Consider the following 72,089-nt stretch of genomic DNA (forward strand, 5'->3'; position numbering starts at 1 on the left):
TATTTTTAACGGAATATTATTGATGATGTTTTTCTTTTTGTTAAAGATTACTGCAGAGGATTTACCATGGGACAAGGGTAGTTTATTTTCTGTTAACCATTGAGTTATGTGAGTAAGACATATATTAGTTAATCTTATAAGATTATTTATATCTTCACCAACTGTTATGAGGGCTAGATCATCTGCATATTGAATTAGCCTGAAATTAGATGGAATAATGTCATGTAGCGCTTTGGTATATATGTTGAATAGTAGTGGGCTCAGGGGCGATCCCTGAGCCAGCCCTTTATCAGTGATGTTGGGTCCAATTATTTGGTATTCCCTATCTCGGATATAAATATTTCTGTTATTTAAGAATTCAAAAATTAGGTTATTAGGGTAGGTGGGGGTAAAAGTACGCACGGGGCAAAGGTACGCACTTACATTTTTCAGTAACTTCTTATATGTTGGCGACAACATCTTGTGGCATATGTTTGTACTACTCAGTAGCATTGGATGAGAAACTTTGGCGCAATCAGGGCGAATACAACAACAAAAATGAGGTAAAAATTATTTTTGTACCTTTTGATCTAATTTTTCTTAAAAATTGATTGATTCTAATTCTTAATTTTTCAAACTCAGATTATTATTGGTTAGGCATGTTGAAAGTTTACTGTTAGAAGTCTTCTTCTACATAACAGTTTGAAGTTCATATGTGCATAGTTTCATATTGAGGTTAGATATATTATTGGTTGCCGGATGGGGCAAAAGTACTCACACAAATGGGGCAAAGGTACGCACTGCGAACGTTGAAATGGGGCAAACGTTCGCAGTGCGTACCTTTGCCCCCAGTGAGGTAGACTTGGCAAATGCATGTTTCAAGTCAATCTTCAAAGTGGATATCAAGTTGAGCTTGATATTCTATCAGCTAATTTTGTCTCAATTGCAAAATGTCTTAAATCCGCAAAAGTACGCACGTGCGTACTTTTGCCCCATTGTGTGGGGCAAAGGTACGCATTTACAATTTTTTTTCAAAAAGTTATCAACACTAAAAAAATAATATTGAAGAATTTCCATTTGCCTAATATGATTACAAAATGGATCAATTTCACTTTCATCTATACTCTGTGCCAATTCAAACATTAGGTGATTCACTAGAGATGAAAATTTAGAAAATGCGTACCTTTGCCCCCACCTACCCTATATGTATATGGTATTTTTAAATCCGCCATTTTTCTATATAAAAGGTAGATATCTATATTATCATAAGCAGCTTTTAGATCAAGGAAGACCGTTAAAACCGCTTTTCTCTCAGTAAAAGCATTAAGTACTATGTGGGAAAGCGCTACATGCGCATTACTACATCCACTTTCTTTGCGAAAGCCCAGCTGATAGCTGGGCAAAATACTATTATGCTCTACGAACCATTCTATTCTATTTTTAATTATGTTTTCTAGAATTTTACCTACACATGACGTTAAGGCGATTGGTCGGTAACTTTCTGGACTGTTTGGACATTTAGTAGGTTTTAGGAAAGGTAATATTAGTGTTTGTTTCCACTGCCATGGTATCTTACTTGTTTTTAATATATTATTGAAAATTTTTATCAAATGGGATTCTGCTATTGTGGGTATGTTTTTTAACATCGAATATGATACCTTATCCATACCAGTGGCCTTATCTTTTTTTGAGTATATTATATTAGTGTACTCAGTGTAGGTTATTTCCTCAACAGTTTCATTGCTAGGGCTCAGAAGTTTAAACCAGGGATTTACATTGCATGAAGTTAAATTATTTAGAATTTTTATCGAGGTTTCGTTATTGGGAAAAGTTACATGGCTATTAGAAAAATGAGTTTTAAATTTTTTAATTGTGCTCCAAATTTTTTTAACTGGAGTTTCCTTCGTAAGTGGTCCACAAAATCGTCTAAAACTAGATTTTTTTTTAATTTGTAATTGTTTTTTAACGAAAGCTTTAATTCTATTACAGTTTATGTAATTTTCCACGGTTTGGTTATCTACATAGGTTTTGATTGCTTTTCGTCTATTGTTTATTAACTCATCGCATTCGTTGTCCCACCATGGTGCCCCCTTAGTTTTATCTCTAACTGTTATGTAAGGGATATTATCTTCTGCACTAGAATTGACAATATTATGCCATAATTATATTTTTTTCTATAATCCTCATTTAAAATTTACTGTTTTGACATTGACATAAACTTTCAAACAAATCCTCCATCTTGATTATGCTGTCTGTCAGTTGTCAGTCAGTGCTGTGCTATTCGCAAAATTAAATTCCAACAGAGGGCGCTCAAAATTTCAAAGATGGACGACAACTCTAGGAAAACAATTCATTTTGCCATTTGAACAACTCACAGTTCTAAAACGTTAAATTAAAATCACTTATAGGAGTGCTTTGCCAAAGTAACCACTAAGTTTTGCAACTAAGACATCTTATAAATTAAAGATGACTCAAAATTATGTTTAATCTGTATGCATTCATTAAAATTTGATGCTAGTTACTGATTTGTTTTTACTTTTTCATAAAAAAATCTGGCCCCCCGATAATCACACAGCGTTCTAAAAATTATTAATCTATTTTAGGATTTCTAATTTTGTTTTTAATTTAATTAGTAGGTGCACTACAGTTTTTTTTTACACCAACAGATAACAATTTTTAATTAAATAAAAACTGTAAACTTGGAAACAAAGTAGGTGAATTTATTTAATAACAATTGTGTTCTGGAAATTACGAAGTGGTCGGGATATTTTGCATAACAATGTACATTCTATGTACAGAATATATACTACATTTTATTTATTTATTTAATTTTGCAGTCGCTTAAACATTAAAAAAATACTACATTTAATACAAACGTTAAATTAACAAAATGTGTGATTTGGCATTGGTTAATTTAGATGATTACGTAGAATATATTAGGAATGAATACTGAGGAACACTGCAATAGTTTTTTTAAATCGAAATTATTGTTAATTACAACATAAACTGACCGCAAATATGTACACAAATTAATGGCAAAGTCAATATTTTCCTCGAGTTGATGCTTTTCAAATTCGCCACCAGGCGTCGCCCGTCAGGAATGTCATGTCACTCCTCAACCAATGTTGCCATATTTTCAAAAAATACTGTTTCTTGCAGAACTTTGTAAATATTAAATATTTTAACAAAAGTTATTTTTATAAACAAATAAATTTTTGTTTTTAATCTCCTTTTCATGAGCATTTTTCAGTGCGTCACAAATGATAGAAAAAAAGGTAAGTCCGTGATAATATACATTTTATAATAAATTACTTATAATGGGAAATAAGCCCCAATTTTACTAAAAAATGATTTTATTAACGTTTCGAAGCCCAAATCGGGTTTCGTTGTCAAAATACTACTCAAATAAACAAAAATTTTGTTGCTAAAAAAATTCTTCTAATAATTTATTTAATCTGACTCATTTATATTGGCAATTCAGATGTATATTATACATTTTAAAGTAGAAGACTTTAAAATGATATCACCAATATTCATGAGTTGCGTTCCTGGGACGACTTTACTAAAAGATAGTTCATTCGATTACATGAAATCAATCCCAACTCAAGAATATCCGTCACAAAAAAATTATAGCATGTGATCTGTCTTTAAAACGACAACCAAATGCAACGATGACAATAAAATTCTCGCATTAGAGATTCCATAGTAAATCACGAGGGAAAACCAGAAAAAAACCTCGTGATACTATCTCGACATCGTAAGTATTTGGTCTTACGTTTTATTTAATTTCAAAAAACTAATACCAAATTCTGACTTTAATATGTTTAAATTATAAATAATATTAATAATACATAGATATTATACAATAAGTAATACTAAAATATAAAATTTGTACTAACTCGATATGTTATTGACTTACTAATCGTGGTATTTTCTTTCTATTGACTTCCTCTTTTAGTATGGGTAACCACATCTTACTGCATTCTACCGAGGAATTTGCGACACAATTGGTTTCATTTAGCATAATTAGAGCCGCTTCTTTGATTTTTCTCTTTTTACTATCTGATTCTTTCAGGACTATACTTGAATCTCTCCACTGAACTCTATGTTCATTATCCCATGCATGTTAACATATTTGAGATCTATCAAATTCTCTATTTTTAATATAAGACTGATGTTCACTTATTCTAACGTTTAATGGTCTTGATGTTTCACCTAAATAGAATTGTTCGCATTCACGAGGTATTTTATAAATACAATTCTTTGTTCTTTCTTGTTCACTGTTAGGTTTAGTTTTAGCTAGAATAGATCTCAATGTGTTTGTTGTTTTGAATGTTGTTGAAATGTTGAATTTATTTCCTATTGTTTTAAGTTTCTCGGATAGTCCTTTTATATATGGTATTGATATTTTCCTCGTATTAATTCTTGTGGATGTTATAGAATCCCGTTCTACGTTGTTCTGTTCTGTTCGATCCAGTCTTGACAATCCCTTATTATTTATAAACGATAGTGGATAATCATTTTTTAATAAAACAGATGTTAACAATTGTTTTTCTTCTAACAATGAATTTTCGTTAGAACAAGTAATTTTGGCTCTATCATATAAGGATTTAATGATTCCCTTCTTAACGTTGCTGTGATTTGATTTGTAATTGAGATATCTGTTGGTATGTGTTGGTTTTCTATACATTTGAGTTTCATATCCAGTATCCTTCTTTGATACTAAAACATCGAGGAAAGGTAGAGTGTTATTATATTCCTACTCCATTGTAAATTTTATTGTCTCTTCTTGATCGTTTATAATATTTAGGAATGTATCCAACAATTCTGATCTATGAGGCCATATTGAAAACGAATCATCTACATATCTCCACCATACTGTGGGTTTTAAATTTTGTTTAGAAATGATATTAGTTTCGAAATCCTCCATAAATATATTAGCCAATAATGGAGATAAAGAAGAGCCCATTGCTAGACCAAAATTTTGTTTATAGAATTCATTATTTAGTTGAAAATAGGTATTATTAGTACATCATGTCAATAACTCCATTATAGGTGATACATTTAGTTTTGTCCTAGTTGTCAATGTATTATCATTTTCTAAATTCGTTTTGATTATGTTTAAACATACATACATTTAGTTTTGTCCTAGTTGTCAATGTATTAAAACTAAATGGAGTTATTGACATTGGATAATGGAGTTATTGACATTATGTACTAATAATACGTATTTTTAACGAAATAATGAATTCTATAAACAAAATTTTGGTCTAGCAATGGGCTCTTCTTTATCTCCATTATTGGCTAATATATTTATGGAGGATTTCGAAACTAATATCATTTCTAAACAAAATTTAAAACCCACAGTATGGTGGAGATATGTAGATGATGTGTTTTCAATATGGCCTCATAGATCAGAATTGTTGGATACATTCCTAAATATTATAACAAGAAGAGACAATAAAATTTACAATGGAGTAGGAATATAATAACGTCTACCTTTCCTCGATGTTTTAGTATCAAAGAAGGATACTGGATATGAAACTCAAATGTATAGAAAACCAACACACACCAACAGATATCTCAATTACAAATCAAATCACAGCAACGTTAAGAAGGGAATCATTAAATCCTTATATGATAGAGCCAAAATTACTTGTTCTAACGAAAATTCATTGTTAGAAGAAAAACAATTGTTAACATCTGTTTTATTAAAAAATGATTATCCATTATCGTTTATAAATAAGGAATTGTCGAGACTGGATCGAATAGAATAGAACAACGTAGAACGGGATGCTATAACATCCACAAGAAATAATACTAGGAAAATATCAATACCTTATATAAAAGGACTATCCGAGAAACTTAAAACAATAGGAAATAACATTTCAACAGCATTCAAAACAACAAACACATTGAGATCTATTCTATCTAAAACTAAACCTAACAGTGAACAAGAAATAACAAAGAATTGTATTTATAAAATACCTTGTGAATGCGAACAATTTTATTTAGGTGAAACATCAAGACTATTAAACGTTTGAATAAGTGAACATCAGTCTTATATTAAAAATAGAGAATTTGATAGATCTCTAATATGTCAACATGCATGGGATAATGAACATAGAGTTCAGTGGAGAGATTCAAGTATATAGTCCTGAAAGAATCAGATAGTAAAAAGAGAAAAATCTAAGAAGCGGCTCTAATTATGCTAAATGAAACCAATTGTGTCGCAAATTTCTCGGTAGAATGCAGTAAGATGTGGTTACCCATACTGAAAGAGGAAGTCAATAGAAAGAAAATACCACGATTAGTACGTCAATAACATATCGAGTTAGTACAAATTTTATGTTTTAGTATTACTTATTGTATAATATATATGTATTATTAATATTATTTATAATTTAAACATATTAAAGTCAGAATTTGGTATTAGTTTTTTGAAATTAAATAAAATGTAAGACCAAATACTTACGATGTCGAGATAGTATCACGAGGTTTTTTTCTGGTTTTCCCTCGTGATTTACTATGGAATCTCTAATGCGAGAATTTTACTGTCATCGTTGCATTTGGTTGTCGTTTTAAAGACAGATCACATGCTATAATTTTTTTGTGACGGATATTCTTGAGTTGGGATTGATTTCATGTAATCGAATGAACTATCTTTTAGTAAAGTCGTCCCAGGAACGCAACTCATGAATATTGGTGATATCATTTTAAAGTCTTCTACTTTAAAATGTATAATATACATCTGAATTGCCAATATAAATGAGTCAGATTAAATAAATTATTAGAAGAATTTTTTTAGCAACAACATTTTTGTTTATTTTAGTAGTATTTTGTATTTTGACGACGAAACCCGATTTGGGCTTCGAAACGTTAATAAAATCATTTTTTTAGTAAAATTGTGGCTTATTTCCCATTATAAGTAATTTATTATAAAAATGCCACAAGAAAATAGCTTCAGAACAAATATACATTTTAGTGACATGACATTTTAGTTAAATCTGACAGTTGTCACATTTTATTTGCAATTTGGCATCAAAACAAATCAATTGTATTTATTGCATTTATAAAATGGTATTTTCTTTGATTAGTATAGTCTTATAACTTGTACAGATTATATTCGTAGATATATTATATAATTCGTAAATTTTTTTTCGATTATAGCGCCATCTATTGACAACTAGAATAAATGTTATAAATGTCACCGATTCAATGTAATCACCGACGTGCGTTTTTTTCTGTCGCATACAATTTAATGCGTTAAAAAGAAATCGAAAAACGTGACGCACTGAAAGATGCTCATGAGAAAAAGATTATTTTGCGTTCTTTTCAATGACGTTGATTTAGGTTTATTCAGCTTATGTCTTGTCGCTAAGGCAGTGATTCTCAACCTGTGTGGCGACCCCTATAGAGGGTAGGGACGCGTTATTATTAATGGAAGGGGCGTGAGCATTGAGCATATCCGAAAAACACTAACAATGTGGACTATTTACTAAAATCAAAGCAAAACAAAATTCTGACGAAATAAAATTCACAGAAACACTAATACAGTTCTTCCACTCTATATCTTTGCCCATGCATGAAATGATTCACCAATTTCTTTACATCTTTTATTTATTAGTTATACCCATATCTAATTTCAGGAGGAACCTTCTCTTAAGGAGGGCGCAATATTACACGCTTCAAGTACTAGCCTAATTCTTACCTAACTGTAAACCGAGAGGAGGCGTAAACAATTTTTTGTCTATATAAGCGAGCCTAAAGACCGCGTCCCACCATCAAATAATTTGATCAAACAGTTTGAGCCAACTCCGGAAGTACGTCAAAGTGACGTCACAATTGCAGTTTTTTTGAAATTCTATACATCTGTGCTCTCACTATCAGTCTAGTTTGATCAAATTTTTTGTATTGAGTTGTCTAACTTGTTTGTACTTTATTTAAAATTAAAGAGCCTAAAGACCGCGTCCCACCATCAAATAATTTGATCAAACAGTTTGAGCCAACTCCGGAAGTACGTCAAAGTGACGTCACAATTGCAGTTTTTTTGAAATTCTAAACATCTGTGCTCTCACTATCAGTCTAGTTTGATCAAATTTTTTGTATTGAGTTGTCTAACTTGTTTGTACTTTATTTAAAATTAAAATTTTTCATTATTATCCACAATGAACACTCAGGATGTGACGTCACTAACTGTCACTTTCAGTTTGCTCAAACTATTTGATGGTGAGACGCGGCCTTAATAGAAAAGCCTCGATGAAGTTGTTTACTAAATAATTGTTCTTTTGTTATTCTAAACCTTTTCCCCGAATGTTCGGGAAGTATTTATGTTAGTATAAATAAGAAACGATTTAATATTAGAGGACAGTCATCTAATATCAAATCGTTTCTTGTGACAAATACCAGAGAAACCATAGAAGGAATGCAAGACATTGCAATAACATGGGAAGAATTTACACAAGGACTGGCAAAAATGAAAAACGGAAAGTCACAGGGCATGATAAAATAACAACGGAGATGTTCAAATATATGGGAGTACAAGGACAACAGATATTATTACAACTAATAAACAAGATATGGAAAGCTGAAAGAATACCAGAAGAATGGAAGATCTCGTTGATACTACCCATATTTAAATCTAGAGATAAAAGGGAATGCAAAAACTATAGAGGTATAATGTATAATGCTCGGCGATGAAACTGTACGAACAAATATTACAAGAAAAGCTGACAAAGATAATCGATACAACATTAGCAGAATCTCAAAGTGGCTTTAGAAAAGGAAGAAGTGTGCAAGATCACATCTTCACTATTAAACAGATAATTGAGAAAAGGAAACGCAGAAGAGGAAAAGCATACCTATTTTGCCTTTATAGACTTACAAAAAGCAAAAAATACAAAATCCTTTGTAAAAGGTATATTTAAAAGACCCCAATAAGGGTTACATCACAAAACAAAACGTTTTCGGATTAATAGGTTATCCATTATCAGTGTTAAGTTGGATTTATAGTTTCACGTAGCGTAGACTTACACGCAACGGAGACGTAAGAAACGGACTGGAGACGTAAGAAAATCATATGTCAATTTATAAATCGACGTAGCGGAATTTTTGCGCACGAGTAGAAAGAGTAAACAATGACTTAATTCTAATTCAACAACATAGCCTATAAATTATACGAACAGTAAACAAACTTTGTGTTTATTTATTTATACTTATACTATTATTTATTCTAATATTTATCTGTTTTGTGTGTTACATGGATTAGGAAATAAACGAAGATATGCTCCTTGGTGCCGCATGCCGTGGGATTTCCGACTATTTTGTTTCATTTCCTGGTCTTTAAAATGTTTATTGGATTTACCTATCGTATATTATGTGTGGATAACCCCGAATTTGGCTAATAAACGACTCATATTTATCTGAAATATTGAAATGACTCTATGATATATTTTTATTAAATTAATAACTTAACATCCATTGTATTAACAAATAATTAACAAAATTCGAATATGTTGATAAACAACTTTACCTTTACAAAATTGATGAGGGCGTGTCCACTTTGGGTGACAGAACAAAATTCTTCCTTTTGATTGGTAAGACGTAAGAAACGCACTGTAAAAGATGAAAGTTGGTGAACTCTTCCGTTCCGTTACGTTTCTCTTACGTTCCGTCAGGCGCTTGCGTTCATTTATAAACACGAGTACACAAAATTCGGTGTTGATCTTTTCCAGTGCGTCTCCGTTGCGTCTACGTCTACGCTACGTCAAACTATAAATCCAACTTTAAGCTAATAGCATGCATGCGTGAGCCACCAAAAAGTTATGGGTAAGAACCCTTTAAAAGTTTCAAGATCTTACTTAAATGATACTTCATATTTTTATTAAAACAGATGGATATGGCAAATATTCCTGGATTAAACCCACAACAACACGGATTTTAAGGCTGCGTTCAGAGTGGAGCGTAGAAATAGTGCGAGCAAAGAGCAAAGCGGAGAAATCAAACTACTACTGGGAAACGGAGGTACACAGAAGTCCCACTCTGTGTACCGCCGTTTCCCAGTAGTAGTTTGATTTCTCTGCTTTGCTCTTTGCTCGCACTCTTTCTACGCTCCACTCTGAACGTACACTTACCCACGTGGATGTAATATGCAAACATACAAAAAGCGTTTGATCTTGTTCCTCGGCAAAAAGTATGGTCGCTCCTGGAACAAAGAGGAATAACAACCAAACTAAGGAAGAATATCGAATGTCTATATAAAAATACGACGAATATTTTGTTATAACTAGAAACCCCAAGTCAGAAAATTTTATAACAAAAGATGGTCTAAGACAGGGAGGAGGACTAAGTCCAACATTGTTTACGTTATTTATGGACGAAATAATTAAAAAATATAGTCAGAGAACAAATCACCTATTTGTAGGATACAAAAATTTGCAACCGATTGAACTATCAGAATGTGGCATCAGATGACATCGTTATCATGGCAGCAAAAGAAAAGGACCTACAAGAAAATAACTTACAAACGTGGAACGAAATATTAGAAGAAAATGGCAGGAAACTAAACCTAACAAAAACAAAAGTAATGGTAGTAGCTGAAACCAAAGAAAACGTGAATATATAGATCAACGGTATACATATACAACAAGTTGAACGCTTCGAATACCTGAGCTGTAAAAATAGAAGATTCAGGTCAATAAGATTTAGAAATTTATAAATGTATAGAGAAAGCAATAAATTCATATAATGCAATGAACACAACTTTTATAGGAAAAAAGGAAATAGCGCAGAGTACAAAAATGAAAGTATTCAGAGAGTAATAATAAGGCAATATATAGACCCATACTCACCTTCGGTTGCGAATCGTGAACATTAACAGACACGCAGAAGAGCAGAATACAAGCGACGGAAATAAAGTACCTAAGAAGAGCGAGAGAAGTCACAAGACTTGATAGGGTAAGAAATAAGCAGATAAGAGAAGATCTGGAGGTGGAATCAATCTTAGAATTCATAGAAAAAAGAAAAATCAGCTGGGGGGGGGGGGGGGGCATTTACAAAGACTAGATGATAGAAGACCGGTAAAAATGATTTGGGAAGCGAGAGTAGATATCAAGAGGAAGAGAGGAAGACCAAGAGAAAGGACCCAAGCTATTGGAACAGTTCTACAAAAGAGAGGCAAATCCTGGAAAGAAACAAAAGTCTTGGCACAAAATAGAAATCAGTTATCGTATATTTATACACAATATCCAAGTTATTATTGTAATCCCGACACGAATATGATAGAAGGGAATTTGATTATAATGTACAGGGTGTCCCAGACTAATTTATCCAGGCTATATCTCTTAAGCGAATAGAGATTTTCGAATGGGACAAAAACTAGTCTATTCCATGACCTAGAAAAAAATCATCCCCTAAATATTCATCCCTTAGTTATAACGCCTAACTTTAATTTTTTAGAAGCACCCTGTACATTTTTTTAGTTTTGAACGTGGTCTTCTATCGTCTCTTCAACAGACTTTTTTAAAAATAAAATCGGTTCGTAGGTATGTAATCAAGAACCCTGTATAAATAATTGTTGATGTTTATATTAGTGAATAGAGATTTGAATAACCTTTCAAATGAGCTATCACACGACCCTTATTCTTATTTAAAAAAAATCATCGATTCCGCCATCACACCCAGATGGATGACGTCACTAGTATGATATATATGCCAAAAAATTATAATTTAAAAATAAAAATCCACTTGATTCCTAATTTATCTCCAGAGTCGCCCATTCGCGAGAAAATGAATTTATTCCAACTCAAACGTCCTCACTGTACCTATAACTTAAGAGGCTTATATCTTAAAACCACGATTTTTTGGAGCTACGCGCCCATTGAGTCTTTTGTTCTACACATCAAAGACTACCAGAACCCAAAATTTCAGAGCATTTGACAGAGAGCCATTTCCCATAAGGTTTCTGCGGGGTCCTTTCTATTTTCTTTTGTTTTCCTTTGACATCGGTGTTTTACAGCTATATCTCTCCAATAATATGTAATTTGATACAAGAAGAATACAAAAAACAAATTTAATTTTAACCGAAATTCTTGTTATCCGAAAAACGCCCCCGCCCCCACGAAAACGTTTAAAATTATACACTCACCGGCAAGAAAAACAGGCACCCCAAAAAGGGTCTTTTTTGATGTCTCGTGTTTCCTAAACCTGTTGTCCGATTTAACGATTTTTTTTAATATGTTATAACCCTGTTCTTTGAAAATATCGCTGTAATAATTTTGTTGCTAGACAGTGAAATTTTCATTTTATACCGGGTGTACCAATCAAACTGGGTTTTTTCTCAATTTTCACAACACCCTGTGGAATATTCTAGCTTTTATAAAATATTGAAATTAAAACCCAACTATAGCCTAAGGTTTTCTTAACACTCTGTTTTTTAATTCGTTGGCTTATGTTGGATATTAAAAAAGTTAGGGACTTCAACATCTAGCCATGTTCTTCATCTATACAGATCGCTTCTAAATAAGTGCCACAAACTTTAAGGGGTAATAATGCATGAAAAAATAATGACAGTTTACTTTATTAAAAACATATGTCCGTAAATGCTTCGTATCCGAGATACAGGATGTTGCATCTTTTCTTACAAACTGACGATTTATTTATTGCTCTAAAACCGGTTGAGATATGCAAATGAAATTTGGTAAGTTTTAAGAGGTTAATTATTGCGAATTTTTTGACATACAATTAAAAATTTTATATTCGCCATTGGCGTACATGCGGGTAATATGACCGGGTAATATAACCCGTATGCACGCCAATGGTGAATATAAAAGTCTTAATTGTATGTCAAAAAATGTGCCTACCTCTTAAAACCTACCAAATTTCATTTGCATATCTCAACCGGTTTTAGGGCAATAAATAAATCATCAGTTTGTACGAAAAAATTCAACATCCCGTATCTTGGAAACGAAGCATTTGCGGACATAGGTTTATCAAGCAAACAGTCATTATTTTTTCATGCAGAATTACTCCTTAGTTTGTCGCACTTATTTCGAAACACCCTGTATTGATAAAGAACATGGCTAGTTGTTAAAGTCCCTAACTTTTTTATTATCCAACATAAGCGAATGAATAAAAAACAATGTTAAGAAAATTTGGGGCTATAGTTGGGTTTTAATTTCAATATTTTATAAAGGCTAGAATATTCCACAGGGTGTTGTGAAAATTGAGAAAAAACCCAGTTTGATTGGTACACCCAGTATACAATGAAAATTTACCTGTCTAGCAACAATATTACTACAGATATATTGCTAACGAACAAGGATATAACATATTAAAAAAATTAATTAAATCGGACAACAGGTTTAGGAGATACGAAATATCAAAAATGACCAATTTTTTGGGGTGCCCGTTTTTCGTGCCGGTGAGTGTACTTTGTATACATTTATATAAAGATTAAAAAAAATAAATTAATAAAATAATAATAAATATATAAAATAACTAAAAAGACGTAAACCTCTGAGATATTAAATAGGGTTTGTGTTAACGTAATAAAATATAAATATACTTAAAAAAATAAAAAAAGTTGAGAATAAACAATTCATCATCATCATCCAACCAATTTACGTCCACTGCTGGACATAGGTCTCCCCCAATTGTTTCCACACTTCACGGTTTTGTGCTGATTTTTGCCAGTTTTTACTAATCCGCCTGATATCATCTGTCCATCGTGTAGGCGGCCTTCCTCTACTTCGTTTATCTTCTCTTGGTCTCCACTCCATCAGCCTTCGTGCCCATCTTGAATCTTTCAGCCTGGCGACGTGTCCTGCCCAGTTCCATTTGAGCCTGGTGATACGTTCTACAACATCTGCGATACCGGTTGTTTGTCTGAGATCTTCATTTCTTATTTTATCCCGTAGAGTTACGCCCAGCATGGATCTTTCCATGCGCCTTTGAGCAACCCGCATTTTCGACGCTGTTGCCTTGGTTAGAGCCAGTGTCTCTGCTCCATATGTCATTACCGGTAGCACACATTGGTCAAACACTCGTCTTTTTAAACCGATCGGTATACTGCTCCTAAATGTCTCTCAGAGCTCCGTAGGCTGCCCAAGCAAGAGTTAATCTTCTGTTTATTTCGCATGTTTGGTTATCTCTGCCAATTCTAATTTCATGACCCAAGTAAATGTACTTTTCCACTAGTTCTACTTCTTATTCGCGTATAATCAGCTGTCCGCTAGGAATCAGATTAGTCATAAATTTAGTTTTAGAAAAGTTCATTTTCAGGCCTATTTTCCAGCAGATAGCGTCTAACTCATTTAGCATTTTCTTTACTTCTCCTAGGTCATCAGTTATAAGGACTATGTCATCTGCAAAACGAAGATGATTTAACTTTTCTCCATCTATTTTGATCCCTTTATTGTCCCAGTTGAGCAGCTTTAAGGCATATTCCAGAACAGTTATGAATAGTTTTGGCGAGAGTGTGTCGCCTTGTCTTACGCCGCGTTCTATGCTTATTTGTTTGGTTTTATCATGTAACTTAACACTCATTGTTGCCTCTTTATAAATATTATAGATGAGTGTACTGTAACGGTAGTCAATGCGGCATTCATTTAGAGCTTCTAAAATGCTATCCAGCTCTATCGTGTCAAAGGCTTTATGAAAATCCACGAATGCTAGGACAAGGGGTTTATTATATTCTATTGACTTCTCAATTAGTAACTTGACTGCCTGCAGATGGTGGTTTGTCCCAAAGTTTGATCGAAATCCAGCTTGTTCTTTTGGCTGGTAAAAATCTAGCTTCTTTTCTACTCTTGATGTCACTACTTTTGTAAAGAGTTTGTATAAGTGGTTTAGCAGGCTAATGGGTCTATAATGTTCTAAGTCTGTCTTATCTCCCTTCTTATGCAAAAGTATTGTTACTGCGTTTTTCCATTTTTCAGGTATCGACTTTTGATGAAGGCATAAGTTGAAGAGATTTTTTATTTTACCTATAAGAATGTGGCCTCCGTTTTTAATGGCCTCTATTACGACTCCATCTACGAAATCCAGCTTGTTCTTTTGGCTGGTAAAAATCTAGCTTCTTTTCTACTCTTGATGTCACTACTTTTGTAAACAGTTTGTATAAGTGGTTTAGCAGGCTAATGGGTCTATAATGTTCTAAGTCTGTCTTATCTCCCTTCTTATGCAAAAGTATTGTTACTGCGTTTTTCCATTTTTCAGGTATCGACTTTTGATGAAGGCATAAGTTGAAGAGATTTTTTATTTTACCTATAAGAATGTGGCCTCCGTTTTTAATGGCCTCTATTACGACTCCATCTTCACCTGGTGCTTTTCCATTTTTCATTTTTCTCAGTGCTTGATGGATTTCGCTAGTGGTTATCTCTGGTAGTATTTCGGAGCATTGGTTTATTATTTTCTTTGAAACCGCTTCCCTCAGATTATTTTGATTCAGCCTTTGGCTCCTATATAGTTCCAAATAAAATTCTTCTACGATATTTAGTAAATCTTCTCTGTTATTTCGCTGTTTTTATTTTTTAATTTATGTATTTCGCATTTTCCGTTGGTCAATTTCCTTCGTAAAACTTTCAAACTTTTATTTTCTTGTATGGTTTTCTGGATGCTTCGAGTTTTATACTTCCTTAGATTTTTTCTGATTTCCTTTGACACTTTCTTGTTGATGTCTCTTAACGCACTTTTTTCAGTATTTTCGCTTCCTCTCATTTTACTTCGCGTTTTGATTAGTTCTCTAGTTTCTGGGCTTATTTTTTCATCTCTCTTCTTTTTTGGGCAGTTTTTTCGTTGACTTTCTTCAAATAAACAATTAGGTAAATTAATTAATATACTTGTCTAGGTAGGCATCTAATAAGTAGATATAAATGATATGTTTTTGTACTATTTAATGATGTATGTGTAAGTTCAATAATGAGAATGAAATTTATATATTAGTTTTGATATATAATAGTAATACATTTTTTTATACAATAATTAAGGGAAAAGGCGCAAAATGTCGCTTGTCAAAATTTTCAATGTATTCATTTTTATCGAATCCTGAGAAAACTAAAAAGTATGTATTTTGAAAAATTTAAACGCAGGATGAAAGATTACATTATTACCGAGGACAGAAAGTCCCTTCAAATAAATAAAAAGTTTCTTTTGAATGAAATATTTGCAATTAAAAATCACACTAAATTTTCACCCCTGTAACTTATTAAAATAAACATTATAGAAGTTTTCAGGGACTTTCGGCCCTCGGTAATAATGTAATCTTTCATTCTGCGTTAAAATTTTTCAAAAATATTTATTAGTTTTCTCAGGATGCGAAAAAATGAATACATTTAAAACACATTGAACATTTTGACAGGCGACAATTTCCGCACATGCCCTTAAGTATGAAAATTAAAAATAAAAGATTATTTATGAATTTCAATTTCATTATTCTAGTCAACGTCTACAACTTCTAAATCGCTTCAATGAAAGTTCTAGTTCATCTTCTACAAAGTTTATTTCTTGAAATAAATCATGTAACCCAACTTCGTTATGAACATAGAGGTATATATTAACATAGAGGGAGCCTACCTTCCGCGCTTCCTGACGACAAGATCTCAGGGACTGGTTTGCTGCATCTCCTTCTAACACATTGTATCGAGAATCTATAATGACATTCAGTGTGAATATAGGCACGGAAGAGGAGGACAACTGTAGCAGCTTTACTATGCGTAAGAGTGAAACAGCACTAATCCAAATAAAAAAGATGGTGTCGTCACTTCGCTCTGAATGACACTCTCTCTATGCTAATATTTAACTCTATGGTTATGAACCACTGCAGCGCGATTGGAACATTTTTTCTCTTCGTCTTCCACTGCACAGTCTGGCCTGTACAAAGGTCCCTACAGTGTATGACATACTTTTTACAGCCACATCTTGTATTTTTGTATTCTGTTAAACTTTTATATTACCTATGTACTTCTGATTTTCATAAAATTCCAATATTAATTCACTTTTCTTCTTCTTTTGTAATCTGGTTAAACTCAAATAGAGACAACTATATAACGCATTACTCAATGCCAAATATGCTTTACTTTAATGTTTCTACAAATAAATTTATTTATAACTAAAAACCTAAATATATTATCCTGTTTTAGAGCTTTTAACGCTCTAAGTGCAAATAGTCTAATTTAAAAGTGTATAATTATTTAAACATCTTTGTTATTTTATATCTGTCAAGACATGTCTAGTTTAGGACACACCAAGCAAAATTCAAAAACTCTCAACTAGTTGTTGGAAATAACAATAAAATCACAACTTACAGGTTGTAACCTTCAGCTTTAGTAATTATTGAGGTCTTGTGGATCAGCTGGGCCCAGGGAAAAATTGCATAAAAATAAATTACATAAAACAAATTTCACATCTGTTTATCTCAAGCGTGCGTTCTCAAATGCGATTTTAAATGACTTGCTTGAATAAATAGCTTAAAACAAATTCCACACTTGTAAGGTTTTTCCCCTGTGTGCACTCTCAAGTGGATTTTCAAATGACCTTTCTGAGAAAACTGCTTAAAACAAATTTCACACTTATGAGGTTTTTGCTTGGTGTGCACTCTCAAATGCTTTTTCAAGCTTCCTGATTCAGTAAATTTCTTAAAACAAGTTTCGCACTTGTAAGGTTTTTCTCCAGTATGACTTCTCATATGTCGTGTCAAATTATCTGCTACAGAAAACTGCTTTAAACAAATTTCACACTTGTAAGGCGTTTCCCCAGTGTGCAATCTCAAATGTCTTGTCAAATGACCTGATTCACTAAAATTCTTAAAACAAATTTCACACTTGTGAGGCGTTTCTTCAGTGTGCACTCTCAAATGCTTTTTTAAACTTCTTAATTGAGTAAATTTTTTAAAACAAATTTCACACTTATAAGGCGTTTCCCCAGTGTGCTCTCTCAAATGCCCTTTCAAACTTCCCGATTGAGTAAATTCCTTCAAACAAATTTCACATTTGTAAGATTTCTGCCCGTTGTGAACTGTTAAATGCTTTTTCAAGCTTCCTGATTCCACAAATTCCTTAAAACAAGTTTCACACTTGTAAGGTTTTTCTCCAGTATGTCCTCTTATATGTCGTGTCAAACTACCTGCTACAGAAAACTGCTTTAAACAAATGTCACACTGGTAAGGCTTTTCCCCAGTGTGTGTTCTCAAATGTGTTTTCAAATGACTCTTTTTGATAAACTGCTTTGAACAAATTTCGCAGATGGAATGTCTTTGTCCAGTCGCAACTATCACATTTTTATTTAATATTTTTCCTTCAGGGTGTTGATCTATGACGTTCATTCTATTCTCCTCCTGAAAACGACCTAAAATATAAACCTAATAAACATTTTGAAAAAATATTGAACAAAAAAGGTATTATAGGAAAATTCAAACATTAAGGAATGCACGTAATTTTCCCCTTGTTGCCATATTCTAAATTTGAAAAAATATATACGGAATAATAAGATTTTTTTGACATACCTGACATGCCATTCCTATTACAGCGAGCATTTCATTGGGTAGAATTAGTGACGAGTTCATATGACGTCATTATTATATTTGGAGATTGTAAATGGTAACTGAGGTCTGTCATAAGATTGGAGGTTAAATATAATGTCAAATTATTAGAGAACGTTAATTATCCATTAAAGATCCATTATCGCAAAGGCAAATGTTAAATTGTCAAGACGTAAATAACGGATAACGGTCTTTTTAAACACAGGCATCAACGGAGTTTGAGAGTTATCGCAAATGTTCTGGGGTGAGGTTTAAATGTTATAGACCAGGGCGCATTTGTAAAAAATATTAGTACATTTGGACGTTGAGAGGTGACTCAAATTTTTTTGCAGAAATTGCTTGAAAATAACTCAAATAATAATATTTGAGTTATCCTCCCTCTCAAAAAGGTCCGGAACATTTTTTAAATAATCAAAATGTCAAAAAATGAAGGAAAAATTCAATTTTTTTCTTCGTTTTTTGATTATAGCTTTAAAAGTATTCATTTCCGAGAAAAGTTGTATTGACATAAAAGTTGCGGAATTAAATTTCCTACAATATAGAATTGGTTAAAAATTTAAAAAATAGTCACCCTTGTTGCAAAATAGCAATAATTGCGAAAAAAAAACATACAAAAAAAGTATTCGCATTTTAAGTTTTTCAACCATTTATGCTACACTTAGGACCTTCATATTTCACCCAGAAAAACTTTATGATACAGTAAAACAAGACTGTAAATTTCCTTAAGATCGGTTCGATAGATTTTGCAAAATAAATTTTGCTATCCAGCTTTCGCAAAAAAAAATTCATTTTTTCAAAATGTTACAGGACTGAAAATAAAGCAGACAGCAAGTTGAAATTTTTTTTGCTTATAGAAGTGTACTGTACCTTTCATTTGCAATTTGCAAAACTAAAATCGATTAACTACCACGGCGTCAGGAATTTTTTTAAATAAACATTAATTATTGATATTGATGCTACGCGCAGGACAGCGGATAATTTGCTCTGATTGGGCATTCCAATGACCTTTGATAATGATTGATAAATTTTAATTTTTGTTACATTTCGATATAAATAAATAAATTTGTTTATTGCAAAATAAAAACACATACTCTATCCTTTGAAATAAAACTTTTTTTAGCAAAAACTTTCTTTGTTCATATATTTTAACGTAGAGAATAAAGGTTTATTATTTTTAAACATATGCAATTGTTTAAACAATATTTCACAAACAACAATAAAATTAGTTTGGTTTTTGTGGAATTAAAATATTAAAATACAACAAAATATAGAGTAAGAAAATAATATATTAGATAAAGATTGGAAGAAATTTTGGTGGAAATCAACTTGTGTGAATCGAACACCGCTGTCCTGCGCGTAGCACCAAAAATTAATGTTTATTTAAAACATTTCCTGACGCCATGGTAATTAATCGATTTTAATTTTGCAAATTGCAAATGCAATGGTACAGTACACTTCTATAACCAAAAAAAAATTTAACTTGCTATCTGATTTGTTTTCAGTCCTGCAACATTAAAAAAAATGAATTTTTTTGCGAAAGTTGGATTGCAAAATTTATTTTGCAAAATCTATTAAACCGATCTTAATTAAATTTACAGTGTTGTTTTAATATATCATAAAGTTTTTCTGGGTAAAATATGAAGGTCTTAAGTGTAGCATAAATGGTTGAAAAACGTCAAATGCGAATACTTGTTTTTGTATGTAGTTTTTTTCGCAATTATTGCTATTTTGCAACAAGGGTGACTATTTTTTAAATTATTAACCAATATATATTGTAGGAAATTTAATTACGCAACTTTTATGTCAGTACAACTTTTCTCAGAAATTAATAGTTTTAAAGTTATAATCAAAAAAACAATAAAAAATCGAATTTTTCCTTCATATTTTGACATTTTTATTATTTAAACAATGTTCCGGACCATTCTGAGTGGGAGGATTACTTAAATATTATTATTTGAGTTATTTTCAAGCAATTTCTGCAAAAATTTGAGTCACCTCTCAACGTCCATCTCAAAACAGATGCGCCCTGGACTATTATTAAGTCAACCGACGTTTACTGCCAACTTTCGGGAATTATTCCGTTTTATTTAAATACTGTAATTGTTTTTTTTTTTGAAAAATGAATTTGGATATTGAGCAAGTTGACATGCATTTTAATTTTAATGATTTAACCAAAAATATATATATTCAATATAAAAATAGGTAATATAAAATATCTGAATAACTAATATCCTAAACACAAAAAGTAGTCTATTGTAAACAAAATTAGGGGTCGCCAACTTCTTGAAAATTTCAAGATCTTGTCTTGATTTCAAGACAAGAAGTAATTTTAGATTTCAAGACAAGACAAGAAATTGTATGTCAATGCCAAGATTTCTTGTCAAGAAAACAAGAAATCTTGAAATATCTTGACTACCTAATTAATAATAAAAACTAGATTTTATTTAAATAACAAATTTAGCACATTTTTAAATCGGAATTGATAAGCCATGAATTAAGGCAGATAACACTTCTTATGGAGTCAACGCCTAGCTCATTTCTTGGCTTTGTTATTGTTAAAGTTGCTCTTGAAAATAACCTTTCCGCAGGTACAGATGTTGCTGACGTTCCGAGAAAATCCTTGGCCATTTTCGATAATGACGGGTAGATATTTTCGTGTCTTCTCCACCAATCAAGTATGTATATTCTCAGAATCTTCGGATCTAGGCTCATTTAAGTATTTTTCAATTTCATACTTCCAAGATTGTAAGTTATCATTATCGGCTTTCTTAAACAGGTAAGTAATATCTAAATAAAATTCGTTATCTTCTTTTTTTAGACTAAGTACTGGCTCTGGTATTGGATTCTATAGATCATTCTGCGATTTATTAAAGTAGTTAGCTTTAAATATGTTCAAATTTTTGTACTGCCTCTGATTATAGAAGCTTTTCCCAAGATGAAGAGGAAAACGCCTCTACTTTATGGCGAGGATTCAAAATAACCACAATACAGTATATCCAATTAGTTTTGTTATAGTGTTTCAGTATTTTATCTCTCTCAGCTTAAATGCAGTAAATTAATTGCTCATCGATAGCGCTTCTATCAATTTTATTATTAAGTTCATGAGCCCATATTTCCAGTTTGTCCATAAGTAAATTTATTCCAAATACCACCAATTGGAGTGTGCAATATTTTCCCCTTCGAGAATTGAAGAAAGTGTTTTCAGACATCAGAACCATTCTTTATCTAACATTTTCCAATTATTTAGATTTTGGTTGTTGTCACAAAATATAGTTTTAAGCATTTTTTACACTTAAGCCCCATATTAGCATCTTGAAAGTTGAATGCCATCTTGTAGGCACATCTAGTTCTGGCATAGTCATCTTACAATTTATGGCCTCCCAAGCACTGTTAATAAGTTGCATTTGACATGAGTTTTTGATTTTTTTAAAAGTAGTCGAGGCATTGAAGGATTGAAGTGTCGATTTTTTTGCAGTAAGACGGATTTTAATGCGGATTGGTGCGTTGGATTCGTGAGATTGTCAGGAAATTTTGTGAACTAATTTAATGAATAAGAAATCTCAAATTGCATTTGTGCATAAGAAAAATGCATTTCGGTAAATAGTGGGAAAAATTGACTCAATTTTCTTACTCGGCGGTTTTTGGGGTCGCTGAAAACGAATATGAGGTCGGCGAGAGTGTGCAAACTACCTGGTGCCTGCAGCGGGTGTAATAAACGTCTTCCTCTGGAGTATTATGGTAATTTGTTAAATAATTGGCCCAAAGTTGTAACTCGGGGGGTTTTTGGGGTCGCTGAAAATGAATATGCGGTCGGTGAGAGTGTGAAAAATACCTGGTGCCTGCAGCGGGTGTAATAAACGTCTCCCTCTGGAGTAATATGGTAATTTATCATATAATTAGTTTAAACTTATTACTCGGGGGTTTTTGGGGTAATTTATTTTCTTCGATGTAACTATAGCGATCGAAAGGGGTGGTATTTTTATTATAAACATAAATTTTTATTGTTATGATATATTTATGGTTAAAAAAGTTCATTATACAAAATTTATCGTAATCTATCTTTAAAATTAATTTTCTTCATCATTATCATCTTCTTCTTCATTATTGCCTTCCTCTCTCGAGTCCAATGCAATATTTGTGCAATCAGAGCCTACACAATTTTTGCAGGCTAAATTACAAACTAACCCATGCTTCCTGCACCCGCATGAGTTGCCGCAGTCTGACTTACAACTACAGAATATTAAATTTAAAATGTTTGGAGGACCAGGTGGCTGAGTCATTCTAACTGGAATTAATACATTATTTTGTAATTCCCATTCCCCAATCGGTTTTGTTCATGTTACTGTCCTCTCCATGCAGCCAAATTTGTGTTTGTAAATATACCCTTTTATATGCTGGGTAAATGCATCAACAGATGAAAGAATTTTTCCAATGACAATTTTTCTTCAGGTGACAGTCATAAGTTTGATTTCTTTAAATAGGAAAGTACATCATGTGACACCTTATTTAAAAGCTTTTGAAATACTGATTACAAAAATGTATAATATATTTGAAATTAAATATCATACTAAATTTTCTCTTCGTTTTCATCCCTGTAACTTATTAAAATAAACGTTATAGAAGTTGTTAGAGACTTTTGAGACCTCGGTAATAATGCAATCTTTCATTCTGCGTTTAATTTTTTCAAAAATTCCTATTAGTTTTCTCAGGATTAAAAAAAATGGATGCATTTAAAAATCATTGGACCTAAATTTTGCCGAATTGGATTTCGTTTTTGTAATTCATTGCACGCTAAGGCAATCATAGCATCTTCTTCAGAATCAGATGAACTATTAGAACTCATTTTTAAAATGACTGAAGTCTATATCACACTATGTTGCTGACACGAAACTGCAGTCGCGGTGCGAAACGAGTCAGCGCGGGTACACTTTGCCGATCGTACCGCTCCGAGCCGACCGCTCTATGCCGATTCAGTGCGTGGGCTCCTTAATACTCAAGCAGTAGAACGTTGCGTTCGCTTAGTAAAGCCTGGGTTTCCTCCGGCAGGCACCGACAAACTGCGACCGTAACACTGCGATGAGTGACGTCAGATTACGGTGAAAAATTCAAGGTTCTTCACTGCGGCAATGAAATGTGTAAACTCAGCAAGCGGTGGCTTCCAACTATTATTCTGCGTGGTATAGTTTTTTATGACGTCATTGATCGCAGTTTGTCGGTGCCGCTTTGAGGAAACCAAGGCTTTAATGAAGCATCAGCTGCAGTGTGTGGTCAGAGTAATCGCTACGGGTTTATTAAAAACAGGATTCAGTCAAGACAAATGTTGCCATGTTTAAATCTGACAGCTTTAAAAATAGAAATGAGTAATGTTAATCAGTTTAGTTTCCTACTACATAGTTTATTTTGTTAGTACGAATACACCGTGGTCACAGCTTGTGAGTTCATTTTGTTACACTAGTACGAGTTATTGTTGTGTTTTTCATTATTCTGAACTTAAAGTTAATAAAATGTTATTTAACTAAATACAGTCTTTTTGTTCCAGTTTGCTATTTTTCATCTCATTTGAGGATCCATTAAATGTTAAAATTCCAATTTGAGAATCGTTAGGCTATTTCCTACAACCTTAAGCAGCATAATAAAATATGTGTCATGAATGTCTTACAAAAATTAAAAAACTAATAAAAATTTGCTAAGAGGCTGAAAGTTCATACATTATCAAATATGTCGTCCCTTTGAGGAACCCCAGGATATAAAGTTTCTTGGGTCGTATATTTGGGTTTGATTGTAAGAAGCATCTTTTTTCAACTATGACACAAGACTATTCAACTTTTTTTTATTTTCGTTCCATCCTAATGCATAGTGTGACCAACTCCAATTCAGTTGAATTCGGGACAAGGCTAAATATCTGAAATCTGGGAATTTTTAATTAAATCGGGCCATTTTTAATACCATCAAAGTATTGATTATTTAACATTATTATGTTGACAGTGATATTTTTGATAGGATTAAGGCTACAATTGGTTGTAATGATAATTACATTTTTGTTAGTTTTTGACGATTCGGCTTCCAATCCGGAAATCGTTCTCAAAAAAGAAAAAAATGTGAAAATCAAATATGTTGGATTTCCATGTAAATATAACTTTAGGTTAATAAACTGCTCGTCAAAAGTTAGGGATATAGAAAATTCTGCTGAATTTTTATAGTAGATTTTTTCGTGAACAGATTAATGGATTCCGCTAATTTTTTTTTATTATTTTATACTTTTCTTTAGTATTTACACAGTTATGCAAAGGTTTACTCAAACTTTTTTTTGTACTTATACCGGGTGGAAGAAAAGAAATGTGTTTCTTATGTTAAGTTTGAGACGCCCTGTAGTGAGGACAAGGTACAGATGGGAGTATATATCAAAATCGTATTGTAGTCTTATGTTTTGTGAACATTTTGTTTTTTGAATGTCCCTGATATCTTTAGAAATAAAAAAATAGACGGTATTGTAATTTATCATGGGTTTTAACCGAAACAAAAGTTTGAGACACCTTGTAGGGAGAAAAAGGCACAAAGGTGAGTATACCTCGATATTTTGTTGTAGTCTCATATTTTGTGAATATTTTTTTTTAATTTCTCTGATATCTTTAATAACAAAGAAACTAGACGATATTACTATTTAATATGTGTTTTAACTGACGACATGCGTCACATCACACATGTGAAACATAGAAAAACATATTAAAGAGTAATACAGTATAGTTTCTTTGTTATTAAAGATATCAGAAAAATTAAAAAAATAAAATATTCAAAAAATAGGAGACTACAACATAATATAGGGGTATACTCACCTTTGTGCCTTTTTCTCCCTACAAGGTGTCTCAAACTTTTGTTTCGGTTAAAACACATGTTAAATTACAAAACCGTCTATTTTTTTGTTTCTAAAGATATCAGGGACATTCAAACAACAGCATGTTCACAAAACATAAGACTACAGTATTATTCTGATGTATACTCACATTTGTACCTCGTTCTCCCTACAGGGTGTTTCAAACTTAACACAAGAAAGCATATTTTTTCTTCCACCCGGAATAAGTACAAAAAATAAGTTTGAGTAAACTTTTGCACAACTGTGTAAATACTAAAGAAAAGGCTAAAATAAAAAAAATAGCGGAATCCGTCAGTTCGCGAAAAAATCAACTATGAAAATATAAAAATATAATTATTATTACAACCAATTGTGGCTTAATCCCATCAAAAATATAATTGTCAAAAATGTCACAACAAAACAGCTTCAGAACATTTTTATGCTGATTACTTCTTACTATCATATTTGTCAAATGATGGAATGTGCTTAAAAATGAGAAGAAACCTTTAAAAAGCAATCCAATCTTGTTTTAAATAAAATTTTACGAACAAAATATTTTTAAAGGTTTCAATGCCAAGTTTTTTCCGGTTTCCATCTTCCGGCCAAGAGATTTTCCGGTTGTCCATATTTTCGGCTGTCCATATTTTTCGTCCCACCAGTTCAATTTGCTGTAAATTCTTAGAAGAATAACGTATCCAAAATTTCAAAATAGAATTTATCCGAAACGTTGAAAATTCGGATGGCCCGGAAGCCTTGTCCGGGAGGCCGGGACAAGACTTCGTAATTCAGGCAATGTCCCGGAAATTTCGGACCAGTTGATTTACAAACTATTTATAGTGTATCTGTCAAGATCATGGTACATTTAGGATATACCAAGCAACATTCAAAAACTCGCAACTGGTTGTAAGAAATAACAATAAAATAACGTCAGGTTGTAAGCTTCAGCTTCAGTGATAACGGAGATCTTGTGGATCAGACGGGCCCAGCGAAAAACTGCATAAAAATAAATTAAAACAAATTTCACATCTGTTTTTCTTAACCGTGCGTTCTCAAATGCTTTGTCAAACTTCATAATTCAGTAATTTTTTTAAAACAAATTTCACACTTGTTAATTGTTTCCCCAGTGTGCAATCTCAAAAATGTCTTTTCAAGTGACCTGATTCGCTAGAATTCTTAAAACAAATTTCGTGAGGCGTTTCTCCAATGTGTACTCTCAAATGCTTTTTCAAACTTCCCGGGAATTTATTCTCGACGGAATATTCCCGGGAATTTTCCCAAAATTCATATTTTCCCGGGAATTTATAACTTAAACCGAAACTGATTTAATAGTTCCTTATTACATTAAATGGAAACTTATTGTTGGATTCATATTCTAATATGATGAAAATTAGGCAGAAAGTAAGTCAACAACTTCTGAAGTTTAAAGATACAAATCTAATTAGTAAAAAAAAACTTATACAGAAATAACAATTACTGATACAAAAAAAAAACGAATAGACCTATAAGTAGTGACTTAAAAATATCAGAGTCTATTCACTCTCATTGTCATTCATTTGATATTCATTGTCATCATCATCATCATCCTGTTCTTCTTTTTCTTCTTCACAATCCTCGTCCTCGTCCTTATTAAGCCTACCATCATCGGTTGAAGTCGTTCGGCTTAAAGAACCTTCGTTTGATGTGCTGTTCTTTAGTTCCCAATTGTAAGCAAGGTAGGTTAGCTTGGCTTCTCGCTCTGATAATAAACGATTTCTCTTTTTAGAGTGCATCCAGGAGAATGTACTAAATGTCCGTTCAGTGGCGGCAGAAGTGGCAGGGGCACTCAGAATCCTTATTGCCACATCGGCTAAATCGCAGGTACCCGAGTCCACTCCACCACAAAAGAGCCCCAACAGCTGCCTCCTCACCAACTACCTCCCAAATAAACTTTCTCGAGAAAAGCCCTTGTTTGTCCCATAGATATAGCTAATGTCATGAATTTATAGTTTAACATTAATTGTAACTGGGCTTGTCCATTGATAAATAAATAAATTGTAATTGGGCTTTGCCCATTCATAATAAAAAAAAAAACAAATTTCACATCTGTTTTTCTCAAGAGTGCGTTCTTAAATGTGATTTTAAATGAGTTGCTTGAATAAATTGCTTAAAACAAATGTCACATTTGTGAGGTTTTTCCCCAGTGTGCGTCCTCAAATGTCTTTTTAAACAAGCTCCTGTAGTAAACTGTTTAAAACAAGTTTCACACTTGTGAGGTTTTTCTCCTGTATGTCTTCTCATATGTCGTATCAAACTACCTGCTACAGAAAACTGCTTTAAACAAATTTCACACTTTATTATTTCTCCCCCGTGTATTCTTAAATGTGCGTTTAAATAATCAGCTGCACTAAACTTCTTAAAACAAATCTCGCACTTGTAAGGCTTTTCTCCAGTGTGTATTCTTAAATGTTTCTTCAAATCGTAATCTTGACTAAACTGCTTAGAACAAATTTCACACTTGTAAGGCTTTTCTCCAGTGTGTATCCTTAAATGCCTTTTCATATCTACACCTCGACTAAACTGCTTAAAACAAATTCCACACTTATAAGGTCTTTGTCCAGTCACAACTTCCACATTTTTGTTTAATATTTTTCCTTCAGCGTGTTGATCTGTATAACTTTCTTTCTGAGTTTCCATAGTTTCCAATTTGCTCTCCTCCTTGGAACAACCTAAAATATTTTAAAAGTTCATGTTCATGCTCAATAATTCACACTACACGAAAAGTTAAATTGCAGAATGGAAGTTTTTGAAACCATTGGGGACGTTATGTTAAATTTAATATAATTAGGTACTACTTTACTACATCTCTTGCTACAGTTAAAATTCCTGATGTATTAAAAATAACTACTATCACCCCTATACAAAAAATGCCCAATACTATCAAAGCTGAAGAATTCCGAAGAATTCCATGTTCAAACATTCCAAGTTACCACTTTTTACCGAATACTTTAGAAAAACTATCAGAAATTGCCGCTTTTGAACAATTGTTGGTACCGTAAAATGGGGTTACTTTGACCGCTGGGCTGAATTTTACCAAAAACATAGAAAAAGATCTATTGTGGTATACTTCAGCCAGCCTGTATAATTTTTAAAATTATTTTTAACGATTCAAATTTATAAATATCTAAGAACACATTTTTAAATAAAAAAAGAATCAATAGCACAAGGGTTGTTAAATCCACCGATATAACCAATTAAGAAAAAATGGTCTAAAAACAGTCAAATTAACCCCACCTAAAAGAAAAATAAGTTTAACAGCCAAAAACCATATACGGTCAACTTCCCCCCAAATGGGGTGAACAAAGGCATTTTTTATTTTTTTTAGTCATGATTATTTTTTTGTAATTATAATCTAAGCTACTGAAAGTAGACGCCTAAACCCATAACATATTGGCATGTACAAAAATGTAGCAAAATTTAAAATATGATTTTTATAGGATTAAAGTACAAAATCGGTCAAAGTCACCCCAAATTACGGTACATGTAACAAAAAATGAGGCTACAGTAGCGGGCCATCAAAACGAAAAACGCGTTCCAAGATTGTGGCTTTAAATTGGAATATTTTGTCGAGATATTTGGCACACATATTCGTAGTATAGTAAAGAATGGCGGTACAGAGCCCAATTTAAGAAATATGTTAGTATGTGGAAATTACTCTATAATTAAATACAATATTAAAAAAATGAGCATGTACCGCCATTAAGAATAAAAAATACACTTTCTTCAAATAAACTTTTTTATTCCATGCCTAGATTATGTGTCACATTGGAACTACTAAAATTTTTTAACTCTAACAAGAAATCGAACATATTATGACAAACAACTGATTAGGCAACATAGAGGAATACTCACTGTCATTTTGACAAACCTGCGTCAGATTTCTAAGTGTAATAGCCATAGAAATATTAAGGGTAGACAAGGCACACTGAGCAAAAAAACGTAACGCGGAAGCAGTCGATCGGTTGTTAATTGTGAGTTTTACTAATCGGTTGTTAATTGTGGTAAGTATATTTTACGTAAAAATATTTCAAATTCTAATGCGAGTATATAAAGTTTTAGGATTTTTTAGTCTAGAAATATCATCAATCGTTTAAAATTTAAATATAAATAAAAAAAGACCAAAATACATGTTTATAATAAAATTTTCACCTATTTTGGTTTTTTTATAAATATTTATTTACTTATAATACAATTGTTTTCTATTACTTCCATTTAGCGCGCCTATGAGTTGATGTCACAATATTCAGCTTTCATCTTAGTTATGTTAAATAATCCCGACGCACTGTTACCAAAGTTTCGCTGAACTTTGTGCAATCTCAGATGTCTTTTTAAGAAAGTTATTGTAGTAAACTGCTTAAAACAAATTTCTCACTAGCTGCGCTATTCTTCAGTGTGCAATCTCAAATGCCTTTTCAAACTTACTGATTCAGTTAATTCCTTAAAACAAATTTCACCATTTATGAGCTTTCTGCTCGGTGTGCACTGTCTAATGCCTTTTCAAACTTCCAGATTCAGTAAATTCCTTATAACAAATTTCACACTTGTAAGGTTATTCTCCAGTATGTCTTCTCATATGTCGTGTCAAATTACCTGCTACAGAAAACTGCTTTAAACTAATTTCACACTCACACTGGTAAGGTTTTTCCCCAGTATGAACTCTCAGATGACTTTTCAAAGTGCCTCTTCTACTAAATTGCTTAAAACAAATTTCGCACTTGTAAGGCTTTTCTCCAGTATGTAGCCCTAAATGCATTTTTAAATGTCCATCTTGACTAAACTGTTTAAAACAAATTTCGCACTTGTAAGGCTTTTCTCCAGTGTGTATCCTTAAATGCTTCTTTAAATCTCCATCTCGACTAAATTGTTTAGAACAAATTTCACATTTGTAAGGCTTTTCTCCAGTGTGTATCCTTAAATGCCTTTTCAAATCTCCACCTTGACTAAACTGCTTAAAACAAATTCCACACTTCTAAGGTCTTTGTTCAGTCACAACTTCCACATTTTTGTTTAATATTTTTTCTTCAGCGTGTTGATCTGTATAATTTTCTATCTGAGATGAATGTGCAGGTAAAGTTTCCATAGTTTCCAATTTGCTCTCCGCTTTGGAACAACCTAAAATATTTTAAAAGTTCATGTTCATGTTCAAACATTCTCACTGCACGAAACGTTAAATTGCAGAATGGTAAAGGAAGTTTTTGAAACCATTGGGCACGTTATGTTAAATTTAATAAAATTACTAGGTACATCTCTTGCTACGGGTAAAATTCCTGATGTATTAAAAATAAGTACTATCACCCCTATACAAAAAACACCCAATACTATCAAAGCTGAAGAATTCCGACCAAGCTACCAGTTATTACCGAATACTATAGAAAAACTATTAGAAATTGCCGTTTTTGAACAATTATTGGTACATGTAAGTAACAAATGAGGCTACAGTAGCGCGACATCAAAACTTAAAACTCGTTTCAAGATTGCTGCTTTTAAGGGCCTAGCCGGGTAAGATGATGAAAACTGCCCATAACTCGATTCGAATTCCATACAGGTCACCGTTTAGCATATATAGTGAAACTAACTCTCTGAAATTTTTAGCCTCCTAGGTGGTTATGTGACCCACCTAGAGCCTAATTAGGGTTTTTATGTTTTTATTGTTTATCTCAGCCGCATAGAGAACTAGCCAAAAACTTTAAGTAAAAAAGTTGTAAGCTTTAAAATGTTCTGTCCGAATTTTTTTTTTCATTTTTGGCGGGAAATTAAAGTTTTAGAACGATTTTAAAATTTTAAATGAGTATTAAAAAATAACTAAGACATTCGTTTTCACGAAAAAAACATGTAACGTGTATTTTTGTATAATATTTCACCTTGAATTTTTTCAACTTTTTAAAATTGGTGAAACGTACCTTTAAAAATAAAAAACCACATTTTTTCGGTTTTTTTTATACATGTTTTTCAAAAAGGGTAACACCGTCACTGGAATAGGTAAAAAACTGAAAAATAATTGTGGTTTGCCTAACAAAAATTTTTGGTAATGACATCCATTTTCAAGATACAGGGCGTTGAAGCAAACAAAATTACACATTTTTTACGATTTTGCCGAAACTACTGGCAACATTGTAATAAAATTTGGCGAGTTTTAAGAGGTTGTTGTTGTGCATTTTTTGACATACAATTAAGAATTTTGTATTTATCATTGGCTCGTATAGGAGTAATGGTCTTAACTTTTTTAAGAAAAAGATAGTACGAAACTTGACATATTTCAAATTAACAATCGTTTTGAATTTTTTTTCGTTTTGAATCGTTTTGGACGCGCCATTTTTATTCAAAAAATAAGAAATCTTAACCCTTACAAAATATTCGAACTTCTATGGTTTGTTTTTTAACCAAGAGGAGTGATTCAAATTTACCGCGCTTAATTTCTTGTTTGTAATTGGTCCAACCGCAGGCAAGTTTACTCCACTCTTATAAAATATTGACACTAATGATATTTATCAAATTTTGACACTAGTGACATTTGTTGTTGACACATGCTGAAAAGCAGTTGTTTTTGGAACTCTTTAGCGACGTATTAATTTAATATAATATATGGATTACCCTTGAGGGCCGACTAGATCAACCAAAAAAGAAGATGTATTTGGTTATTATTCTAGTGACTTTCTTGGGTGTGAATATGTCTTTTTAGTTTATGAAAACCTGAAAACTGTTCAAAAATAACTGTTAATTAGAATTTTAAATAAATAACCTATATAAATTTTAAGAATACTGAATATCTAAATTTATATGTATTTTATTTAAATTTATGCATATAATATACCTAAAAGCACTTAAATTATTTAATTTTAAAGTTTGAACTCTTGACAAAATCGCATCCATAGAAAAAGTACAGTGTACAACACATGAGAAAATGACATATTACTCCCTCGCTTGATTTGCAGCACTCGCTTTGTGCCCCGGCTCGTGCCAACAAACTTCTGCGCTCGTGAGAAATATGTCTTTTTTCTCACTTGTTGTACAATATACTATTTGGTTCGTTTTTGCCAATTCGGCTTCCAATTCGGAAATCGTTATCAAAAAAAAATTTAAACTCAAATGATGTTGGATTTCCATGTAAATATAACCTTAGGTTAATATAAAAATGTAATTATCATTACAACCAATTGTGGCTTAATTCCATCAAAAATATAATTGTCAAAAATGTCACAAGAAAACAGCTTCAGAACATTTTTATGTTGATTACTTCTTACTATAATATTTGTCGAATGATGGAATTTGCTTAAAAATGAGAAGAAACCTTTAAAAATCTATCCATTCATATTTAAAATAAAATTTTACGAACAAAATCTTTTTTAAGACTTCAGGTTGTAAGCTTCAGCTTCAGTGATAACGTAGATCTTGTGGATCAGACGGGCCCAGCGAAAAACTGCATAAAAATAAATTAAAACAAATTTCACATCTGTTTTTCTAAAGCGTACGTTCTCAAATGCTTTGTCAAACTTCATAATTCAGTAAATTTTTTAAAACAAATTACACACTTCTAAGGCGTTTCCTTAGTGTGCAATCTCAAACGTCTTTTCAAATGACCTGATTCGCTAAAATTCTTAAAACAAATTTCACATTTTGTGAGGCGTTTCCCAGTGTGCATTCTCAAATGCTTTTTCAAACTTATTAATTCAGTAAATTTTTTATAACCAATTTCACACTTGTGAGGCGTTTCTCTAGTGTGCAGTCTCAAATGTCTTTTTAAGAAAGTCATTGTAGTAAACTGCTTAAAACAAATTTCTCACTAGCAGCGCTTTTCTTCAGTGTGCAATCTCAAATGTCTTTTCAAACTTCCTAATTATGTCAATTCCTTAAAACAAACTTCCCATTTATGAGGTTTCTGCTCGGTGTGCACTGTCAAATGCCTTTTCAAACTTCCAGATTCAGTAAATTCCTTACAACAAATTTCACACTTATGAGGTTTTTCCCCAGTGTGCATTCTTAAATGTGTTTTTATATAACTTCTTGTGGAAAACTGCTTAAAACAAATTTCGCAATTGTAAGGCTTTTCTCCAGTGTGCACTCTCAAATGCTTTTTCAAACTTCCTGATTCTGTAAACTTCTTAAAACAAATTTCACACTTGTAAGGTTTTTCTCCAGTATGTCTTCTCATATGCCGTGTCAAATTACCTGATACAGAAAACTGCTTTAAACAAATTTCACACTTGTATGTTTTTTCCCCAGTGTGCACTCTCAAATGCTTTTTCAAACTTCCTGATTCTGTAAACTTCTTAAAACAAATTTCACACTTGTAAGGTTTTTCTCCAGTATGTCTTCTCATATGTCGTGTCAAATTACCTGCTAAAGAAAACTGCTTTAAACAAATTTCACACTGGTAAGGCTTTTCCCCGGTATGAACTCTCAGATGACTTTTCAAAGTGCCTCTTTCACTAAATTGCTTAAAACAAATTTCGCACTTGTAAGACTTTTCTCCAGTATGTACCACTAAATGCCTTTTCAAATCTACACCTCGACTAAACTGCTTAAAACAAATTCCACACTTATAAGGTCTTTGTTCAGTCACAACTTCCACATTTTTGTTTAATATTTTTTCTTCAGCGTGTTGATCTGTATAATTTTCTATCTGAGATGAATGTGCAGGTAAAGTTTCAATAGTTTCCAATTTGCTCTCCGCTTTGGAACAACCTAAAATATTTTAAAAGTTCATGTTCATGTTCAAAAATTCTCACTACACGAAACGTTAAATTGCAGAATGGTAAAGGAAGTTTTTGAAACCATTGGGCAAGTTATGTTAAATTTAATCAAATTACTAGGTAGGTACATCTCTTGCTACGGGTAAAATTCCTGATGTATTAAAAATAAGTACTATCACCGCTATACAAAAAACACCCAATACTATCAAAGCTGAAGAATTCCGACCAAGTTACCAGTTATTACCGAATACTATAGAAAAACTATTAGAAATTGCCGTTTTTGAACAATTATTGGTACATGTAAGTAACAAATGAGGCTACAGTAGCGCGACATCAAAACTTAAAACTCGTTTCAAGATTGCTGCTTTTAAGCGCATAGCCGGGTAAGATGATGAAAACTGCCCATATCTCGATTCGAATTCCATACAGGTCACCGTTTAGCATATACAGTGATGAGCGCGCTAATAACAGGCAAAATAGCACAAAAGATGGAAAACCTATTAAGTTGTGAGATAAAAAGAAATAAAACTAGTCGAGCTGGAAAACTTAGCGATATTAACCTATTAATTTACATTATATTGATTGTTTCCCACCTTTAGACGTATCGGACGAGTTTCGCAACTACCACTGTCACAGTGACAGTTTTAGTTGACATACTCATCTGATACATCTAAAGGTGGGAAACGATCAATACAATGTAAATTTAAAGGTTAATATCGCTAAATTTCAAAGCTCGACTAGTTTCATTTCTTTTTATCTCACAACTTAATACGTTTTCCACCTTTTGCGCTATTTTGCCGGTTATTAGCGCGCTCATCACTGTATAGTAAAACTAACTTTCTGAAATTTTTAGCCTCCTAGGTGGTTATGTGACCCACCTAGAGCCTAATTAGGGTTTTTATTGTTTATCTCAGCCGCATAGAGAACTAGCCAAAAACTTTAAGTAAAAAAGTTGTAAGCTTTAAAAAGTTCTGTCCGAATTTTTTTTTCATTTTTGGCGGGAAATTAAAGTTTTAGAACGATTTTAAAATTTTAAATGAGTATAAAAAAATAACTAAGACATTCGTTTTCACGAAAAAAATATGTAACGTGTATTTTTGCATAATATTTCACCTTGAATTTTTTTAACTTTTTAAAATTGGTGAAACATACCTTTAAAATAAAAAACCACATTTTTTCGGTTTTTTTTTCGTTTTTTATACAATTTTATACATGTTTTTCAAAAAAGGTAACACCGTCACAGGAATAGGTAAAAAACTGAAAAATAATTGGGGTTTGCTTAATAAAAATTTTTCGTAATGACATCCATTTTCAAGATACAGGGCGTTGAAGCAAACACAATTTTACACATTTTTTACGATTTTGCCGAAACTACTGGCAATATTGTAATAAAATTTGGCGAATTTTAAGAGGTTGTTGTTGTGCATTTTTTGACATACAACTTTTTTAAGAAAAAAGATAGTACGAAACTGACATATTTCAAATTAACAATCGTTTTTGAATTCCTTGTTCAATTTGTAACGAAAAATCTATCTTCCTATTTTTTCATACGACGCGCCATTTTTATTCAAAAAATAAAACATCTTAACCCTTACAAAATATTCGAACTTCTATGGTTTGTTTTTTAACCAAGAGAAGTGATTCAAAGGACATCGCACACATCTTATGGAAAATATAATGTGACTCAAATTCAATAAAATTTATACGATTAGATTCGTTTTAATATAACGATCAATTCTTATCATTGCGCCAACTTCTAATTATGATTAATTACGGCGCAAATTGCAATTAAAGTTTATCGAAATCACATTTTTGGAGTCCATAAAATGTTAGTTTACAATCATTATTGCTCTGAGTGCTATTCATAACAGCTTAAATCCCGCTGGGCCTAAGCGGATTAGTGAAACTAATCCGCTGATTTATGGAGTACCGAAAATCTGGGTATTTTAAAATATTTTTTCTCTCTCTAACTTATGTACCTAACCATTTGATTTCAGATTTATTTATATCAATTTCTGCTCTTATTTTTGAAAATAGAGAGTTGGCGCAATGATAAGATTTGATCGTTAATTTTAAACGAATCTATTGGTATAAATTTTATTGAATTTGAGTGACATTATATTTTCCATAAGATGTGTGCGATGTCCTTTACCGCGCTATATTTCTTGTTTGTAATTGGTCCAACCGCAGGCAAGTTTACTCCACTCTTATAAAATTTTGACACTAATGATATTTATCAAATTTTGACACTAGTGACATTTCATAGGTTAATTAAGTTATATCGGCGATTTTTATGTTTTCTGTGTTATTCCTTTAATTTTTAGATTGTTAGTCTGATTTTATATAAAAAGCAGTTGTTTTTGGAACTCTTTAGCGACGTATTAATTTAATATAATATATGGATTACCGTTGTGGGCCGACTAGATCCACCAAAAAAGAAGATGTATTCGGTTATTATTCTAGTGACTTTCTTGGGTGTGAATCTGTCTTTTTAGCTTACTCCTCTTGGTTAAAAAATAAACCATAGTAGTTTCTACATCTACATAAACTCGTACATCCATTATAAAAACTAATTCGAATACTTTGGAAGCGTTAAGATATTTTATTTTTTGCAGCAAAGCGGCGCGTCTTATGAAAATTGAGAAGTTTTTTTATCGCAAATTGAACGAGGACTTCAAAAATGATTGTTAATTAAATTCAAATTTTGAAATTTATCAGTGACGTACTATCTTTTTTTCTTTGAAAAATTCAGACCATTACCCCTATGCGCGCCAATTATGAATATCAAATCCTTAGTTGTATGTCAAAACATCCACAATAACTATCTCTTAAAACCCCCCAAGTTTTATTACAATGTTGCCAGTAGTTTCGGCAAAATCGCAAAAAAAGTGTAAAATTTTGTTTTCTTCAACGCCATGTATTTGAAAACGGATGGCGTTACAAAAAATTTTTATTAAGCAAACCCCAATTATTTTTCAGTTTTTTACCTATTCTAGTGACGGTGTTACCTTTTGTGAAAAATATGTATAAAATTGTTCCAAAAAGCGAAAAAAAAAACGAAAAATTGCGGTTTTTTATTTTTAAAGGTGCGTTTCACCAATTTTAAAAATTTGAAAAAATTCAGGGTGAAAAATTATGCAAAAATACACGTTATATATTTTTTTCGTGAAAACGAATGTCTCAGTTATTTTTTTATACTCATTTAAAATTTTAAAATCGTTCTCAAATTTAAATTTCCCGCCAAAAATTAAAAAAAAACTTTAGGACAGAACTTTTTAAAGATAACAACTTTTTTATTAAAAGTTTTTCGCTAGTTCTCGATGCGGCTGAGATAAAAAATAAAAACATAAAAACCCTAATTAGGCTCTAGGGGGCTGAAAATTTCAGAAAGTGAGTTTCACTACATATGCGAAACGGTGACCTATATGGAATTCCAATCAAGTTGGGGGCAGTTTTCATCATCTTACCCGGCTAGGCCCTTTGAATATTTTGACACATATTCGTAGTATAGTAAAGAATGGCGGTGCAGAGCCCAATTTGAGAAATATGTTAGTATGTAGAAATTACTCTATAATTAAATACAATATTAAAAACACGAGCCTGTACCGCCATTAAGAAGAGTAAAAAATACACTTTCTTCAAATAAACTTTTTTATTCCATGCCTAGATTTTGTGTCACATTGGAACTACTAAAATTTTTTAACTCTAACAAGAAATCGAACATTTTATGACTAACAACTGATTATGCAACATAGAGGAATACTCACTGTCATTTCGACAAACCTGCGTCAGATTTCTAAGTGTAATAGCCCCAAACATATTAAGAGTAGACCAGGCACATTGAGCAAAAAAGCGTAACGCAGAAGCAGTCGAGTTTTACTAATAATTAATTGTGGTAATAAGTATATTTTACGTAAAAATATTTCGAATTCTAATGCGAGTATATAAAGTTTTAGGAGAACTTTTTGTCTAGAAATATCATCATCAATCGTTCAAAATTTAAAATTAAATAAAAAAAAAGGCCAAAATACACGCTTATAATAAAATTTTCACCTATTTTGGTTTATTTGTATAAATATTTATTTACTTATAATAAAATTGTTTACTATTACTTCCATTTAGCGCGTCTATGAGTATAATGTCACAATATTCAGCTTTCATATTAGTTATGTCAAATAATCCCGACGCACTGTTGCAAACTTTCTCGAAAAAAGGTGTGCTAGAGTCCTTTTCATGGGCATTTTTCAGTGCGCCACAGTTTTTCGATTTCTTTCTAACGCATTAAATTGTGTGTGACAGAAAAAAAGGCACGTCTGTGATTACATTTATAACATTTATTCGTTATTCTAGTTGTCGATAGATGGCGCTATAACCGAAGAAAAAATTATTTACGAATTATATAATATATCAACGAATCGAATATAATCTGTACAATTTAGTAAGGCTATACAAATAAAAGAAAATACCATTTTATAAATGCAATAAACACGACTTGATTTGTTCTTATGCCAAATTGCAAATAAAATGTGACAACTGTCAGATTTAACTAAAATGTCATGTTAGAAAAAATGTCATAAATGTGTATTATCACGCACTTACCTTTTTTCTATCATTTGGACGCATTGAAAAATGCTCAAGAAAAGGATTCTACTATCTCCCAAGCAATATTGATGACGCGCTACTGTTGGCTTTTTTCTCCAGTGTGACCAACTACAATTAGTTAAATTCGGGATAAGGCTGAAATATCTGAAATTCGGGACTTTTCAATGAAAATCGGGCCATATCATCAATTTATTGATTATTTAACAGACTAAGTTTTCACTCAAATGGCATATAAAACAACGTAATGTTACTCTACATCCCACCAGACTGAAAACAATGAGAACCTTCTCTGGTTAGACCTCCGAGGCTTATACAATTTGCAAGCCATACGGATGCTGAGACTAAAGAAGATGAGGGAATTTTACAATTTATAATTCACGTCCCATCTGCTCAGCGCGGTAAAGTTCCAACGAGAATGGTTCCCTTCGCACTCCAATCAGAGTAAACATGTAAATCAAAAATTGAAAATGGTTATTCATGTTTGATTATTTAACATTTGTATGTTGACAGTGATATTTTTGATGGGATTAAGCAACAAATGGTTGTAATGATAATTACATTTTTCTATAGATGCTATACAATGTGCAACTTCTCTCACCACTTACATTCAAAACGAACAATTTCTCAGGCAGTGAGAAAAGTCGGCCATTGCAGTGAGAAATATTTTTTCTCACGGGTTCTCCTACGGTTTTACGTACATATGATCGCCGTTTCCATGGTAACATGCACACAATACAAACACAATTAATCTTGTCAAATAAAATGTGTTGAAGTCAAACTTAACAGGAATTATCTTTCAAAACTGTTCAAAAATAACTGTTAATTAGACTTTTAAATAAATAACCTATATGTATAAATTTTAAGAATACTAAATATCTAAATTTATATGTATTTTATTTAAATTTATGCATATAATATTTAACCTAAAAGCACTTAAATTATTTAATTTTGAAGTTTGAACTCTTGACAAAACCGCATCCATAGAAAAAGTACAGTGTACAACACATGAGAAAATGACATATTACTCCCTCGCTTGATTTGCAGCACTCGCCTCGTGCCTCGGCTCGTGCCAACCAACTTCTGTTCTCGTGAGAAATATGTCTTTTTTCTCACTTGTTGTACAATATACTATTTGGTTAGTTTTTGCCGATTCGGCTTCCAATCCGGAAATCGTTATCAAAAAAGAAAAAAATTTAAAATCAAATGATGTTGGATTTCCATGTAAATATAACCTTAGGTTAATATAAAAATGTGATTATCATTACAACCAATTGTGGCTTAATCCCATCAAAAATATAATTGTCAAAAATGCCACAAGAAAACAGCTTCAGAACATTTTTATGTTGATTACTTCTTACTATAATATTTGTCGAATGATGGAATTTGCTTAAAAATGAGAAGAAACCTTTAAAAATCTATCCATTCATATTTCAAATTAAATTTTACGAACAAAATCTTTTTTAAGTCTGTCAAGATCCTGGTACATTTAGGATACACCAAGCAAAATTCAAAAACTCGCAGCTGGTTGTAGGAAATAACAACTTCAGGTTGTAAGCTTCGGCTTCAGTGATAACGTAGATCTTGTGGATCAGACGGGCACAGCGAAAAACTGCACAAAAATAAATTAAAACAAATTTCACATCTGTTTTTCTTAAGCGTACGTTCTCAAATGCTTTGTCAAACTTCATAATTCAATAAATTTTTAAAACAAATTTCACACTTGTAAGGCCTTTCCCTAGTGTGCAATGTCAAATGTCTTTTCAAATGACCTGATTCGCTAAAATTCTTACAACAAATTTCACATTTTGTGAGGCGTTTCTCCAGTGTGCATTCTCAAATGCTTTTTCAAACTTATTAATTCAGTAAATTTTTTATAACAAATTTCACACTTGTGAGGCGTTTCTCTAGTGTGCAGTCTCAAATGTCTTTTTAAGGAAATCAATAAGTGCGTTCGCGGGTACAGTTGACAAATTGTCGCCGACAATTTCTAACCTCACTTAATATAAATAATACCGTTAATAGATAAATATACAAGGTATATTTACTTTTAATTAATATTAATAACTAATTATTAAATTATACTAGGTAAATATACCTTGTATAATTATCTATTAACGATAATATTTATATCATTTTAAAGTGCGCATGCGTTTTGCTGCTAATGTGTCGCCGACTAGTCGTCGACAGGCACCCGCGAACGCACTTATTGTAGTAAACTGCTTAAAACAAATTTCTCACTAGCAGCGCTTTTCTTCAGTGTGCAATCTCAAATGCCTTTTCAACCTTCCTAATTAAGTCAATTCCTTAAAACAAACTTCCCATTTATGAGGTTTCTGCTCGGTGTGCACTGCCAAATGCCTTTTCAAACTTCCAGATTCAGTAAATTCCTTACAACAAATTTCACACTTATGAGGCTTTTCTCCAGTGTGCACTCTCAAATGCCTTTTCAAGCTTTCAGATTCAGTAAATTCCTTACAACAAATTTCACACTTATGAGGCTTTTCTCCAGTGTGCACTCTCAAATGCTTTTTCAAACTTCCTGATTCTATAAACTTTTTAAAACAAATTTCACACTTGTAAGGTTTTTCTCCAGTATGTCTTCTCATATGTCGTGTCAAATTACCTGCTAAAGAAAACTGCTTTAAACAAATTTCACACTGGTAAGGCTTTTCCCCAGTATGAACTCTCAGATGACTTTTCAAAGTGCCTCTTTCACTAAATTGCTTAAAACAAATTTCGCACTTGTAAGACTTTTCTCCAGTATGTACCACTAAATGCGTTTTTAAATGTCCATCTTGAATAAACTGCTTAAAACAAATTGCGCACTTGTAAGGCTTTTCTCCAGTGTGTATCCTTAAATGCCTTTTCAAATCTCCACCTCGACTAAACTGCTTAAAACAAATTCCACACTTATAAGGTCTTTGTCCAGTCACAACTTCCACATTTTTGTTTAATATTTTTTCTTCAGCGTGTTGATCTGTATAATTTTCTATCTGAGATGAATGTGCAGGTAAAGTTTCCATAGTTTCCAATTTGATCTCCTCTTTGGAACAACCTAAAATATTTTAAAAGTTCATGTTCAAAAATTCTCACTACACGAAACGTTAAATTGCAGAATGGTAAAGGAAGTTTTTGAAACCATTGGGCACGTTATGTTAAATTTAATAAAATTACTACATCTCTTGCTACGGGTAAAATTCCTGATGTATTAAAAATAAGTACTATCACCTCTATACAAAAAAATACGCAATACTATCAAAGCTGAAGAATTCCGACCACTGTACCACTTTTTACTGAATACTTAACCCCCAATATTATGACAGATGTCAGTTATTTATTTATTTTTTACGGAATGTCTCCATTTTACAAAAATTTAACAAAAATAAAGTATCCTAACCATAACACAAATAGTAAACTAAGTATTAAATAATTATTAAATATTGTTAAACAAATGATTATAATTTAAGTAACTTAAATTTCCCGAAAATATTATTAAAATGAAAATCTCTGACAATTAAAATGAAATGAAGACACCTAGGTAAAGGTCACTCATCTTCGATTCCTAACATACTCAGTCAGGCAGTGTTTAAATCTTACAGATAATTATATCCACCAGATCATAAGATTGACTAAAGTCATTTCCCAGTGTCAGAATCCTGTTAATTGGAGAGAATTTGCCAGTTTGTGTGATAGTGTTTTATAGAAATAAGGGCATGTCCCTAAGAATTCGAGTGCTACATCTAAAGTTGATAAGATTTAATAAATCAGAACAGTCGGTGGTATGGTCAAGTAGTTTATAGAGAAAAATTAAATCACATTTAGTTCTGTAGTCTTCTAAGGAACTAATATTTAGCATTGACCTTAGTTCCACCAAAGACATGTTCTTTAAGTTTAATCTATAAGCACAAATCCGGAGAAACTTATTTTGAATTTTTTCAAGGGTGTAAATATGGTTAAAATAGTATGGTGACCATATTTTAGAAGCTTAAGACAGGATGCTACGGACGAAAGTAAGATATAAAATTCTATATCTGGGTACGGAAAGATCTCGAGAGTTTCTTGTGCTAAAACCTAGATTGGGTCCAGTCGGGTTAGACGAATAACAGGCCTAACTTTGCATTAGGAGCTGCCCCAAATTTTATTTTTTTAATCTTTAGGGGGAGTCAATAGTAGTGTAAATTTGAAATCTCGACTGAATTCCGTCATTGCGTTAGCCGCCATCTTGATTTTAAACGAGAACCATTTTTGCTCAATATCTCTCCGCCATTTTCAACTTTTCGACAAAAAGTATAACAACCAAAATTGTTGAAAATATAATTTTCTATCATTTCTATTTTTACAATTTTTTCGTGCCATCGATATTTTTCGAGTTATAGCGGAAAATAGTGACAGTTATATATAAATAGAGCATAATTATTGAATCTCGTTTATTGTTAGTTTTACGACAAAAATGTTATTATACAAAAATAGAGAGAATTGAATTCTACACAATTTTAGTTTCTCTCTTTTTTTTTGCTAAAGTTATTATTTAAGGTAGTATGTATGCGATAATGGCGCGAGCGTAAGGCTTGATTGATTTTGTAGCAATTGTTTGTTCAATATCTACGCCATTTTCAACTTACATTGTTCCAAATATGATTTCCTACAATTTCTTTTTAACAATTTTTTTCATGCGGTTGATATTTTCCGAGTTAAGTGGGAAAATAGAAAAAAGTGGTGGGGGAGCATAATTACTGAATTGAATCTTTTTTCCGAGCTGCCCCAAATTTTATAATTATATCCTTTAGGGGAGATCAATAGTAGTGTAAATTTAAAATCTCGACTGAATTCCGCGGTTGCATTAGCCGCATATTGATTTTAAAGGAGAACGGTTGTTGCTTGATATCTCCGCCATTTTCAACTTTTCGACAAAAACGGTCGGAACTGATATTGTTGAAAACGCAATTTCCTACAATTTCTGTTCCACAATTTTTTTATGCGATCAATATTCTCCGAGTTAAGGAGGAAAATATTGGAAGCGGAGGGGAAGCATAATTATTGAATTGTCTCATTTATTATTAACTTTACGACATAATTGTACATAAACAAAAATAAAGAGAATTATATTTTATACAATTTTTGAAACTTCCGATGACACACCAACCAAACTAAGTACATAAAAGATATAAATAATAACTTATATGCATTAAGTTCACTTAATTTTATTAACTAGCGGGTTTTATTGGTTGAATTTGTGTCGATAGTTAAGTTTCATGTCAGCTAACATATTTTAATATTTTAACAATTTTTTTTTTAATTTTGGGCCCCGTTGGGGGGAATTTTCCCACCCCCCTCTTAGACCCGCCACTGGTTCTCTCGAAAAATTGTAGTAAATCGTAATTGCAACAATTTCAGTTGTTTCGCTTTTTGTCGAAAAGTTGAAAATGGGGAAGATATTGAACAAAAACAATTGCTTTAAAATCAATCGGGTCTTACGCTCGCGCCTTTACCGCATACGTACTACCTTAAATATTGATTTTATCAAAAAAATTAAAGAGATCAAAATTGTTCAAAATTTAATTCTCTTCATTTTTGTATAGGTCAAAATTTGTTGTAAAAGTAATAATAAACGAGATAATTCAATAAATCAATAATTATGCTTTAACTGTCACTGTTTTTTCCCCAGAACTCGGAAAATATGGACCGCACGAAAAAAATTATAATAAACGAAATTATAAAAAATCGCATTTTTAACAATTTTAGTTTGTGTATTTTGTGTCGAAAAGTTGAAAATGGTGGAGATATTGAGCAAAAACGGTTCCCGTTTAAAATCAAGATGGCGGCTAACGCAAGGGTCAAATTCAGTCGAGATTTTAAATTTATACTACTATTGCCCCCCCCCCTAAAAATTAGAAAAATAAAATTTGGGGCAGCTCCTAATGCAAGGTCGAATGGTATCCCGACTGGGCTAATTACGGTATGCTTTATTTGACAAATTGTTAATGTGTGGGATAAATGACAAGGAACTGTCAAATCTGTGCAAAGTTCGCAGTGTTGTTGTAATAGTGGACTTATCGGAAACTAATTTTATCATCTACTGGTTACATGGATGGAAAAAAACCCATGTAGGGTTTTGTCATCATATTCTTCATCACTCAATGTACATATTGGCATTAAAAACGAAAAATCGATAATTTTTGACAAATTGGGTTTTGCCTTAGTACCACAGAAATAACACCACCAAATCTTTTATTTCAGTCACTCTTGAAAGAAGACTTGTATTAATATGATAGTTTAACACAACATTATTTTTAGACTTGCTAAATGATATAATAAAACACTTATCTTTATTCAACTGGAGACAATTGGAAAGAGACCAATTATATAGGGAAGTCTAGTCTTACTGGATCCATTGACAATCAGACAGATTTGAGGTCATCAACAAATAGCAAAAACTGACAAAAAGAGAAGAGGACCCACATGTGAGCCTTGTGGGACCCCTAAACTGAGCAAGATAGGAATCGAAAGTGAACCCTTTATAAAAACAAACTGAACCTCAATTTTGGACCCTTCGCTTTGTTATCGATCATTCGCTATCTGTACACTAAACAGATACGAAGCGAATATGTTCGATAACGAAGCGAAGGGTCAAAAATCGAGGTCCTGAACCCTTTCATCAAGATAACTACTCAACCATGAAAGAAACGACTCAGGAAAGCCAATACATCTTAATTTAAAGATGAGTAAAGAATGGATTACTATGTCAAAGGCCTTCGAGAAATCAGTATAAATAATTCCGCGGTTGCATTAGCCGCCATATTGATTTTAAAGGAGAACCGTTGTTGCTTAATATCTCCGCCATTTTCAACTTTTCGACAAAAACGGTAGGAACTGATATTGTTGAAAACGCAATTTCCTACAATTTCTGTTCCACAATTTTTTTATGCGATCAATATTCTCCGAGTTAAGGAGGAAAATATTGGAAGTGGAGGGGAAGCATAATTATTGAATTGTCTCATTTATTATTAACTTTACGACATAATTGTACATAAACAAAAATAAAGAGAATTATATTTTATACAATTTTTGAAACTTCCGATGACACACCAACCAAACTAAGTACATAAAAGATATAAATAATAACTTATATGCATTAAGTTCACTTAATTTTATTAACTAGCGGGTTTTATTGGTTGAATTTGTGTCGATAGTTAAGTTTCATGTCAGCTAACATGTTTTAATATTTTAACAATTTTTTTTTTAATTTTGGGCCCCGTTAAGGGGAATTTTCCCACCCCCCCTCTTAGACCCGCCACTGGTTCTCTCGAAAAATTGTAGTAAATCGTAATTGCAACAATTTCAATTGTTTCACTTTTTGTCGAAAAGTTGAAAATGGGGAAGATATTGAACAAAAACAATTGCTTTAAAATCAATCGGGTCTTACGCTCGCGCCTTTACCGCATACGTACTACCTTAAATATTGATTTTATCAAAAAAAACAAAAAAATTAAACGAGATCAAAATTGTTCAAAATTTAATTCTCTTCATTTTTGTATAGGTCAAAATTTGTTGTAAAAGTAATAATAAACGAGATAATTCAATAAATCAATAATTATGCTTTAACTGTCACTGTTTTTTCCCCAGAACTCGGAAAATATGGACCGCACGAAAAAAATTATAATAAACGAAATTATAAAAAATCGCATTTTTAACAATTTTAGTTTGTGTATTTTGTGTCGAAAAGTTGAAAATGGTGGAGATATTGAGCAAAAACGGTTCCCGTTTAAAATCAAGATGGCGGCTAACGCAAGGGTCAAATTCAGTCGAGATTTTAAATTTATACTACTATTGCCCCCCCCCCCTAAAGATTAGAAAAATAAAATTTGGGGCAGCTCCTAATGCAAGGTCGAATGGTATCCCGACTGGGCTAATTACGGTATGCTTTATTTGACAAATTGTTAATGTGTGGGATAAATGACAAGGAACTGTCAAATCTGTGCAAAGTTCGCAGTGTTGTTGTAATAGTGGACTTATCGGAAACTAATTTTATCATCTACTGGTTACATGGATGGAAAAAAACCCATGTAGGGTTTTGTCATCATATTCTTCATCACTCAATGTACATATTGGCATTAAAAACGAAAAATCGATAATTTTTGACAAATTGGGTTTTGCCTTAGTACCACAGAAATAACACCACCAAATCTTTTATTTCAGTCACTCTTGAAAGAAGACTTGTATTAATATGATAGTTTAACACAACATTATTTTTAGACTTGCTAAATGATATAATAAAACACTTATCTTTATTCAACTGGAGACAATTGGAAAGAGACCAATTATATAGGGAAGTCTAGTCTTACTGGATCCATTGACAATCAGACAGATTTGAGGTCATCAACAAATAGCAAAAACTGACAAAAAGAGAAGAGGACCCACATGTGAGCCTTGTGGGACCCCTAAACTGAGCAAGATAGGAATCGAAAGTGAACCCTTTATAAAAACAAACTGAACCTCAATTTTGGACCCTTCGCTTTGTTATCGATCATTCGCTATCTGTACACTAAACAGATACGAAACGAATATGTTCGATAACGAAGCGAAGGGTCAAAAATCGAGGTCCTGAACTCTTTCATCAAGATAACTACTCAACCATGAAAGAAACGACTCAGGAAAGCCAATACATCTTAATTTAAAGATGAGTAAAGAATGGATAACTATGTCAAAGGCCTTCGAGAAATCAGTATAATTGGATTCACTTGGTACCCATCTTCGAAAGCCCTGACAATGTAATCATGATGCAAAACAAGATTTGTAGACGTAGATTTATACAATATGTGCCAAACCTCTGGTTTTCTTTGATTACGGCTAAACTATGAGATGTACAAAAAATGTTAATACCAAAACTAATGTGTATCAAGGACGTCTATTATTATTTTCGATTATACAGGGTAAGTCAGAACGACGGTATGAACCAAAGTTGTATTTTTTTAAATGGAACACCCTATACATTAAATGATTTTTGAATATATTATTTAAAAATATGAAAAATTTGTACAAGGTCTTATAGGCATACAGTTAATAATTTTCGAAATATTTACATTTTTATTGAGAAAATGGTAATATTTATAGGGTTGTGGATTATGTTTTCAAGGTAATAAAAATTTAAGTGATAGGTCAAAGTTTTTATAATATAGTGTTATTTTGAAATAATTTAATATCTTTTACTTTTAGCCATAAAATACACAGTGTGATCACTATTTGCAAATACAAAATTTTCTCAATTTTTTTAAATGGGACACCTTGTATATTTGTTTTGCATTTTGTAGTAAATATTACAACCTTTCTTTTGGTATAAGGTTGTATGTACCTAGCATGTTTCGTTCTGTCGATATTTAAAAAAAAACTATAGATTTTACGTTTTTGCGGATTTTTTATTAAAACATTTTTTGCAAAAAAAATAATTATAATTACCTAATAATTATGTAGGGTTATAATAATATTTTTCCAACTTCGATATCTCTAACGCGAACCAAATCAAACTGCACATCGAAAATTCACCCTGTTTGTGGATTCACAGTAGGATGGGTTTAAAATTTAAATTTCAGATGACTATTTTAAAAAATGTGAACCATCAACCTGTATGACTGCAAAATTTCAAATCTGTATATATTTTGATAGCCGAAATATAGGGGTGTCTTCATGTTAAATTAGACACGCTGTATACTGTATACAGGGTGTAACAAAAATACAGGTCATAAATTGAATCACATATTCTGGGACCAAAAATAGTTCGAGTGAACCTAACTTACCTTAGTACAAATATGGACATGAAAAAGTTACAGCCCTTTGAAGTTACCAAATGAAAATCTATTTTGGACATGTGGCATTCTTATGGCAGTAGCATCTTAAGAAAAAATTATAGTGAAATTTGGACACCCTTAAAAATTTTATAGGGGGTTTGTTCCTTTAAACCCCCCCAAACTTTTGTGTATGTTCCAATTTAATTATTATTGTACTACCAATAGCTAAACATAATGTTTTAAAAAATTTTTTGCATCTTTTTTTTTCGAAAAGTCAGTTTTTATCGAGATATTTTGAATATTTGTCAAATCCACCACATATTTGTATATGGTTAAGTACGATTATGGAGACTTGGTAATACAGTAGACTCCCGTAAGTTCGGCCACCTCGGGACCGGACCCTAGGCCGAACTTAAAAGTGGCCGAACTAACCGATGCTTATCAAAAAAAATGCCCATTTATTGTTTGTATGGATCTAGCAAAAACAAAACACTTGTACATTAAGTAGAAGACAACACAGAGTAATACTCTGACATATTTTTAACATAGACATAAAAAGATAGACTGTTACAAAAATACTATAAAACAATACTTACAGAACTCTGGGCCTAATAAAATTTAAAACTATTATTGCACATTGGTGGTTTGGCTTCTTAAACACTTAAAAAAAGTCAGTACTTAATTTTTTTCTGAATTTTCTTTTCTAATGATTTTTGATGTGCAAAGTGTGTGATTAATGCTCAGAGAGCCGGCCGGACTAAGCAGAGACCGAACTAACCGAGGCTGAACTTACGGGAGTCTACTGTAATATGAAAATTTATATGATTTACATTTTTAGGTATACTTTGAACCATATTAAAAAAGAAGATACATCTCGATAAAAGGTGCCTTATCAAAAAAATACAAAGAGGCAAAAAAAATTTATAAATACTGTGTTTAACTAATGGTACCGTAGTAATACTTTAATAATTGGAACATACACAAACATTTGGGGGGTTTAAAGGCACAAAACCTCCTTAAATTTTTTATGTAAACATATTAAAAAAGAAGCTGCATCTCGATAAAAACTGCCTTATCGAAAAAATACTAAGAGGCAAAAAGTTTTGAAAATATCAAATTTAACTAATGGTACCACAATAATAATTTAATTGGCACATACACAAAAGTTTGGGGGGGTTTAAGGGAACAAAACTCCATAAAATTTTTAGGGGGTGCACAAATTTCACTATAATTTTTATTCAAGATGTTCCTGCCATAAGAATGCCACATGTCCATTTTCAATAAAAAATCTCTAATAGTTTTCGATATATTCGAAAAAATCGATTTTTATTTTTTAACTTCAAAGGGCTGTAACTTTTTTATGTGCATATTTGTACTAAGGTAAGTTAGGTTCAATCAAACTATTGTTGGTCCCAGAATATGTACTTTAATTTATGACCTGTATTTTTGTTACACCCTGTATTATTATCAATTTGATAATTTATTGCGGCTAATAGAGTCATATTTTTAATAGATTCAAAATATACATTCAAAATACTGACTAATTCACTAATTTTATGATAAACAGTTCAAATTGATTGCCTTGAAGTATTGAACCAACTAATGTGTAATAATATAATATTATTATAATGTCATTGCAACAGCGGATCCAGCAACCTGACAAGGTGGAGACAATGAAATAAAAAAATTCTCGTCACTGGCATATGCAGGATTCTTTTTCGTGATGGGCTGTTACTTTCTTCTTCTTCATGTACCATATCCTTTCAGAAAGGTGGTTACCGTCATAGCTATCTTAATTTTATTCACTGCCACCCTAATCAACCATGAAGTTCTTCTTCGTCCTGGACTGCGTTTGCCTGCTATTCTTACTTGCATAATATTTTGTAGCAACCTATATTTGGGACCTCTCAGTACATGTCCAAAATACTCCAGCTTTCTCTTCTTGATGCTTTTTATAATCTCAGTAGTGTTGCTGAGACGTTCTAGTATTGTGGAGTTTTGAATCTTCTCTTCCCAAGAATCTCTTAAAATTCTTCTATATCACCACATCTTGAGAGCCTCAAGGCGATTTAGATCGATTTTATTCACACTCCAAGACTAGACACCATATAGTAAGACCTAGAAACGTAGGTGGACCCTTAATGCCAATTTTAAGTCTCTGTTACATGATACTTTGGACATCCTTCTAACAATAGAATTACAATTTTAGAAAATAAGATAGTTTTTGTCCTTCAAAGTTTATTAAAAGTAACGAAAAGGAATAATTTTCCTACGGCATGATGTTGTACGCAGCCTGCAGTGTCTATTTACCACCGGCTTACTTTATTGGAGTCAACAATACAAACCTTGCTAAAAAACAAATTGCCATAACATAGCAGCGGCAATTACTATTTTTATCTGGTCTCTGGCATTGAATTGAATAGATGGTAATAAAAAGATTTATTGTGGGAATTTTTCATTTCTTATTCCAAGGGGATTCCAAAGATTTCTGCCATATTTGGGTATGTTTCAACAGGACAAAAAACTTTTTTTTTTCAACCATAATCTCTTTCTTAAAAAAAGTGTCAGAAGACACCAGGCGAGGTCTCAAGGAGGGGGCAATTGACTCCATTGACCCCCCTTGGATCCGCGCCTGTCATTGAAATCATTTCCAAGTTTCCAGGGCTGTTTTTGTCGTTCTTTCCACTCAGATATTAAAAATTCTGCCTCTGCCATTCAAAGGAACGACAAAAAATACACAAAAAAAATACTATTTAAAAGTTGGCCAAATCATATCATAACCTAAAAATTTTTGGAAAATTTCAAAAATCTTTCCTGGGTTCAATTATTAATATAAATTTTTTTAAAAAATCAGGCTGTTTTGTATTCAAAAGATATATGTTCAGTAGTAATTGCACAAGAGCTCTAAAATTCTATATTAATTTTAGAGATCGAGTGCAATTTGTTGCGATTATTTCATGAATAAAACGGTTCAAAACCAAAATTTTATTGTAATTTATTTATGTAAGTACAAATTAGTACAATTAAACAAACAGTTGTTATAAATATTAATTTGACAGTTGAAAGTCATCACTTTTATAATTTTTAAAACATTAATTGTCATTAATGTCACTGAATGTATTTTTTCGTAGCAACGAAGGGCATCTGATGTAATATACTTGACGACGGGAAATTATCAAAAATTATCGATTTAATTTAGATTTCTGTAGCTTTCTATTGGTCAGAATCTCCTATGAATGAAATAATCCTGAATATTTTCAAATTTTTTGAAGCAGAATTGTGCTCAAAAAAATAAAACCTAAAAATTTTTCTTTTCTTGATTCAAGAGGTTCTAGGAACTCTGGGAAGCTAAAAATTTGCATGAGGGCATAATGTTATATCCTTTATCGAAAACAAAAGTAGCGGGGCTGATCGGTGCAGGGGCATTTTTGACCATCTTATCACGCTATAGCCTTTATGTGCATTCCTTATTGTTTGACTTTTACTTTAGTAGATAATTAAGTTCACCAAAATAAAGTAACTAAATTAACGCTAGGTATATAAGGTAGGTACTATAATATCAATTGCGTACCTGCGTAATGTCCTAGTGTATATTGAAATATGTAATGTATTTTAGTGGTTAGGTTCCAATGCCATGAAAAATGACAAATGAGAAAAATTTAGATAGGACATTAGGAATAGGTGCACACATACTATTCTGTCCCTACTATCGACCGTTTCACATTAAGAACAGAATGTTGAAAAGATGTAGCTAAGCATTTCTTATGGATGATAGCAGCTTGCTGATGCCATTAGTGTATTCTGATTAGAATGAATCATATATTGACAGTTTAGTAGCAACATGTGACTGAGAGGTTTGGTATACTGAATTCGCTCTACCGAGATTCACTTTGACACATTCGGAATAGGAAACATACAACACAAAAATTCCTACCTCACACTATTAACTGCTAAAATCAACTTAATCTTTCATTAAAAAAAGAAGAATTATTAGAAATAGTGGGAGTGTCTACTAATCTCATCTACAAAATATTTTTATTTTGTACAATAAATAAATTTGTCATTTATTATCAACACATTATAATGGTGTAAATCAGTGGTTCCCAACCTTTTATGTCTGGCGACCCGCCTTCTGATGTTTTTTCATATTCGCGACCCATCCCTCACCTATGATGATATGCTATTCTGTATTCTGTACGTCACTCAGCTACTGTAAGAGCCACGCCGCGACCCACCTTAAATCTGTCCGCGACCCACTAGTGGGTCGCGACCCACCGGTTGGGAAACGCTGGTGTAAATAAATAATTATTGATTGGCGTAAGGTTTATGTTATTTTTATGTCTGTTTACTACTACTAATATTGGCTATGAGCAGGTGAGTTGGTTGTGTAGTAATTTCCAGTCACTTCTGACAACTGAACTTCCCAAAAAAGAAATTACTAACATCAGTGTCAAAGTGAATCTCGATAGAGCGAATTCAGTATAACATTGATCTGTATTCTTAACATGAAATAAAGTATAGTGACTATTGCCTTAGTCAGCAAGGGATGTTAAAATTAATAAACAATAATAATTTGTTCTTTGTTTAACAAAATATTCTTTACAGCATACACTGCACATTTAATCTCTACAATTGATTAGTTCAATAAGCATTTATTAAAACCTACCACAAGTATTTTTAGGTAGGTATACGGATTCCCTAACCTCAGTTAATAACAAAGTTCCTCAACATACAATTAATTTGTTATCATGTATTAATCAGTTTAATTACTTACTTTCTTCATTTGTTTCTTGCTTTTCTTCAAATAGCGTAAATTTATATTCGACTTGTTCTAATTCAGCTTTAACAGGGAATTCATGCAAGTTTAAATAATCAAATTCATGGTTTTCATTTTCTGTCTTAGGTTCTTCTTTGATTTCAATTTTGAAGACATCCAAATGACCATCAAATACCTCATTATCTGTTTCTATTTTGCAAAGTTCCTCACTAGTTTCTTGTTCTGTTTCCATATTTGTTTTTAAATTTGATTTTACGTAGTACTAATTGCAGTTTAATAATGTTTATATCCAAAGAACAAAACCGTTTTATTGCTTATAACAAAATCATTTATAAATAAATTTTAAAAGTTAACACACATCCACATCACACATTGTCATCGTCAAGATAAGATCCTAATCTATGGATAAGATCAAGAATTAGGGATTCCAATGAACTGTCAGTGGTGGTCGGTGGATGAAGTGGATGGCTAAACTTACATGGCCATAGACACAGTTAAGGGGGGTGGTCATGATGTATGGAATGTTTACATTGAATATTGAGAAATTTGTAAAGAATATCCTGTTTGGTTTTGTTTTTTTGTTAATTGTGTAGCGAAATTTGTGAAATTGTGATAGCAAATTAAATATGAAGTGGTTTAAACATTGGATACGCCTATGGATGACAGTTTCGCCATCCAGCAGCCATATTATATCACGTGATTTGGAAGAATCAAGATTTCAAGATTATAGTTCTTCTTCTTCCTTTGACACTTCTTCTTCTTTTCATCTGAATGGCCTTAGCGACCAGGGCTATCCCGCCATCATCCGTGAATATAAACTTGAATATTCAAGAGCCGTACTTAAGATGCTATAAATAACTATATAATAATACTGTTATTTATAGTATCATGTACTTAAGGTACATCTCATCTAGACTTAAGCTCATAGCTCCTGAATCTGAAATAGTTAAAAGATAAAAAAAAAATTAATTGTTTAGTCCCTTAACTAAAGTTCTCCTATTAATAGTCTAGATACTACCACGCAAAACTGCATTAAGCACATGCATTACAAGCAAGCATAAGCGTCTAAGCAAGGCAAGCTACACATGAGTCATCAGGCCCGCTTTATCCATTAAGCAATATAGGCAGATGCCTAGAGCGGCATTTTTTTCGCAAAAATCGTACACGTTTGAAGGGCGGCTACTAGCGAGTTGCCTAGGGCATCAATTGACCTAAATGCGGTCCTGTGCGTCATTGTTGATGTTAAAAACTTTTGCACGGCGATTAGTCTTTTGAGTTTAAATTTTTAAATAACACATCAGTTACTGCGTCGGATCACCTTCTAGTTCCCTTCTAAACAACTGGGACTCTCTATGGAACCTAGTACATTCCAATAAAACATGTTGTAAAGTTCCTAAACTGCCACATAAACACTGACTTGAAAGCACTACCTTCAATAAATAAATATATATGTGTCTACTCCTCATACGACACATTTGTGTAATTATACCTCTCCCCAGGTTGGGAAACTTTGTAAACCATGCCTTTTTATATTGAACTGTAACTTGTGAGCAATAAGTAATATTCCTTTTGCCTGTCCTATTTGTTGGAATCGATTTTTCCAACCAATACATAGTAGGCCTTTGGTTCTTCACTAATAGGTAACTTTCTTCCAAGTTTCGCAAGATGGTCAGCTCTATCATTCCCCAAAATTCCAGTGTGACTTCCATGCAAATTTAATTTCTCTATGTTGTTCGTCAAATTCACATAGTTTTTGTTTTAGTTGGGGAGTTTGTGGGTCTATTGCCGCCTTGTAGCTTGGTCTTGATGTAATTTTTTCCAGACCACTTTTAGAATCACTACAGATGAGCCACTTTGTAAAATTATTCTGTTGGATTAACTCTAATGCTTTTTTAATGGCAAATACTTCTGCTGAGCAGATTGAATTTGCATATGATAATCTTGCTGTTAACTGTGTTCTCTCGTTAAGGTATATCCCAATGTACCTACCTACATTAGGTACCTTGTTTATCTTTGGACCCATCTGTGAAAATAAGTTTATATTCTAACCAGTTATTGAGGTTTGAAGTATCATGGCATAAACTTGGTTTGGTTATTTGCCTCTTTGCCCATATTGATAGTTTCGTAAACCATAGGAGAAATCTGAGTATTAAGAGGAAAGGAGTGACAATAAGGAGCTATGTGCTACCTCATGAATTTCATGTAGAGTATTTTGGAAAGCAGCCAGTATTGGTGGGAATTATTTTGTTCGCAAAAAACTAAAGTAATCCAGAAAGATATTGTGAAATTGCTCAATTGAGGCATTACCTATTATTGGGTTGTCATAGGCTACCACTTTTAATATGAATTTAGATGCTAGCTATTTCTTCTAAGATCTAACGGTGTTTCTCCGCACTCTGACAAAATTATATGAACTGGAGAAGACCTCATAAATCCGCCTACCACTCTAAGCGCTCTATATTGAACTTTATCCAATTTTGTAAGTAGAGAACGAGCACTATACCTCACAGAAAAATTGATCTATAGTCAAGGTGTGATCTAATATATGTCTTATATTATAGGGTGAGTAAAGTTGCAGGGTGTGCTCCCCACCAAGTTCGACACAAACAACGAATCATATTAATTCTACTGGAAGACCTAAATGATTTGATTTCTCCAAGAAAGGGAACTATCTAGAATAACTCCTAAATGGGAAACTGCTTGTTTCCAATTTAAACGCGTGTTATTCAATGAAATTAGTGTAGTCGGAATATTTTTCCTATTTCTATCAAAAAAATGGCTTGACTTTTGCTGGATGACAGACACATTCCCATATCATGAAGTTTACTGCTAGATATTACTCTCTACTGTGCCATTTAATTTTTCCACAACATCCACCCAGCTGTTGCTGGAGCAATAGAGAGCATAACATCGTCTGCATACTGAGTAATTAGAACATCCTCTGGCAACACAAAATGAGATTATATTAACGAAAATATTAAATAATACTGGACTCAAAGGATAACCCTGAGGAAGGTGTAACGTTATAATGTTCCATCTCCTTTCTATAGTTTCTCCTATTGTCTGTCTTCCTTTGTGTTTTACTTTTCACATATAGATTTTCTCTTCATTTTTTTTGACATTTGAGTTCATTTTCGTTCCAAGCCTTTTCGTTTTAGTTTACATTTCATTCTGTAGTCTTTTCATTCAAATTAAGTCCCCATTCGCTATTCAAAAGTTAAATTCAGCACTTCAATTGTTCTAGCTCGTGTCCTATTTCTCTAAAGTACCTACTTCAAATAATAATTTTCTAAAACCCGAACTATTTATTGTAATTAGCGACCATCAAATAAATTCGTTAATACCTACTAATTTTTCTCCAATATGTTAACCACTTAAAATGAGTGCCTTCATATAATATTTGTTCTCTTCCGAATAAAACTTAGTAAAAGTAAAACATATGAAATAATATCTACAAGAAGTTTTTCCCAACTTATTTGGGGTGAGAATTTTCTTAATTATAATTTACCTTATGCTTTTCGGCTAATATTTTAGTGAGCGGCGATCCTTGCAATGCTTAAGTTTTTTTTATTTATTATCTTTATTTCTTTACGCTTATTGCTATCATTAGATAATTTTTATTCAGTTTTTAATTACAATTTTTACTTTTGTGTATTTTCATTGAGCAAGGAATACGCATTACTTCAAAATATAATGCAAGGAAAAATAGAAGGAAAACGGAATCCAGGCCGTAGAAGAATGTCGTGGATGCGGAATTTGAGAGAGTGGTTTGGCTGCACCACTAATGAACTTTTTAGGTCAGCTGTAAACAAAGTCAGGGTAGCCTTGATGATTTCCAATCTCCGATAGGAGTGGCACAAGAAGAAGAAGATTGGGCAAGGAAATAATGTTCAGTGGTATGAGTTGGGACCCTTTGACTTTAGTAAGACGGTCTACTTATACGCGAACTGGGTCTCCTTGCCAAACGTAGATCTCATGTGCTATTATACCCATAGTAATACGCACTGTTTTTTTTTCTTAGTCGCTGGGGAGAGCCTATTCCCATGCTGTATGCATAAAGTACAATCTAGCCGCCGTTCTGCACCGGTGCCGACGCAACTACAATAAGGGCCTGCATCCGAACACCTCCAGTCAACAGAGGCTACAGTCGGAAAAATGCTAGAATACCCATGAACGAACATATAAAACACGCTGTATTTTTTGTCACTGTGTCACAAAAAAAAATTGCCCATCGCAAGTAGATATAATAATAATTATTACATGTACTTGCGCTGGCCAATTTTTTGTGTGACACGGTGACAGGAAAATACAGCGTCTTTTATATGTTCGTTCATGGGTATTCTTTCATTTTTCCTACTGTACGTGGAGCCGAAGTCCCTCTAAGACCTGAGGACGGCAACGAAGATCCCTCGACGGACGCAAAGATAAGTAGCCCTCTTGCAGTCAGGCGTTAGCAAAGTGCTACTGAACAAATTAGTTTCCTTGGCAATAAATTTCTTTTGTTAATAATCTTCAGTTTCCTTGTTTCAGTATATTAAATAGCAATAATGTGTATCTGATTTATTTACCAGGGTCAATAAATGAATATGTGAAGTTACTTTTGAACTTTATTGATTAACCTCCCTTAGATCCTTGGAAAAGTGATTCATTGTTGCACATCACAGGACCTACTCCAGGCTGAGCTAGCCAATAATCTTTGTAAGGGTTACAAAGGCCCACATTCACATTGGTAGTTCTTGGCCCTAACAGATTTAAGGAAGTAGGAAGTAGGATCTAGAACAGACACAAAACGATTAGTCAATAAATGTTTAACCAATTCAATAAGTAACCATGGCAAATTGAGATCTCCCAAGGCATCTAATAATTGGATGATATACACTCTATCAGCCAATGATGCTGAAAAAATGTTCAACATAACAGCAGCTGTTATGCGAAACATTCCTTTTTGAAATATTCATTGAGATTTTATTGACAAGATGAATTAAGTTTTCAGACACCCCTCTACCTTTACGAAAGCGTCTGGAAAGGCGATAGGATCATAAAATGTTCTACATACCAGTCTAACCTTATTTTTCATGTTCCCTAAAAGTTTACTAACACGATGATAAAACAATTGGTCTCCAACCCGAAAGACAATTTATATTTTTATTGGGTTTGGGAATTAAACACACTGTTTGTGATACGTGGGAATACGCATTCCCACTCATTCATTCCATTTAGACATAAATTGAAAAAATTTAGCAGGAAATTGATTGCCGCGTCTGGAAAATTTGCAAAATGGAAAATGTTATTCCATCCTGACCCGGCACATTATCCTTTCGGTCAAATAAAGCCAATTAGAGTTCATTTAAGAGAATAGTTCACACTCAATAGTATTAGATTTCACCGGGCGAGATACAATATCCTCAAATACAGGTAGAGTCAATGTGCAAAGCATTTCCTCCCCTAACGATGGATTACTAGGAGTTCATCTCCTTCCGACAACGAAATCTGGTGCCTTATATGAACCTAATAATTTTTTTCAAATTTGACAATGATAGCCTGCCATTTTTCAAGCACGTGAATGTGTGAAATATCTATCCTATCAGCTGCCAGAGACTGATGTATAAGTACCGCTGTTCCACCCCATCCATCAACCATATCCTTATAGCAGTAAAAATTGGGAATATGCAAGTGTTGTGAAAATTTCAAATGAATTTCATTTCATAGAAGAATGATATTAATAGCATATTCGTTAAGAAACACCATTAGATCCTGCTTTTTGTTAAAGAAACCATTAATATTATAATGTAAAATATTAAATCTCATAACTATTCGCGGTGTGCAAGTACTTGGAAGGGAAACGAGAAACGACCGTGCGCGAGTCGCGGAGAAATATTGAAACTATCTTAAATAATTCATATTGTCAATTGAAATTGTCAAATTGACGTATATTTCATACCATTTTCATACCTTCTGTCATTGAAGCAGAAAAATTATATATTGCTCGACAATATTGATATGATATGCAATTATTATATAAAGGTAAATTTAATTAATTGTATTTTGCTTGCAGTACTGCATTTTAATAACTAATTTTATTTACTACATACAATTGTTTACGTTTGCATAACATAACCTGCATCTTATTTTTTCTTCTTATTATTTTTTTGGACTATGGCCTTGACAATTATCCAGTAACCAGGACTAATATAATTGGCCAATATAATTAAAAGTGCGAATAAAAGTACAGAGCGTAGAAATAGGGGTCGCTTTGCCGAACTTGCACGGTCCCAATATATACAATTTATTATTATTCTTTTTTTAATATAAAAAATAATATATTATCTGTAAGAGATAAATGACAATTCAGCCAAAACTATTTTTACTTAAATTAGATATACCTACTTTGTGACTCATTAAAACCTGCAAAATCCATATTATAATTATCAGAGGTTAGATCAACTTTTTTAAAGGTACAATATCCTGAGAATTTACAGAATTGCTTCATAAAGAGGGTGTAAAACTTGGGATTGAGATCCCATATGTTTTTGGGCTTTATTTAATTTCTTTAAAATAGTCAATATAGGTAATTTTCTGCTTAAATCCTAATTTAATAAAGTTTTAACAGCCTCTTTATCATAACTAGTGTCTTTTAGAATGACCTTGTTTTTCCTTTTGACTGGGACTACATGACTTTGATTTGAGTAATGGGAAGTCAAGGAAGGTGACTTTTGGACAGCTTGAGTGAATGCTCTGGGTGAACTGGATAGTAGAGAGAGGAAATCCCTACGTCTCCTTTGAAACAATCTCGATTTCTCTGGCTTTTCTGTAAGTGAGGAAACAGCTTGGCAGCTTCAAAAAATGTGAGGTCTTAAAAGACCATTACTTTATTTACATTTTTCTGTCTTTCAAATTCTTTGCAAATTTTATTTGTTAAAAGGTGTTCAAGATCACAGTATAGGCATTTAGTAACAGAAACTGTGAAGTTTTGTAGTGTATGTTTCTCGGTACATTTAGGGCACCTTGCTTTTCCGCTGCATTCTCTTTGCGAATGTCCAAATCTTAAGCATTTGAAGCATTGTTGGATAGGAGGAATATATGGATCCACTGTTACCAAGTTGGAATAGATAATTATTTCTTTAAGAGTTCTTAGATCAAAAAGTAGTTGGATTTCTGTATTATTTAGGACCGTATTTGTCTGTTTAGAGGTATTAAACAGTACTCCGATTTTATTCATACCTTTTCTACTGATGTCTTTGATGCCAGTCGTACCCATTGCGTGAAATATTTTGCCAATATCTATAGGGTGGATATTACCGGCTTTTCCTTTGTTACTCTCTATCATAACAAGAAAAGGACCAAAGTCAGTGTCTTTATATATTCGACTTTTCTCCTACTACTGTTTTCAATTCTGGATGATAAGTTATTAACTTCCGTTAACATAAACTAATCATTTTAAATTAATTTTTTGATGCAAAAAGTTGTTTTTCTATTTGATGAATATTATGTTTATGTCTATAGGAAATAGCATGTGTATAGAATTTAAAAAATCTTGTGATTCCAATGAAAGCAAAGCATAGATCCCGCCCCCTTTGTTAGGGGGACCGGGAGAATTTGTGCCCACCTCCTAAGCCAGCCTCTACTCTATTATGATTATATAAAAAACTAACAGTAAAGTCCTTTAGTTTTTCTTATTCACTACTAACTTACTTAATGTACGTATGATTACTTAAGTTATAACAATTTTAACGCGACGATTTGAGATTTTTTTGACCCTTTTGACATTTGATTCTCACCTTCTATTTCTTTTTTCCTACTGCGTTCCTCTGGGGGCACCATGCGACACCCCTTAAGTAGCCTTACTATATCCGTAGTGGTAGGATATATTCCTAGTAGTAGGTTCCCCACAGGGGCCTCTTTCACCGCTATTCCGTCCTGATTCCTGGAAAGCTCTACCCTGAAGCCTTCGACACTTGCCCTTGCAAGTATGGTGGTACGTGGGTATTGTTACCTCCGATGATGGGGTTGATTTGTTAAAACACTATTTACCAGAATATATTTATTTAGAACACTAAATACGACAGTAACTTGTTGGTGGACAACGTATCTGATCTAACCACGTCGATTTATATCCGTAGTGGTAGGATATATTCCTAGTAGTAGGTTCCCCACAGGGGCCTCTTTCACCGCTATTCCGTCCTGATTCCTGGAAAGCTCTACCCTGAAGCCTTCGACACTTGCCCTTGCAAGTATGGTGGTACGTGGGTATTGTTACCTCCGATGATGGGGTTGATTTGTTAAAACACTATTTACCAGAATATATTTATTTAGAACACTAAATACGACAGTAACTAGTTGGTAGACAACGTATCTGATCTAACCACGTCGATGTCTGAATAATGAATAATCTCTTCTTTACTTTCTCCGTATCTATAAATAAATTGTAATTGTTTTGTCATAATTGACTACACCTGAATGTGACCGTGAAAATACTAATAGTAACATACTTGCTGACTCCGTTCTTTTCAAAACGAGTGGCCTACATTGCAAAAGCAATGTTACCCATTTACGTAATGTAAACAGTACATGTAAACAATATTTGTTTGAGACTTTAAAAATTAAATCGATATGGATTACTCTTATTTTTTTGGATGCTAATATAAATCCTGTACACAAGGGTTCTTTTACGCGGTCTTCTGAGTAAAAGAATCTGAAATAGCGAATCCTTCTTCTTGTGCCACTCCTATCGGAGATTGGAAATCATCAAGGCTACCCTGACTTTGTTTACAGCTACCTAAAAGTTCATTAGTGGTGCAGCTAAACCACTCTCTCAAATTCCGCATCCACGACATTCTTCTACGGCCTGGATTTCGTTTTCCTTCTATTTTTCCTTGCATTATATTTTGAAGTAATGCGTATTTATTACCTCTCTTCAGGTGACCCAAATACTCGAGTTTTCTTCGTTTTATCGTTAACAAAATTTCTGGGTCTCTTCCTATCCTTCGTATTACTTCAAGATTTGTGACTCTTTTAACCCAACTTATCTTCAGCATTCGACGGTAGCACCACATCTCGAAACTTTCAATATTTTTTATGTTGTTCTGTTTGAGAGTCCAGGCCTCTACACCGTATAATAGCGTGTTAAATACGTAGCCTCTTAGCATTCTTAATCGTAGAGGGATGCTTATATCTCTGTTGCAGAAGAATTTTCTCATCTTTATGAAGGTGGCCCTGGCAATTTCGATACGTCTTTTTATTTCATTGTTTTGGTCTCCAGTTTCGTTTATTAAAGTTCCCAAGTATTTATAACTTGATACTTTTTCAATTTGAATGCCGTTTATACTAATATGTGCTGGTTGTGTCATGATTTTACTGAAGACCATATACTTGGTTTTTTTGATATTAATGTTTATGCCATAATTGTTGCAAGCAATATTTATGTTTGTAAGTAATCGTTGTAATTCTTCTACTGTTCTTGCAACTAGTACAGTGTCGTCTGCGTATCGAATATTATTTACAACCTCTCCACTGATTACGATTCCTTCATTTGGTTGCAAAAGGGCTTCCTGACAGATGCTTTCACTAGATACATTAAATAGCAGTGGTGACAAAATGCACCCCTGTCTTACTCCTCCAAGTATTTCTATTGCTTTTGATATCTCGTTTTCTATTTTGATGTTAGCTTTCTGATTCCAATATAAGTTGAGAATTTTTCGCAGATCTTTATTATCTATGTCTTTTCTTTCAAGAATGTCTCTTAGCCTATCGTGGCGTACTCTGTCAAACGCCTTTTCAAAATCGATAAAACATGCATGTACTTCTTGATTAACGTCTAGGCATCTTTGTGTAAGAACATTCAAACCGAAGAGAGCTTCTCGAGTTCCTAGTCCTTTTCTGAACCCCATCTGTGTATTACTAATATCTGACTCCAACTTTTGATAAACTCGGTTGTGGATGATTTTTAGAAATATCTTTAGTAGATGGCTCACTAAAGATATTGTTCGACGTTTTGAACATTCTTTTGCATTGGATTTCTTTGGCAGTGTAACGAATGTAGACAGCAGCCACTCTTGAGGTATAATACCAGTATTGTATACTGTGTTAAATAAGTGCAATATTATACCTATTGATTCATCATTCAAGAGTTTTAGTAATTCAGTAGGAACCTCATCGGGTCCATTTGTCTTTCCAGTTTTGGAATTTCTAAGTGCCATTTCTACTTCACATTTTAGGATTTCAGGTCCCGTTTCACCATTTACCCTGTCAATGTTATTTCTGTTGTCCTCAAACAATTCTCTTACGTATTCACTCCATCTATTAATTTTTTCTGTTAAGTCTACAATAATATTTCCGTCTTTGTCCTTAAGCAAACTTATTTGATGTCTTCTTTGGGTTCCTGTAAGTTATTTTACTTTTTTATGTATATTGAATGTGTCATACTTTCTTTCATAGTCTTCCATTTCTACACATTGTTCTTTAATCCATGATTCCTTGGCCTTCTTTATTATTTGCTTTATGTTCTTATCAACCTCTCTGTATTTTTCTGAATTATTCTTCAATTTGCGTCTTTCATCCATTAGTTCTAGTATGTCTGGTGTAATCCACACCTTATGTTTCTTTGGAGATTTGGTTAGGTGTTTCTTTCCCGTAGTTCTTATTATAGTGTTTATATACTTCAGTTTTTCATTTATGTTGTCTGTTCTGCGGATTTGGTTTTCTGCTACACTGAGGCCGGTGTTGATTTCTTCGCGCACTGTTTGTCGTCGGTGTTCACTTTTAAGCTGACTTGATGGTTTTTCTCATTTTCTTTGGTCTAGCTTCTAACACAGATACTACTGGATTATGATCCGAAGCGATATCAGTTCCAAGGTAAGTTTTAGTAGATTTCACGGCATTACGGTATCTCTTTGTCACCATTATGTAATCTATTTGGTTTCTGATTACTTTGTCTTGTGTGTGTTGAGGTGACGTCCACGTATACAGTCTCCTTGGGGGTAATTTAAAGAATGTATTAGTTATTACTAAATCTTCGCTTTGACAAAACTGAACTAAACGAGCACCCCTTTCATTTCTATTACCTCAGCCGTATTCACCGACATTTTCTCCAACTTTACTCTGACCTACCTTGGCGTTCAGATCGCCCATTACTATGTTAATGTGTTGTCTCTTTGTTGTTCTCATCACCTCTTCTAAGTTATTATAGAACTGTTCTATTTCCTCTTCGTCTTTGCCTGCTGTAGGAGCGTATACTTGTATGATGTTTATTATGTTCTTCTTATCTTTCAGTTGTATTAACATCACGCGCTCTGAGAATGGAGCAAAATTTGCTACAGCATCTTTCCATTTTTTTGAGATGATGACTCCAACTCCGTATCGATGGGTTGTGGTGTCACTTCCGGCATAATAAAACATACCATGATTAGTTGTGGGGCATTTGCCATTTCCTGCCCATTGTGTATCGCTTATGCCTAATATGTCTATACCCAAACGATCCATTTCCAACACGGCGTTATCTAATTTTCCCGAAGAGAATAAGCTCCTCACATTCCACGTAGCAATTTTTATGGTTGTCTTTTTCTTATTACAAGTAGCGAATGGCTCCTTCTAATTCCATAAATATTATCGATCGTGGGATTTCATGTTGGCTGTTTAGATTGGCGGATACGTTTAACAGGTGACTCACAGTGAGACTTCTTCTTCAGCCTTAAGTAATCTAACTTTGGACACAGGCCTCCCCCAATTCAATCCACTGTTTTCTATTTTGCGAGTCTTGCTTCCAGTTGCTTCCTTCAATGTTCTTAATGTCATCAGCCCATCTCATTTTCGACATTTCTCTGCTTCTCCTGCCTAACCATGGTCTCCATTGTTGTATTTCATGGATCCATCTTTTATCCTTCAGTCGGGCATTGTGTCCTGCGAATCTCCATCTTAATTTGGCAGCATGTTCTCTGGAGAACATGCTGCCACCGTGAGACACCTGATATAATTATATCAGTTAAATTTTAAATAGATTACCACGTAAACAAGACGTGTAACAGGTATAATTCCGGATTGGAAACCAGAGCTTTTGAGAAAAAAGCTGGTGATGAGTTTACCTATCTGAGATGATCAGTTTAAATTTTATAGATATTTTGATCTATTCTGGATCAAAAAGTTTTCTTGTGAATTTTTTTGAAATTTGTATTTGACAGTTGTGGTAAATCGGCCGAGGGTCCTTGAAAATGATGTAGTCTGGTGTAAATTTTGTATAACCTAGCTGCAGAAATTTGTATTTTGTCACACTAATTCATTAGAATAATAAAATTTTTCCGTTTCGTCCCCAATTTTGGAGGGAATTTCCCTCCCTCACAGCGGGATACTGCATTAGAGTATGTTACATTGTAGTCTAATTGGTTCTACACATTGGTCCTTATAAATAAAAATGGTTTAGTTATTGACTAGCAAAAAATACCGCCCAATAAATAAGACTATATTCTGTATTTGATTTGACAAAACCTTTATTTACACCAACAATTAACTATTCGAACCAAGCTCCATTTTCAATTTTTCAAAATACAGCAAGTCTTCAGGACTAATGGATGGCTTCACATTTACCATTGCTTGCTTAAAATCTTCAAAATTTACAATAACGTCATCTGAAGCTGCCTCCTCTGCGGATACATCTCCTAAAAACAGTGATATTGTGACAATTTCTCATTCAAACTACCCACTCGATATTCGCGATGTTGTCACAACGACAACTTCTCGTGGATTTCAGCTGAACTAGCATCGAGGTTGTTTTCAATGTCAGACGCTGAGCGCACATGTATTTGAAACAAAATGGTAGGGGAGCCCAAGCGGGGATTTTTGCAGTTACTCGAGCGCGTCAGATTATCATATGGGGAGAAACGTGGTACCCTGCAGATGTACCTCTGCCATATATTGGCTCTTAACACAGGGGAGTTCGTTTAGGGGTGCGCGAAAAAAAAATCTATCCTTAAAAATACTCGAAATTGTCAGATTAAGATAAGGTAAGTTAAGTACATGCAAAACAGTGTATATTTAAAAAATCTGACGATTTGAGCGGGGCGTAAGGGAATTGGTGAGTCACAAAGTTTCACAAGAAAAAGGCGAATATTTCGCGAAATAAACGTCAGATCGAAAAACTAAAAACTACACGTCCAATATTTTTCAAAAATCTATCGATAGATACCAAACACGACCCCTCGCAGAGAGGGGTGGGGGGTAAATTTTAAATTTTAAATACAAATCCCGCGATATTTAGCAAAATAAACATCAGATCGAAAAACTGCAACATACACTTATTTAATATTTTTGAAAAATATATCGAATGGTAACAAACGCGACCACCCACGAAGGTGGGGTGGGGGGTTACTTTAAAATCTTAAATGGGAGTCCCCATTTTTTATTGCAGATTTGAATTCTCTGCATAAAAATAAGCAACTTTTATTCGAAACATTTTTTCGAATTATGGATAGAGGGCGCTATATTCGGAAAAAACGATTAATGAAAATGGAAAATTAAATTAAAAAATGGCAAGCGCCCGCTAAAATGGAAAATTTTACTTAACTTTTTTTGGTTTTAGGACCTAATAATCACAACCCAATAGGTCCCCAAAGCGCTCGAGTGACTGCACATTTAGCATACTTTGCTCCCCTACCAAAAGGTAATATTGATGATTTATTTTTATATGTTTTAAATTAATTATTGGGCAACATAAAATGCTTAACATGGAATTTTCACCTTTCCATTAAAGTTGGCGTCGATGTTGTATATGTTACAGTTCAAGTTGATTATCCAGTTGGAGTTGACTTTTCCTAATTCGAGTCGACTCAAACGGCTGGTTTTAGTAAAAGTTGATTATAAATATAAAATGAAGATTTTTATTCAACATTTACTAGTAAAAGTAGACTCCAACGTTGGTTAAAGTATACTCTTCCCGATACCATTTAGTAAAAGTTGATTCACACAAACAACCGATTCTAGAAATTAAATGTTACTAATATTATGTTCAAATCGTGATATTTATAGTCCAGGCTGTATCGTCGCCCCCGTTAGGCAAATTATTCCAGTTCGATTTTTTTGCACAAACTTACTTAAAAAGAGGTCCTTATAACGAATCCACAGGGTGTCAGGTGGTACCGTAATCGAAAAATTGTTTAAACATTTTTTTTAAACAAATTCACAAAAAAAATTTACTTCCGACATTTTTTTACATCATTAATTTGGGTCATTCGGAGCAAAAGAGGTCTTTTGTGATTTTTCTGTAAAATTTATTGTTCTCGAGTTATACGCGATTTAAAATTTGAAAAATGCGAAAATTACCATTTTTAAGGCTTAATAACTCAGTTAAAAATTATTATTATGAAAGTCAGAAAGTCACCTAATCAAATTTTAACGACCCCCCTACAAGGTACTGAAGAAATATTTGTCATTATTGTACTACTAAGCTGTTATTTTTCATTATTAACAATAACAATGAGCGCTAGAAGCGTATTGAGGCGGCTGTCAATGTGAGTGCGACTGAGATGCACCATTGGACGGTAGGAATGGAGGATCTTATTCGCACTCACATTGACGGCCGCTTAATACGCTTTTAACGCTCATTGTTGATAATTAAAAATAACAGCTTAGTAATAAAATAATGACAAAAATTTCTTCAGGATCTTGTAGCGGGGCTTTAAACTTTGATTAGGTGACTTTCTGACTTTCATAATAATAGTTTTTAATCGAGTTATTAAGCCTTAAAAATGGCCATTTCGCAATTTTTCAAATTTTAAATTGCGTATAACTCGAAAACTATAAAGGACATCGCACATCTTATGGAAAATATAATGTCACTCAAATTCAATAAAACTTATACGAATAGATTCGTTTTAAAGTAACGGTCAAATCTTATCATTGCGCCAACTCTTAATTACGTATAATTACGGCGCAAATTGCAATTAAAGTTTATCGAAATCACATTTTTTGAGTCAGTAAAAGTGTCAGTTACCATCACTATTGCTCTGGGTGCTATTCAAAAGAGCTTAAAACCCCCGCTGGGCCTAAGCGGATTAGTGAAACTAATCCGCTGATTTATGGAGTACCGACAATTTGGGTGTTTTAAAATATTTTTCTCTCTCTAACTTATGCACGTACCCATTTGATTTCAGATTTATTTATATCAATTTCTGCTCTTATTATTGAAAATATAGAGTTGGCGCAATGATAAGATTTGACCGTTAATTTAAAACGAATCTATTCGTATAAATTTTATTGAATTTGAGTGACATTATATTTTCCATAAGATGTGTGCGATGTCCTTTTAAAGAAAAATCACAAGAGACCTTTTTTGCTTCGAATGACCAAAATAATCTAAAAAAATTTGTCCGGAGTGAACTACCTACTTAGTTATTTATAAAAGAGTTCGTGAAATATGCTTTTTGCGCACGCACGCGATGTTTAGAGCACGAGCGGGCCGAGTGCTATACATCGCCTAAGTGCGCAAAAAGTACTTCACGCACAGTTTCATACAATATTTTATCTACCAAAAAACAAATAAACTGCAACTCTTCGTCACTGGAATACATTCCTATTTTACAATTTTTTAGAACTTTGACATTTAAAAATTCAAACTTCTGTCAAACCACAAAACTGTCAAAACTTTTTTTGTAATTTATTGCTCACATGTCATCACCATGACAAGGCGAAAGTTAAGGATATTTGATTATATGAAAGTGTGCTAAAAACAGTGCGAAAAAGTAAATCCCATTTAAAATACATAATTACTTCAGGCACACTTTAAACCCTTCATGTACTGCTATCTATATTTACAATTTTCACACAATAAAAACTTATACATAATATGAGGTAGAGTAGATAAGAATTATTTTTGTGAATTTGGTTAACAAAAATTGGTCAAACAATTTTTCGACCACGGTACCGCCTGACACTGTGTATTTGTTATAAGGATGTATTTGTTTGAGTAAGTTTGTGCAAAAAAATCGAATCAGAATAATTTACCTAACGGGGGCGACGTTAAAACCTGGACTAATAAGTAGTTGAAACGGTCAAAACAAAGAGACGCACACTCATCAAAAATGCACGTGAGATTATACTCGTATAAATTGTATAATCTACTTTTACTAACAAGAGTTAGGAAGAGTCAACTTCAACTAGTAAAAGTTGATTTAAATTTTTCAAATCAACTTCTACTGCTCGTTTCAGTTGGAGTTGACTCGAACTAGGAAAAGTCAACTCTAACTGAGAATCAACTTGAACTGTAACATATATAATATTTGTAAAAGAACATGTAAAAATAAATAATGATTATTATTACCTGCTTGTTTTAAATGCATGTGCGCACAGCGTTTGACCTTGAAAATACTTTCAATGCTAGTTCAGCCGAAATCCACGAGAAGTCGTCGTTGTGACTTAACATCGCGAATTATAAAAAAAATACATAATGATAATACTAATCGAAACACAACAACTTAAACCTAGGAAGCGACATTCATGAGGCTTTTGCAATATAACAAATTTACATTTATAATTTAAAGCAAGGATTAAAGGCATAATATTCGTCTTCTTGATGTGCCTATTCATGACGAATGTTGGCGATCATCATGTCAATCTTTATCTTGTCTGTAGCAGCGCGGAAAAGCTGCACAAATATTGTGTTGAAAGAGGTTATCACGTTCTTTAACCAGGATGTTGAATGAATCTTCAATGAATTTCCCTGTCTTATTTCCAATGTCTATGGGATCTGTAAGTTGTCCATAAATTCTGACTTCCATTTCGTTGTTTTGGTAGATGTTTTCAATAGCTTTTATGATGTCTAGGGGAAATTTTCAATTATACAGTTAGTTAACTAACGGATTAACTAATTAGTTAACTAATTGCCTGCAAAAAATATAATCGACAGCCACGATGCAATAGACTACTAAAATCCGCTATTAGTTTCTAGGAGAAATGTGCTGCATAGAAAAACTAACAAACTATCATAAATCTATAGATATCATGTATAAGTTGTAAATTTGTAACATTAATTGTTACGTAGTAGCTAATAAAACCTGCTTGGCGCAACACTTTTTATAAAACAATCAAATAATTATCGTAACATAACGAAAATAATCAAATCAAATATTATATTACGGAAATTAATTCAATCTTAGTTTGAAAAATCTTACCAATTAAAAATAAACCTTACCAATTTATTTTTGACGTTTAGATTTTCAAACTGTAAATCAAGTCGTTAAAATAAAAATTTTCATTAAAAATAGTAGTTAACATAAAAATAATACAAGAAATCAGAAATCAGTTTCAGAATCATATCAAAATGTTTGCAGATAACTACACCGATGAAGTCTCCATACAACGAGGAGTCAGGGTTCCACTTTGTCGCCAACATTGTTCCATGTTTACTCGGACCAGTTGTTTAAAAAGGCACTTGAGAGACAGCCATATAGACTAAAAATCCACGGGGAAGTTCTTAATGTAACTAGATACGCGGACGGTACAGTAATTCTGTCAGATAATATTGAAGGTCTCTAAATTCTGCCAGATCATATTCACGAGTTTAAGTTGAAAAAGTTCGCAAAATGACATATTTGGGAACTGTCATAACGGACCAACTAGATCCAGACATAGAAATAATACGCAGAATAATTATGACTAAAACTACTTTTATGAAAATGAAGTCATATCTTTCCAATGATTCTCAGTTTAGAACTAAGACAAAGATACTTTTGTATGGTGCAGAAGTGTAGACATTGAAAGTATCGATGATAAACAGAATTAAAGCATAAGAAATGTGGATTCATAGACGGATGCTGAAGATCCTTTAGTAGAGACCTTAGACAGAAAGAAAAACTAATGAAAAAGTACTAAGGGGGGTCAACAAAGATAGAGAACTGATAAAGACTACTAACACCGGAAAATGTCTTAGCTGGGACATATAATGAGATGTAATCGATATGAAACAATACAACTGATCCTTAAAGGCAAAATAGAGGGCCGTAAAAGTGTAATAAGAAAACAAGTTTCTTGGTTAAAAAACAGTCGTGAATGGACTCAGATATGAAATAGGTAAATGCAGGACAATTATTAAATATTGCAGAATATCGAGAAGCCTCGAGGAACTAGAAGTAATAAATCCAAAAAACGAATAGCAGAAATTGAAGGCGACATGAAAACAAACACAACTAACCTGGCAAATAAAATAGACACGAATAAACATATATATGAAGCTACAAATATAGCGAGGAACAAACATGGTGGGATATATAAAAATACGGAACATTTGAAAAATGAAAAGGAAATCATAAAAATGGCTACATGGAACGTGCGAGGTATTAACGGTAAGGAAGAGGAAATAATTGAAGAGATGAAACTACAAAATATAGGCTACTTGGGAGTAACTGAAATAAAAAAGAAGGGTAAAGGAATAGTAGATCCAAATGAGGATTACCGCTTATATTGGTCAGGAGTGGACTTAGAAAGAATGGGGCGCGGGAAGTGTAGGCCTAATAGTAAGAACAGAAAAGACAAATAACATAATAGGTGAAAGATATATAAACGAAAGATTATTGGTAGTGGAAGTAAAACTAAAAAATACAAATATAACCAGCATAATCGTAGCATATGGGCCAAATGATAATGCCAAAAAAAGAGGAAAAAGATGAATTCTTTGAAATATTACAAGCAGAGATGGATAACGAAGGAGAAAACATTATATTAATGGGAGGCCAAAATGGTAGAGTGGGAAGAGACAATAAAGGGATTGAACGATACCTAGGGCAACATGGAGAAGAAATGAAAAATGATAACGGAAACAGAATCATAGACCTATATATAGCAAATGATATGGTTATAA

The 72,089-nt window shown here is 32.8% G+C and overlaps 2 protein-coding genes and 1 long non-coding RNA gene across 7 annotated transcripts in view; 1 reads left to right on the forward strand and 2 right to left on the reverse strand.

Moving 5' to 3' along the window:
- Positions 1–17,022: 17,022 nt before the first annotated feature.
- Positions 17,023–53,641, reverse strand: LOC114325629 (zinc finger protein 239-like). Of its 5 annotated transcripts, XR_007697248.1 has the most exons (3): positions 53,249–53,640; positions 40,098–41,747; positions 30,527–32,688 (listed from the first exon to the last, which is right to left on the reverse strand). XR_007697248.1 is itself a non-coding variant. In XM_050646964.1 (2 exons), the coding sequence occupies exons 1-2, from the start codon at positions 53,481–53,483 to the stop codon at positions 17,393–17,395; spliced, it is 1,164 nt and encodes a 387-aa protein (XP_050502921.1). In that variant the 5' UTR covers positions 53,484–53,640; the 3' UTR covers positions 17,023–17,392. The 5 variants fall into 5 exon arrangements, 4 of the variants coding, with proteins under 4 accessions (XP_050502921.1, XP_050503069.1, XP_050502953.1 ...); XM_050646964.1 differs by lacking the exons at positions 30,527–32,688; positions 40,098–41,747 and adding an exon at positions 17,023–18,321; XM_050647112.1 differs by lacking the exons at positions 30,527–32,688; positions 40,098–41,747 and adding an exon at positions 27,297–28,069 and having other exon boundaries at positions 53,249–53,641.
- Positions 33,261–41,392, forward strand: LOC126882308 (uncharacterized). Its single transcript, XR_007697273.1, has 3 exons — positions 33,261–33,356; positions 33,441–33,524; positions 41,274–41,392. It is a non-coding gene; the product is annotated as an uncharacterized LOC126882308 (long non-coding RNA).
- Positions 53,642–65,705: 12,064 nt separating the features above from the next.
- The window catches only part of LOC114325628 (peroxisome assembly factor 2), a 66,211-nt gene continuing 59,827 nt past the window's right edge, over positions 65,706–72,089 (reverse strand). Inside the window, exon 10 of the mRNA XM_028273735.2 lies at positions 65,706–65,898. Coding sequence (XP_028129536.1) covers positions 65,747–65,898 — 152 coding nt within the window. The 3' untranslated portion in view covers positions 65,706–65,746. The remainder of the gene's footprint in view (positions 65,899–72,089) is intronic.

Source organism: Diabrotica virgifera, chromosome 1 (genome assembly GCF_917563875.1).
Source record: "Diabrotica virgifera virgifera chromosome 1, PGI_DIABVI_V3a".
Classification (NCBI taxonomy): domain Eukaryota; kingdom Metazoa; phylum Arthropoda; class Insecta; order Coleoptera; family Chrysomelidae; genus Diabrotica; species Diabrotica virgifera.

What these genes read in the sequence shown, in the direction of transcription:
- LOC114325629 (XM_050646964.1), bottom strand. Translation starts at nt 53,483, where the DNA reads ATGGAAACAGAACAAGAAACTAGTGAGGAACTTTGCAAAATAGAAACA. An exon ending in GCAAGAAACAAATGAAGAAA is followed by an intron (nt 18,322 to 53,248) that starts GTAAGTAATTAA and finishes TTTATATTTTAG; the next exon opens with GTCGTTTTCAGGAGGAGAAT.